Source organism: Danio rerio, chromosome 3 (assembly GCF_049306965.1).
Source record: "Danio rerio strain Tuebingen ecotype United States chromosome 3, GRCz12tu, whole genome shotgun sequence".
Classification (NCBI taxonomy): domain Eukaryota; kingdom Metazoa; phylum Chordata; class Actinopteri; order Cypriniformes; family Danionidae; genus Danio; species Danio rerio.
In genome coordinates, this window is record NC_133178.1 from 53,299,843 (window position 1) to 53,371,931 (window position 72,089).

Consider the following 72,089-nt stretch of genomic DNA (forward strand, 5'->3'; position numbering starts at 1 on the left):
TTGTTTTCCATCCTTATTTGGACAAAAAAAAACGTTTGTGCCCAAAAATTCCGCACTGAAAGCACTTCATGCTTTCAGTACTAGCGAAAACCATGTAGGAATTTTCCCCATGATTTACGCGAAAAGACGCGTCTAATGTACGGTCCGGTGAATTCAAAAACATGTAAACTTGACGTCTAAACGAGAGAACATGTTTTAAAGCGACATTCTTACACCCAAGGGGGATCGTTCTAACGGGGCCTGCAATTTTCCCAAACCTTTGCAACTCTTTCGTAATCATTTCATCTGAAATAAAAGGCGGAACATTCGAGATCGTGATTTTTGTTGCAGGAGTGGACAGCGGGTTTACCCTTACAAACGTTTCTTTCACCCATATTCCACTCACAATCAGCTGATTAACTAAAGATTCCGATTTAGGGAATACAACAACAGCTTTGTTCATGCGGGAGGCCGAGAGAATATTCTCAAAGCCTACCTGTTCTCCAAAGATCAAAAGCAGCTCCTCCACTGTCACCCCCGGCTCTGGTACACACCTGCAACCGTTTCTGAGTGACAGTGAGGGCGTCCCTTGCTCGGGATCAGCCGCCATTGCGGCGTTTAATGTTGTTTAAACGTTATTTAGGTACAAAAATAACAAACATAAACTACAAAGAAAATGGGGGGGGAAAATAAATTAATTTAAGGGAAAAAAAAAAAAAAGGTAAGAAAAGTCACGCTCTCCAAAAGACGCTCAGCTCCCGTTCACCCAAACGCACACCACGTGAGAGAGAGAGAGAAAAAACCTTGAGAGAACCAGACTCAGTTGGGCACGACCATTTTAATTTCTCCGCTGGCCAAAAGTCTTGTGCAGAACTTCATTCGTCGTGGTTTAGGCTGGAAGATGGCCTCAGCGAAGACTCGTCTGTCCCTGGAGCGTCGCTGGAATCAGACTCATGTTCTCCACTCCCCACGACCATCAGCACCCCCCCTGCACTACCAACATTACACAGGAAGTGCAAAGACTCCTGGTTGTATATGCTCAGCTGCATAGCAACCAACCCTCAAACCTACGTATCACAACCAGAGTAACAAACATTGGGCCACAAGCCAGGAAAGGGGGTAGAGACCCTGCAACCGGTGTCACATTGTAATGCCCAGCAGAGCACAGTCATCACAGACACCACCTACTCTCTCCCCTGTTCCCTTTCTCTCTCTTCCTTCTCTACACAGGATACAGCCACGATCCTGTTTCTCAGTCTCACCAGAGGACCACTGCAACCTCACAACTATACTCATCACTCATCTCTGGTAAACTGCAGGATAACTACCACTCCGTGCCTCTCGACAGCAGGGAAGCACACATGAACAAGGGCTTTGCCATTCAATAAGATACAGGAATCAGTGAACAAGTGCACCGCCGCACTTCCACAAGCCTTTCGGCGGAAAGCTGGAAAAGGAAAGGAACGCCAAGGAGTTGCACCCACGCTGTTTAAAAAAAAACTCCGTCCAGCTGACTCAGGAAAGGACATTGAGGGACCCTCACCTCCAACCCAACCAATACGTTAAGTTAGATCCCAACCAACCAGGTTTTCTCCGAACCACGTTGTCTGGGAAGAGAGGGACTGTAACATAACTGATGACATATATATTGTAACATATATGCTGGAGGTAAATATTCCGTGCAACATTCCATGAAAACGGTCTGGGCTCAGTCGACAGGACGGTTTACGACTCCTGGCTCCACAAAGTCTGGGTAACTGGAGAGATAAGCCTATATCTTCAAAGACATTCCTGCCCAAATACACACACACACTCAACTCCCCACACCCAAAGGACACTAGTCTAAAGAAAAATCGACTGAGAAACCAGGGACCAGCACAGAACTAAAATGTTATGTTTGCAAACTTTGTATCTCATTTCTGACTTTTCTTACCTGTATAACCCCTCATATAACCTGTATGTGTGGTCCCTTCAGACCTTTTTAAAGCATAAACAATGTGAGCATGTGAAAAATCATGTTGATGTACTTTTAAACCCCCCCATGTATGGTACCGATGGGTTTCTGCTGACATTTTACAACACATAATGCATAGAGCAAGATCATAACTCGCATTGCTTTATTCTTTAATTCTCTGTATTAAATGCCTTTCCGCATGCTTTGGGCGGACACTCAAATTTGCATACGAGCAGCCTCGAGACAAAGGAAGGTTTCGCGCTCAAACTTCCCCTGAAATCATTGGTCAGAATGCTGAACGTGTTGTCACGTGACCCACAGGTATAACCAGACTTTTCCCTAAACATCTGAGCAGAGTAGTCCGAACAAAGAATCCATCAAAGGTGGCCCCTTGGGCCACGCGGCTCTTCTAAGTTTACCTTTGTTCTATGTTTAATGTTATGTTTGTGCATTTGTTCGTTATACTAGTCAATAAATCCTATTATAATCAAATGAATTGTATTGTTTGTCTCATGAGAAAATGTCACTGAAATACAGATTCCCCTGCCTAGCTATTATAAGTTGATTAAAACTTATGAATGATTAATCTACTTCACAAGAAGTGGCAATTAAATTCCCTTTTTCTAAATGAATAGATCATTGTCGTGGCTCTGCTTGTGTTTGTTTGGTCAAATTAACAATAAATTGATCCAGAATATTAATGATTAATAATAATTTGTTATTGTTGATAATTAATATTCATAATCTGAGAGTCCGCTCGGTCGAGCAGGCAGGATTATATACAATGATAAGTTTGTTTGACTGAATTGACTGAAGCTTAAGCCGGAATATTAATAATTAAGAATAAACCATTATTGTTGATTATTAATATCCATAAAATGAGCTAATTTCTGTTACATTTGAATAATTTAGTTTTAGTTCTGTTTTTTTTTTTCTCAAAATGTCAATGTTCTTCTTTTACGGAAGCGTAGAGCTGCCACCTAGGTAAAAAAAATCTGAGCTTTATCACGTTTGTACAATATACTTTTCACGTTCTTACAATATAATATCACGTTTGTACAATATAATATCACGTTTGTACAATATACTTTTCACGTTTATACAATATAATATCACGTTTGTACAATATAATTATCACGTTCTTACATACTCCATCGCAAGAATCTTTGCATGTTTGCCATTGTGACATTTTCTGTTCCCAGATCGGAGCGAATCCAGGAAGGTGTCCCAAGTCTCTTTTCAACTTGAAATGAAATAACCAGCAATAATTTTGGGATCACTGTTTGTTAAAAAGGCATGAAGCCAAATCATAGCTCTCGAAAACCCACCAATGGCTCCATTTATACAGATTCCAAAGGGCTTCAGTTTGTCTTAGGAGTCGACGTGGTATGTCGGCAAATCAATGCCAGTATTAATCGAGCGCAGCAGTGATGTTTGCGCGCGTTTAGAAGTGAACCGTGAGCAGATTACATACGCGAGCGCACAGGGGATCCACTCGCCATACGCGCTCAACTGATCCAGCGCGAGAAAAAAAGTCCTGCGCGCGCACATCATCATCTGTGCGCACGTATGGCGGCAAATAACGTGATAATTATATTGTACAAACATGATATTATATTGTAAGAACGTGAAAAGTATATTGTACAAACGTGATATTATATTGTAAGAACGTGAAAAGTATATTGTACAAACGTGATATTATATTGTACAAACGTGATATTATATTGTAAGAACGTGAAAAGTATATTGTACAAACGTGATATTATATTGTACAAACATGATATTATATTGTAAGAACGTGAAAAGTATATTGTACAAACGTGATATTATATTGAAAGAACGTGAAAAGTATATTGTACAAACGTGATATTATATTGTACAAACGTGATATTATATTGTAAGAACGTGAAAAGTATATTGTACAAACGTGATATTATATTGTACAAACGTGATATTATATTGTAAGAACGTGAAAAGTATATTGTACAAACGTGATATTATATTGTAAGAACGTGAAAAGTATATTGTACAAACGTGATAAAGCTCAGATTTTTTTTTTACCTAGGTGGCAGCTCTACACTTCCATCTTTAAAATACTTTTTTATTTATTTTTTATTTTTTTAACTTGTAATGGCTCAGTATCTCAATATATATATTCTTAATAAACTTCACAGCCACAAATATAAAAAACACAACTTGTATTAAAATACAGCATTTATGTTAATACAGGCAGAGTGTGAACAAGCTCAAGGCTAAGTTATGTGAGTGGTTTGGTTGGCTTCACTCATGAGCTTAAAAATTATAAAAATTATATAGCTTTTATCATTTTTTTATGTTTATTTTAAGCTCTCTTAAGCTTATTTATTGTCTTTTATCGAACACTTTGTGTGATAATTTGAAACGAAGCGGCAAAAGCAAAGGCAAACAAAGCAAAATCGGCTTGTACCTCGCCCTCTGTGGCGTCTTAATAGGAACGCCTGTTTCACTCGCGTGCAGTTCACCGCCAAGTACAAAGACTCTTAAAACCCAGTGCATTATTGATCCACTGGGTATTCTATCAGAAAACCCACATTTGTACTTTTTTGGATATGAATAAGCTACAGTCTTCATGCGGATTTTTAACAAAGACCGCGCTGTGGTATTTAAACCAGCTTTTAAATATGCAGTTGGGAAGCGGACAAAAAACTTTCCTTCAGCCAAATTATTATTATTACTGCTGCTATTATCGGGGGATGTACACTTAAACCCTGGGCCAGTTTTTCAGTCAGACTCGGAGCCTATTTCGGTGGGAGATGCTGTGACTATAGAATTCCAGCCGCCTGTAACCTCAACATCCCCGCAAGTTGCCCTGACTTTAGATGGCGTTTGTCTCGGTGGACACGGAGTGCGCTCTGCCTCTGAGTGCTGGACGGCGGGGGGGAGTTCCTGTCAGCTGGGATCACCGTAGGAGATGCGGCAGAGTGAGCGGTCTGGTCTGGTCGCTGGAGACATATCTGTGAGTGAACGATGTCGTCTGCAGGCTTTGGGCGTGAAACTGACTGCTGGATCGATGGTAAGAGTGTCTGATCAGTTTAAGATCACAGACATGGCCAGTGAGATGAGCTCTGCTGGCTCAAATAGTACACCTGTTAAAAGCTGTGATGCACGGGAAGGCCCATCTGCGACAGCGGACGTGAGTCAACAAAGTTTGGTGAGAACAAAAAGGAAAGTGGGCTTGGTAAATTATGCGGTGTTGAAACAAAGTAAGTTAAGACTTTTTCAAACTGTGAATCATGCTAAAGTTATTTGGAAGTCTCAAGATAAACCAAAAGGAATACTGGGAGGACATATAAATGTAAGAAGTGATCTACCAAAAATTGATCAGATACAGAATTTACTTTTTGAATCAAATCTGGATTTCTTGTGTATTTCTGAGACTTGGCTAAATCATAATGTTCTTACTGATCTAATCAACATATCAGGGTATACTTGTTACAGAAGGGACCGGGTGAATAGAAGGGGTGGTGGTGTTTTAGTTTATATAAGGGAAAATTTGAAATGTTTGCAGATTGAAACTCATGTGAATATGGAGTGTTTAGCACTAAATGTAATTCTCTCTCCAAATATGAAATATTACATAATTTTCCTTTATAATCCTCCGGGTTATGATGCAAGTTTTTTAATAGAATTGAAGAGTCTTTTGTCCCTTGTTGATGATTGTTGTGAATGTATGATGTTCAGTGAATTAAATATTAATTGGATGGATAAATAACAATAAATCACAGTTGAAATCAAATATGGAAAAATTTAATTTTACACAATTAATTGATAGACCTACCCGAATCACTAGAAAGAGCGAAACTCTTATAGATATGATTTTCACTAATAGACCGGAGAGAGTAACAAAAACACATAATTTAATCACTGGTCTCCCAGATCATAAGTTAACATTAATTGAAAGAAAGTTCACTCGAAAGCAGTTACTGCATCATAATAAGATGGAAAACCAAATGCTGATTACAGGAATTCCTGGCCTCCTGCCGCCTCTCCAGCACGGCCCTGGTACTGATTTGAAGGGAGGTTAGAGCTCTCATTCGCGGCATACGCCGGCATGTCATCATGCACGAGGTCTAAACCAAGCAGGCGAAGGAAAGCAGACTGATTGCCAAGACCAGCCTGCTGCGCTGTCACCAGACCGCTGGAAGGAAGATCCCTGCTCTCCTTGGTAAGCCAGCTGTCCGCCGGTCAACGTTTCCCCCTGTTCGTTCCTCCGGGACACCAGCAGCTTTTAGTTCAGCCAGCCACGTCTGTCTGCCCCCCTTCCCCCCAAATGAATCCCAGTCGTGGGGGAGAGGGGCAGACAGACGTGGCTGGCTGAACCAAGAACTGCTGGTAGCCCGGAGAATGGGTCACCAGCAGCCAAGAGCTGTTGGTGACCCAAAGAGGAAATTAAACCGTTGGTGGTCTAATTTGTCTAACCTCACTGCCTTCATCAGATAGCCTGGAGTCCAACCCAAACACTAGGCAACAGTGGCGCTTTTATGGCTTTCTGACTGGTTACCTAACCTCCATCTCTGGGCACCGCTGTGGAGTCTTCCAGAATTTGACCATCCAGGAGGTTGAAGAGGCCTCCAGAAGCCCGGACGAGTCTGCTTATGTCATTAACTTGAGTATGGCGCAAGTAAGGTGAGGGTCACCAGTAGCATGCTCTCACTCACTTCTTCTCTCTGCTTGTTTTCTGACGCCAGATCACCACGCATAAGACAAACAGAGCCTTTGGGGCGGCGCAGTTGTCTCTAAACAGGGAGGAATACAGCTGGTTCCGCAGGTTCTTGGCGCTGCGGGCTGGTCTCCCCGGAGGGAGCCAGGCTACCTATTTCTTTTTCACTTCCAGAGCTAGTCCTTGTCGGACCCTAAACAAATACTTTCAGTCTGCGTGGATCAGTATGGGCCTTCCAGGCAAACCGACCTTTACTGACGTACGGACTGCCATTTCGACCCATGTGAGTATGCATGTGACGTCCCTGTGACTACCACTGGCGGCTTTGATCCTAAACAAGGTTCTGCCTGTCTGTCTCTCTCCGACGCAGGCAAAGAATGCACACTCTTCAGAGGATCGCCGGAAGGTGGCGCAATTCATGTGCCATGGCACTTCAACCTCAGATAAGTTCTACGCACTTCACCTTGGACCTCTCCAAGCACGTGAGCACTGCAGACTATTTGAAAGGGCCCTGGTGGAGGAGGAGGATGGGGAGGCAGCGGGCACAGAAAGCCCCCTGCGGAAGGGGCGCAAGAGGACAGAGACTCCTGTGTCTCCCCTGGTAAATCAGTTCCTCTTTGGCGTGGATGGTAACAGCAGAACGTGTGGCATTGGCTAACTGGCCTTTATGTGTCTCTTTTCCAGTAGGGAACCAGCAGGAGGACGCTGCCATGGCAGCCTGCCAAGGGGAAAAGCCAGGGGGCTCGCCCACTCAAACCAACAGAAGACTTTGGATCGTCCTGAATAGATATTGTACTACTTAACGGTCAAATGGTGTTCAGTGTCTTTATTATTCCTCTATCTGTGTGGTAAAAGTAGCTTCAGTAGGGACAAATGAGCCCTGTCTCCTTAGTTCAAAGCTGGACGCCTGCTGCGTTCAGGTTCCGCCTTGGATACATTCCAATTGGGACAAATTATCCCTGTCTTGTGTGTTAAAATTGTCACGCGGGATGCCCGCGTCCAGGTTCAGCCTTGGCTACGGGCCAGTTGGGACAAATTATTCCTGTTTTGTGTGTTTAAAGTGTCTCGCGGGACACCCGCGTCCAGGTTCAGCCTTGATTGATAGCTCATAGGGAGAAATCCTCCCTTTTGCAGCATAAGGAGGTGCTGGGGTGGATGACTCTGTACAGGTCTGCAACTGCTTTGAATGGCCAGATGGCCTATGGTCCAACTCTGGGTATTAGCAAGCTTCTCCCGGGACAGCTCGGTCCTTTGAGCTGCATGAAGAGGTCAGGACAGGGCTGCTGGGGAGTGGAGGTTAACTTTATTGAGGAACCAGATTATGTTTATCCAGACTCCTTTTATATTAAGGAAGTATCTTGTGAAAAAGTCCGAAAAGTAATAGAAATTATGAGTAATTCTACGGCTAAGGATATTTTTAATTTTCACTCTGAATTAATTAGGAGATATAAACATTTTCTGTTGGAGCCAATTACATATTTATTAAACTTATCGATTCAAACAAAAACTTTCCCAGATAGTTGGAAGACAGCAATAGTTATATTGATTTATAAATCTGGCCATAAGGATGTTGCTTGAGAGAGAAATAATCCACAGAAACAGCAAATTGTTATCTGCTTAAAAAAATAAAAGGGTCACTGGTAAAAGTTAGAGTGGTTGGGGCAGTGTTCCTGGACATAAAGAAAGCCTTTGACACAGTTAATCACAGTATTTTACTAAATAAATTAAGAGAGTTCAAAATGTCATCAGAAGCCTTACAGTGGTTTGGGTCTTATTTGGGTGGGAGACAGCAATGTGTGAGGGTCAATGGGGTAAAGTCATCTGTGCGTTTTAACAATATTGGAGTACCTCAAGGGTCTGTCCTTGACCCATTGTTGTTCACAATGTACATAAACGATCCTCCAGAATGCTGCCCAGATGTTAACTGCTAGTTATATGCAGATGACACTGTCATCTATGTCTCAGCTAAAACACCTTGTGAGCAACTGACCCAGGCTTTACAACACATTTAAAGATGGCTTGAACTGTCTCATTTAACGGTAAATGTCAAGAAAACAGTTTCTATGGATTTTTCTATACGAAATAGACCTGTACGGGATACATTTGAGGTGCTGATAAAAAATAAAGTAATTAAAGAAGTGAATGAGTTTAAGTATCTTGGCATAACACTAGACATTAATTTAAAATTTGATAGTCATGTTAAAAATTTAAGTAAGAAAGTTAAGCCATGTCTAAACTGTTTTTGTTTTATTAGAAGGTTTTTAACATATCACACTGCAAAATTATACATGCACACAATGATATTCTCTCACTTGATGTATTGCATTACATCTTGGTCACAAGCCTCTTTAACTACATTGAAGCCTATTGACACAATCTATAAACAAGCAGTTAAAATTATGGACTTAAAGCCTATGCGATGGCATCATTGTGATGTTTTATGTAAACATAACCTGTTTAATTTTGATAGTTTTATTAAATTTTGTTATCTTAAATTGGTTTTTAAATGTTTAAATAATCATGTTCCAATCCTGTTGTCTAAGCTAATCAATCAGGATTATACCTTAACACTTAAACAAATGCATTTGGTTGTTCAGTGTAATTGCGATGTCTATGTCAAATAAATAAATTAATTAATTAATTAAATAAATTAAATAAAACTGGGCGAGGATTAGAAAGAATATGATGCTTGTTATAAAATTTAAATTTTGATTCCAATTTCTGCATGCACATTTTTTCACTCGCTACTCTGCCAGAAACTTTGCCGCCGGAAAGCACCTTCAATAATCTAAACATTTGTTTAAAGATGGACCGCAAGATGTGCTGAGTGGCTACATGTGGTGAAGAACGATGGCAAAGCTAAGTGTGATTATTGTAATAAACTAATAAGTTATAAAGCAGAGTGTCCCGACCTACAGGACTAAGCATATGCGGTTGGCTCATTCTTCACGAATTTAAAATTAAAATAATGGTGCGTTAGGTTCATTGTGCATGTGGGTGCAACCAACCAGAGTTGTGCATTTTAGTTTAACTTTTTGAGCGTTATAAGCAGTTAGGTGTTAGTTTTTATTTAAATATATCGAGCCGAATCTAAGCAGCGCAATCTCTTTGCCTCATCGTTTATAACCATCGGGACACGCTGCTGAATCAGGAGAGACACTCCGTCATTCATAATCTTAGCTGATGTATCGGAGTCGAAAGAATATATCAGAGGAATGTTCTTTTAACAATCCCGATATGTTTAATCTTTTTTTTTCTGTAATTTCTCTGCAGCAAATTATATTTTTTTAAAGCTGCTTGATTCTTTTAAAACCGAAAGCAGAGCCCGTCAAATGGTGTTTTTCCATAAGATACTCCTTTATGAATGTTTTATTTGATGATTAAAGTCTTAAATGTGCTTTTTAAGTTTTATTTTATTCAAAGCAGCACCTAAATGCGAATTTATCCTCAAAACGTGGCATGAGAGCGATGCATGTCATGTGTCGCATAATTGCCTTTTTTTCCTACGCGTGCGCGATCAATTTCTAATCTTTTTGCTTAAAGGTTTTAATCGAAATACAGGCAATTTAATTACTTTCGATGTGCTAAAATATTTGTTAAACAAATGTTATTTTAAAAAAAGCATATGCACATATTAAAACTGTAAAACAGATAAAAATACATGATCTTATCAGAAATAATGTAAATTAGTTATATATTTCATTACTTAATGCATAAAATAGGCTAGTCTTTTTATGAATTGAGTTTAATTGATTTGAAACTTTTAATTGCATTTTTATGTCCTGTAAGTAATAAAAGTTGCATCAGATTGATAAAAACGAAACTGAATACCTGTGTGAACAGGGCCACAGTTACTTTTTTTTCACTGACTGGCATGACTGGCAAACGCGTCAGAAAAAAAACTGCTGAATCTCTGCGAATATTTGGTTATTTTATAAAACAAATGTCTGGTTTAATGATGTTAGTATTGCATAAAAAATGCAAAAGCTCATTAATCCACTGATGACAGCCAGGGAATCACTGACCCACCACATTCTTACAAACATATTTTATTTATTAAAGTTATTATTTCATTAACCTGAACATAACCATTTATAATAAAATTACTAACCTGTCGTCTAAAATATTAAAATAATAAAATAGCCTATTATTTTATTTGTGGAGCTTGATTAAATTGATTAACATCCTGAGCGATGTGCTTTTGTTTGTTTGCTCTCGGTGATCTTTAATATGTACTGGGTTGTGCAAAATATTTTCGAAAATGTGAAACAGTATTTGTATAGTTTTACTTAATTTAAAATATTAAAAAAACAAAAATAAATTGATAAAAATACAAAGATAAAAAGAGCAGCATTTTGCTAATTATAATAGTCTTTATATGTATATCCATGTGTTGTTTTATATTCATTTTATTTCACTTGATGCATTCTTTATTTAATGTTTGAACACTGAAATAAATAGCAGCCATCGTTTAAAAGGTTATTTCACCATCAAAATGTAGCCTGTTATATGTATCATTAACCTTTTCATATAAAACTGCTGTGCAGAGTAAATGGGACCTTATTACAGTTTAAAGGGTTAGTTGTCTGAAAGGATGATGGCATGTCTATTGTTTTGGCTAACGTTGTGCATATTTGAAAATAACTGTCGGGTGAAGGCTTTATGGCCGTGCAGATATGTCTGCTGCTGATGCTCTAATATATTTGTAAAAAAATATATTTGTTTTGGCGAATGCTAGGAGTGTAATATAGATTTTTTAAATAACACATAGTTCAGTCCAGAAGCTGCTGTGCATAGAAACTTTCATTTTCATAAGGCCCCATATTTAATGCGGTTTCGTTTTAAAACACATAGGTTTTGCTATGGTTACGCCATCCATCCTACGTCGGAGTTTTGGATTTTGTGTCTCCATGTTTGTGAAAAACACGTGAGAGTGGAGACATACCCCTTCCCCCATCTCATAACCAAAAGCTTGTCTGTCAGGTGTTAATGGGCATCAGTGAGGCCGAAATCATGTTGTGTTTGCATTGTCAGGCCTGTAGCTCGCAGCGCTTTACGCAAAACCAGCCCCAGAACGTCCCCCGAATCAAATGTTGCACAATCCGCCCACTTCAGCAGGAATCAGGCAGATAAAGCACACCATATCACCACGAGAGCATTGAAATAAAGACAACCGAAACAAACAAATGACACATTACTGTACAGCAGTACATAATAGCTATACACACGGGCCTGTGTGTTTACTCACCGACCGACTGTTGGCATCGAACATCGAGTGGTCTCTGTTAATAACTCGGTAAAAATTTTATTTTATAACATCCTCATTTAGACGCAGTCCAACATTACCAACATTAAGCCCAAATGCTCAGGAGAGACCTGAAACATATTCGTTTTTCCTTATAGGCTATATGACACGTAGATGTTGCATATTATTCTGTGATCTTAAGGAAAGTGTTACGTATTTCAAACGTAATTTATATGGCTTCTATATTTTTTATTTTTTTATTACCTAAACTGTTATAGCTAGCTTTTGCTTTTTTTATTTTGGTTTATTTATTTAATGCGATTTTATTATATCCAATACTTGTAATTCTTTAAATTAAAGGCCATTTCAATATGACTTAGGCTATTTCATCAAGATATCACACAATTGTTTTGAGTGTACAAAAGGGGACACGTAATTTCTTAAGTTTTATGTCTTTCTGTTGTATTAATATTGTGTATTATCTGCAAAATAAATAACAAAAAGAAAGAAGCCACTCGCAGCATCAACAGAGGTGTGAAGGGAGCGCTCGTTTGCTCGATCTCACACACACATACAGGCATCTAAACGCACACAAACACACCTTTTAAACTTGACAAAAACTCTCGAAAACCTTTACTGTCTGCTGTGTCTTTAACATGGTGTAAAGATTATTATGCGTTATTGAAACATCAAGGAGGATGCAGCAAAGTCACTTATAAATTAAAATTGTATTTTTTTATGCAACAGCCTTACATTTAAAATGGAAACATATGGGCGATTATAAGCAAAAAGACTTCAGCCTATAAGACTAGATGTTTTCTTTGCCTTATTTATTTATTTGTTTATGTGTTTGGCGCATGTAACTCGTGTGCGATCGGAAAACTAGTGTAATGACGGCAAGCCATCTTTCCCAGATTCGGTGCAAAGTCCGCCTCTCCTTTAACTCCGCCCCGAAGCCCCAGGCCCTCCTGGCATCCGCTGCGTAAAACATACGCTGGTTAAGTTGATGGTTCATTCTGCTGTGGCAATTACAGACTAATTAAGGGACTAAGCCGAAAAGAAAATGAATGAACGAATGAATAAATGAATAATAAAAATAAAATAGAAATAAGGTAATTACACACAAATGCTGCGTAAGCTGTCTTTTTTTTTTTTTTTTTTAGAGATGGTACATTTGAATTGCCTCTGCTTACTTCCCCCAACTCAAACCTGAGAACCATAGCCTATTTACACCTTGATGCCTTAGCCTCAATAGCAAAAAGTCATAGCCCATTTACACCTCAAGACAGTGCAAGTTTAGCGGAAGAATGTCAAATCAGAATCATGCAGATGAAGCACACCAGCTGCTACTATCATGACACTATTAAAATGGTATTGGCATAACTTTGTTTATTTGTAGCAGCTTTTTTTCGTGCAACAGAAATGCGGCGTTGGCAAGCATTTAATGAATAAAAAGGGTTAATAGTGAAATCGGCTTTTCATTGCATCCCTTTTAACTATATCAGTGCATTGATGGCCTTTTATGGTGTCATATCTCAATAGAATAGCCTAAGTTATATTGAAATAATTTAAGATTAAAGATATAAAAAATAACATTAAATAAATAAACCAATTATAAATTTGTTTAGGTTGTCTTTATTTTAATGCCCTCATGATGATGATGTGCTTTATCATTATGGGCGTTTTACTTAACTAACGTGATTCAAATGATGGATCTGTGACAGAGAAACTAGGGGTTTCGACTCATATTCCCCACAAACCCCAACCCCCCCCAAACCCCCCCCCCATCCCCCCCCCCCCCCCCCCCAAACTGTGCATAGTTCAGCCACAAGTTACGGTTTTGTTTGGGAAAGCACAGGTGCCGCACGCCTCTTTCTCTGGGCCAAAGCAAGTTGACTTTTAAAATATTAAAGATATAGATAAATTAAATATTCAGCAAAAGAGACATTTATTTCATGTTTTACTATGCATTTCATCTGATAGGCTAGTCTTTATATCTTAATTAAACACATATTGTCAAAACCCACACATATTGTATGAAAATGAAAATGGCATTTATGTTATTATTAGACTCTGATTTGTTATTTGTTGCCTATAGGCTATTTTCACATTTTCACATTTGAGGTGTTTTACTGGCATGACAAATAACTGTACATTCTTGCCAAAGCAGTGCAGCGTCGCTGTGTACAAACAAGACAAAAAGGGCAGTAGTGCAAACAAATATGAATATAACACATAATGAATAGAATAATAAAAATGAAAATATAATAATAAAAATAATAATAGATTTTTGATAACATTAAACAGGATAAAGGTAATGATAGTAGCCTATCATCAAAAGTAAATCCATAAATAAAGAGTTCCAGTATTTGTGTGTTGGAGGCATTGGAGCGGGTATTGTTGGGTGAATATGTCAACACACACATTCCCCCAGTAAGATGGGCAGTTTCTGTTCGACAGTTGTTTTGTATGTGTGGATTATCGGGTAGAATTTTTCCCTGATCTCGGAGCATTTAGTGCACTCCGGAAGTGCAGCTCCGTCTCAATCTGATGCTGAGGGCAGTGTGGGGACAGCCGCTCCCCCACTGGCAGTCATGTTTTTCTGTGACGGCCCGTCTATACGACCAGCTGGTGTCCGCTGCCCGCTTCTAACATGTTAGAAAATACTGCAAAACAAACTGTCGGTATCTCCCCGCGGTTGAAATTGTTTGTTATTTGAAAAAAAGAAAAGTGTCATAATAAATACAAGTATTATTATTAAAAATGGAATTATGTTTTGTTTGTCGCATATAGTTAAAGTGATTTGGGTTAATAATGTGCTTCAATCCCGCTACCACCGCAAGTGCAGGAAGCACTGTAATTGACAGTTTTTTCCAATAAGTGGTGAAAAATATACATTTAAATTTTTATTAAGTGTTGTTCACATCAAATAAAAATGATACAAAAACATTTATTTGAAAAGTATTTTGTGACACCCACATCCGTCATTAAAATGCAGGTTTATGTTTTAAATAATACCTCAGAATCCATGCCTTAATTTTAGTCCGATGAAAACTAAGGTCTATGCAATACTGTATGTAAAAACTAAACTATTACAAACTAACTTTTGGGAACGGCAAACCCACAAACTATGTTTGTAATAATGGGACATTAGTTGACTAACGATGGTTTTGGGAAACTTATTATATTTTTCCACACTATAGGCTAGCTTATGTCATGCAACACGTAACAATTTTGCTTTTGACCTAGATATCGAGTCAAAGCACCATGCATCCCGGCATTATGGATATAGGTAATTACTATTAGCTACTTATTATTATTATTTTTATTATTATAATTATTATTATAGATTAGTTGACATAATGCTTTTTTAAACAAGCAAATTTATTTATTTCTCTACATGCGTGTAAAAGAGAAAAAGAACAGAGAAAATAAACAGACGATAAATAATATACGGCTCATTTTGCGTGCAGATATGCCCATTTATTTATTAATTTATTCGAACATGACAGTGTTTTACATGAAGTGGCAGTTGGTCAAATATTTGTAACATAGCGTGTAATAAATAATAAATAGCCTACTGATAACGTTCGAGGTTACAGAAGTAACCCTTCGTTCCCCGAGGAGGGGAACGGAAATGCTATAGGTTGATTTGATCTAGAAAATCCACGTATGGGAGGATTCGGTTCAAAAGCCACTTGTCTGAAAGAGTATTGAACTGGCCAATGAATTGCCAGCGTAAGCTTGCGCAGGTGCGCTTCATTGCCAATTATCCCAGTATATAAGCACACATGGAGTAAGCAAACGCCATCCTTTTAAGCTGAAGAGACTTTTAACAGCTAAGGGACAGTCATTATGGCGATGGAATATAGCATTTCCGTTCCCCTCCTCAGGGAACGAAGAGTTACTTCTGTAACCTCGAACGTTCCTCTTCGGTTGGGGAACTCCAATGCTATAGGTGGATTTGATCTAGAAAATCCACATATGGGAGAACTATGGAAAACGCCATAATGACTGCACCTTACCAACACCCCCGATGAGAGGGTAGTCAAGCAAGCATGAAGTACCCACATCATGGGAGGCGCGGTCCTCCAACGTGCCCTTGGCCCTAACTTATCCCACTTCAAAGGAAGTGTTACGAAATAGGTATATTTTTTTGGGAGTCGCTAGCATCTAGATAATTGTAGGAAATACGACAGTACGTTGGGAAGCGTGCAATTACGGTAGGGAGGACGCTGCGGAGACCATCCGCACCCAATGGGGGAGACAAAATGGTAATTACATATGGAGAAGGGGGAGTGCGCATACGAAGGTGGTTAGCGGATAGGGAAGTCACAGGTCCACCCAAGAGGGGGGACTGAACCGTGGCGGAAAGGCATATGGGATTGCCTAGTGGGGATCGCATATAGCAGGCACCTATACCCAAGACGCAGGCTGACCAGCGGGCAGACCAACAACGTAGTGGGCCAGCAAGTGACTCCTCCGCTGAGTTAGTGCTAAGGTCCATGGAGGAATCTGCAGCACCACAAGCGTGTTACAACATCCCACTGAGTTGTTTCCTCAATCACCAAGGGTTACCTAATACCCTTGAGTCAACCAGCTCCACTCGCAGATTGTAAAATCTGGCAAATGTGTTGGGTGTCACCCAGCCCGCAGCTCTACAGATGTCTGTTAAAGAGGCACCGCATGCACGCGCCCACGATGATGCAACGCTCCGAGTGGAGTGTGAACACACTCCCGGTGGACACGGCTCGATCTCTGCTCAAATAAGCACATGAAATGGCCTCCACAATCCAGTGGGATAATCTTTGTTTGGTCACGGCACTTCCCTGCTGCCGACCGCCATAACAGACAAAGAGCTGCTCAGATGATCTAAAGTACTGAGTACGGTCCACATAGATGCGCAGAGCACGAATTGGACAGAGTCAGGAAAGGGTTGGGTCTGCCTCCTCAGGGGGCAGCGCTTGCAGGGTTACTACCTGGTCTCTAAATAGAGTGGTAGGAACCTTGGGTACATAACCCGGACGGGGTCTCAGGATAACGTGAGAAAATCTGGCCCGAATTCCAGGCATGAGTCACTGACCAAAAATGCCTCCAGGTCCCTGACCCTCTTAATGGAGGCCAACATGACCAGCAGGGCTGTCTTCAGGGACAGAAATCTTAAGGATACTGATTCGAGTGGCTCAAAGGGATCTGTGTGCAGGCTCGTGAGAACGAGGGCGAGATCCCAAGAGGGCATGAGAGGGGGGCGAGTTGGATTAATTCGCCTAGAGCCTCTGAGGAACCGTATGATGAGGTTGTGCTTTCCCACGGTGCCGCCAGCTACCGCATTATGATAAGCGGAGATGGCAGCCACGTAAACCTTGAGAGTGGAGGGCAACAGCCTGCTCTCCAGCTTCTCTTAAAGGAAAGAGAGCACAACACTGATCTGGCAGGTTCGGTGGTCTTCTCTGCGAGAGACACAACATTCAGTGAATAGACTCCACTTCAGGGCTAGGCGCGCCTCAAGGAGGGGGCTCTAGCCTGAGTGATGGTATCAACCACCGCAGACGGTAGGCTACCTAAGTCTTCCTCGCGTCTAGGGACCACACGTGGAGGTTCCAGAGATCGGGGCGAGGGTGCCAGATGGTGCCCTATCCCTGAGAGAGTAGGTCCTCTCTCAAAGGGATCCAACAGGGGAGGGCCGTCGCGAGGAGGGAGAGCTCTGATATCCAGGTCCGGTTGGGCCAGAGGGTTGCAACTAGCAGAACCAGCTCCTCGTCCTCCCTGACCTTGCACAATTGCTACGCGAGCAGGCTCACTGGGGGAAACGCATACTTGCGCATGCCCCGAGGCCAGCTGTGGGCCTGTGCATCCATGCCGAGAGAGCCCTCGGTCAGGGAAAAAAACAACTGGCAATGAGCGTTCTCAGGGGAAGCAAACATATCGATCTGGGCCTCTCCGAATCACGCCCATATCAGCTGGACAGACTCAGGTGGAGTCTCCATTCTCCAGAGTGAATTTGCTGCCGTGAGAGCGCATCGGCTGCACGGTTGAGCATACCTGGAATGTTAATGGCGCGGCGATTCAGCCGTGGATGACTCCAGAGGAGCAGACGGTGGGCGAGCTGAGACATCCGGCGAGAGCACATACCCCCATGCAGTTGATTTACGCTGCCGCCACCATACTGTCTGTCCTGACCAGCATGTGTTGCTGCTCCAACACCGGAAAAAAACGGTGGAGAGCGAGGAACATTGACAACAGCTCTAGGCGATTGATATGCCAATGCAGCTGGGCACCTTTCCATAGGCCCGCAGCTGCATCCCTGCGACACACGGCTCCCCAGCCCGTGTTGGAAGCATCTGTTGAGACAACAACATGACTGGATGCCTGTCCCAGAGGCACACCGGCCTGCAGGAATGAGGGGTCGTTCCAAGGGCTGAGGGTGCGGCGACACAGTTTGCTCTTTTCTCGGTAAACCTGCAAGCCCCAACAGGCGGAAGTGCCGGAGCACCTTGTCTCTGTGCATAGTCAATTGCTCCAGCGAGTGATGCGCTGCTCTAAGCGAGAGGTCCGCGGGCCCGTGGGCGACGAGTTATCTCTCAATGAAACCTTCAGATCTACCCGAGTGCCCGCTGCAGAGCAGGGGACAACTGGGGTTGTTTGCCCTTTTGCAAACGCTAGCCACGATCTTTACTGCGCAACAGTCATGGCATCGCAATGACGACATGAACTGCCCGCGAGCAGCGCATTAACATGCTGGAGCATGTAACACAGTGCACATGCCCATCATCCGAGGACAGAAAACCACCGCATCCAGAAACGCACAGTCGGAGCGCCGTCCTGAAAAGGACGTGCTGCACGACTGTGTTGCTCTGTTTGTGAAGTTGCAACTTTATACGCACCGCTCTGGAGGACCGGACCCAAAGAACGCCAGTAAAGGAAGAAAACCCAGCTCGACCGTCTGCCACTGCGTTGTACACACTCTGGACCGGGAGAATGCTCTCGTTCGCTTGGCATCGCTGGATCACAGCAGGAGGAACCCTCATCGACTCGATCAGAAAGTCTCTGAAGCAAAAAGGATGGCGTTTGGTCGCTCCAGGTGTGCTTATATGCTGGGATAATTGGCAATGAAGCGCGCCTGCACAAGCTTACGCTGGCAATTCATTGGCCCGTTCAATACTCTTTCAGACAAGCGGCTTCTGAACCAAATCCTTCCATACATGGATTTTCTAGACCAAATCCACCTATAGCATTGGAGTTCCCCAACTGAAGGGGAAAGTAAGTTCAGGTGATCACAAGTTCACATTCAGGTGATGTGCTCCACTGGCACGATATTCATAATATTATTTTGCTGTTTTTCATATGCGCACATTTAATATTTTAATAACATCGCCATGATGATCAAAAAATCGAAACATTATTAATAAAATAATAAATAAAGCTGAATTGAATAAAGGCTAAAAAACTGAATTCTTATATTTGCTTTTTGCAGCCTAGGGCTATACTTCTCAGCATGTATCTTTTCTAAAACATACAGTAAAGTGTAAGATCATGTTTATTACTAAGAAAACTAAATCAAAATGATATTTTAATTGAACACATCACATCACATAAGGTACGCATACAGAACCGTCTGTTTAGTATTGTGAAAAGGCAAAGCTGATTATCTGTGGTTAAAGTGCCACTCAGCGGTCAAAAGCTGCTGGTGCACCAATTGCCGCTGTCGCCGTGGTATGAATGGCGGCAAAATGAACACAGTGAAGTAGTAACATCTGTAATTTTTTATTAAGTGCTGTTCACATTAAATAATAATAATACAAAAACATTTATTTAAAAAGTATTTTGTGACACCCACATCCGTCATTAAAATGCAGGTTTATGTTTTAAATAATAACTCAGAATCCATGCATTAATTTTAGTCTGATAAAAACTAACGTCTTTGCTATACTGTATGTAAAAACTAAACTATTATAAACTAACTTTTGGGAAACAGCAAATCAACAATGTTAGTGATGACGGGACCTTAGTTGGCTAAGGATGGTTTTGGGAAACTAATTATATTTTTCCACACTAAAGGCTAGCCTATGCCATGCAACAGGTAACAATTTTGCTTTTGACCTAGATATCGAGTCAAAGCACCATGCATCCTAGCATTATGGATATAGGTAATTACTATTAGCTTATTATTGTTATTATTATTATTATTACTATTATTATTATTATTATTATTATTATTATTATTATTATGCATTAGTGGACATTATTTAAAATTAGTTATGTAGTATCTGAACTCCCATTTGAATAAATAATAATAATAAAACACACCCTGCAGCTGCAGCCAAATCAGTGACGTCTTATGCTATAATGACATAATAAGAGCTGTAGTTCCAACCACACAGGTTTGCGATGATGTTCTCGATTTTCTTTTGTCTTTTTATTTATTTATTTATTTATTTATTTATTTATTTATTTATTTATTTATTTACTTACTTATTTATATATTGAAATATGGTTTCGGGACACTGCAAATTGGTGAACCATGTAACAACGGAACTGCGACCATGGTTAGTCAACGAGCTTGGGAAATGCACCCCAGAATGTTGTTCCCTGCGCCATCTGGTTGCCATTGTATGCAGCGCATCAATGTTAAAAAAAAAATCATTAAAAAAGCCACTGCAGGAGCTTGCATGGGCACGCATGACAAATCGAGTGGCAGTGCAGGAAAAAACGTGCATTAGTTCAGGCCAGATCTGTATGTCCACAGCTTGCTGGAAAGACCCCCGAGGACCATGAAAAAATTAGTGGATCTCAGTGGTTTATTTCTTTCATTCATTCATTTGCTTGTCGGCTAAGTGCCTTTATTAATCCGGGGTCGCCACAGCGGAACCGCCAACTTATCCAGCATGTTTTTACCCAGCGGATGCCCTTCCAGCCGCAACCCATCCCTGGAAAACATCCGCACACACACACACACACACACACACACATACACTACAGACAATTTAGCCAACCCAATTCACCTGTACTGCATGTCTTTGGACTGTGGGGGAAACCAGAACACCTGGTGGAAACCCACGCGAACGTGGGAGAACATGCAAACTCCACACAGAAATGCCAACTGAGTTGAAGTTCGACCCATTGACCTTTTTGCTGTGAGGCGACAACACTACCTACTGCACCACTGCGTCATCCGTGGTTCATTTAGTCCATGATAAAAGAAATCAATGAGTATGCAGTCCAGGAGAGTTGTGTCATTAGCAATAGCCAAAAAAAATTTATATAGTCCGAGGGAATTCATAACTTGCTTTGAACTGATTAGACGACCCACTGGATCCATTTTGAAGCAGTCTTCTGTAACGTGGGAGACACTAGGAGCAAACTTGCAGATCCAAATGTAGGTTTTAATGGAAAGTTCAGCAAAGCAATGGTCAAAACAGGGGTAAACAGGTGTATACAGGTAATCCAGAGTCATAGTCATAAACACAAGACAAACCAGGAAAAACGCGTAGTAGTGTTCATGGAATAAACAAGACTCAGCCCTGAATGAATGAACATGGAGTGTCTTTATAGTCCATGTAATAAGTGTAAGTGAGCAGCAGCTGTGTCTGTGCAAGTTTTCGGAGTATTGTCAGTTGTTATCAGTGTTGATGAGTGCAAGGGTTTCTGGGTGTTGAAGTCACAAAATTGTGCTTAAGCAATTAGAAAAAAAACTTTAGTACCTAAAGAATTTAAGAGGAAAACTTTTGTACTTTTTAAGCACTAATATGTACCCTTGAGGTATTAAAATGGACCTTTTAGGTACAAAGATTTTCAAAGGTACCACCCCAGTGACAGCTTGTGTACCTTTATTTCTGAGAGTGCAAAACAGCCTAGTATCCCGTCACCTTTGGCCTATACTAGACTAAAGCAGTGATTGGTTAGTGATCAGTTAAAAAAATTGTGTTTCCACATGGAGGAGCTTGTGTCTGCGACTTTGTGAATGTAGCATTTTGATTGATTGTGTTTGGAAAAGGAAAGCAAGTAGCTTACTGTTGAAATTTTGTTTTTTAGGTAAAGAGTAGTGTGTAGTGTTTTGAGAAAAGTGTTTAATGTGATTGAAAAGTTCAAGGATGAGAAATAGCATCTGGTTTTGAAAATTTGAGATGTAGTTTTGCATTTTGAGGTAGATGTTTTAGAAATCGTGTGACAAGAAAAGATTTTGTGTGTAAGCAGTTGGAAAAAACTGTAATGAACGTAAAAACATGTAAACGTGTTTGTTGCATAGATTTTGGCCCCAACAGCCTTCCATACTTGCAAGCTTTCAGAGCTGCTTCCAACTGAGCCAAGCCCAGTTTTATGAGCTGTTGTTCACTGTCAGCAAGAGGATTTCCCCTCGTGACACCAACAACAGGCACAATCACACCCCCTACAAGAAAAAGCTCTTGATAGGTTAACACGGTCCACTGAAGTTCAAATTTTCCAACTCGAGCCTGAAATGCGCAAGATGCTCAACTGACGCCAAGACATTCACGCAAATTGTAATGCATAATGTCTATATGCGTCTTTGCATTGACTTAACATGTAAACCACTCGTGCTCTATGCTTCACCCGCATCTGGTGTGAATGCACCATTAGAGTATTTGCTGTACCTGCTGTAGATTATGTCAGCGACAAAGATAATGAATATGGAGTTTAAAGGAGTCATCTTGAAAGAGTTTCGAGCACTCATCTTCAAGGAGTCATAATCTTGACATATTTACTGAAAAGGATAGTCACCAAAACAGCATAATTTCAAAGCCTAAAAGGGGCTGTTTCAAAGAGTTAAAAAAAACATTTTTGTAGGGTGTTTGAGCTGACAAAAGACTTATTTTACATCCTGTGAAAATAGGCATAATAGGTCCCTTTTAATTTAGTTATTTTTTTACACAACTGATACTAGGCTAAAATTAGGATAGAGTGGAAATCCCAGCTTAAATATTTGATTTGCATTTGCAATACACCTCGGGTTATGCTATGTTACTGTTTGCAACTGAACACTAGTAAGGATATCTTAAGGATTTATTGGGGTATGTCACATAAACTGCTCTCTGCAATAACCTCCTAGCATTCCATGTCATGCATGCAAGCGTATACTAATGCTGTCCACTTGGGGGAGCTACAGGTTAGAAATTGTGAGTGCTTTTATTACACCAGTGGTTATATTTTGAATTTCTACTTTTCCTGATCCACCCATTACAGGCCTTGGAGGTGTCTTTGAATTAGCTTCGAATCGGTTTTAAGATGGAGACATGCAATAGTGAAACACCGCCATGTATTAAACTCAGGGGCGGACTGGCCATCTGGCAATTCTGGCAAATGCCAGAAAGGCCGGACCATTTTTTTTAATGTGGGCCGGTCAGCTATTTTATTATTTATTTTTTTACATGTATTGTTTTTACCTGTAGGCAGCTTTTGATGATGGTAATAGTAAGAATAATAATAATAATAAATGTAAAGCATTGGCCCAATCTACAACGACCGGCTGGTTTCGAGATGGACCATCCTAATCAGAGGTTACGCGGAATGTAATCAAAATCTGGCAAGAATGTCAAACAAACAGTAAGTGCAACACAAGCTAATTGTCAGAGATGGACCATAAAAAAGGAAAGGCAGTGCCGAAAAGCTCAAAGAAAGCAAAAAATAAACAAAAAAAGCTCTAAAATCGGATATTGCCAGATGCATAAAATGAACTGAACTATTCTCAAAAGGGGGCAGCGCAGTGGCGCAGTGGGTAGCGCTGTCACCTCACCTTATAGGTGAATAGGGTATAGGCTTAACTGTCCGTAGTGCATGTATGTAAATGTATGTTTAGGGGTTTCCCAGTGATGGGTTGCAGCTTGGAGGGCATCCGCTGCGTAAAACATATACTAAATAAGTTAGCGGTTCATTCTGCTGTGGCGATCCCAGGTTAAAAAAGGGACAAAGCCAAAACGAAAATGAATGATTTAATATATAAATTTGTTATAAATGGGTTGTTTTTGTTCCAGTCACATACATTAAATGTGTAAATATCTAATACATATGATACTGCTTATTTTATTTTACTATCTGTACACCAATATAAGTAGTGAATGTTCGTGTCCATGGATGGAGCTGTGTCAGTGTAGTAATGTGGGCTGGTGTGGCTACAGTGCCAGGGCTGATTTAAAGTCCCAGTCCGCCTCTGATTAAACTACTGATGGACACACTTGGTCCAATATTAAACTTTTTACAAGATCGCTGGTTTCACTGTTTCACCATTTACTTTAAAAGAATAACATCGTTTATTTTAAAAGAATGACAGTTTTGTCTTGTTATTTTAGTTCTGATATATATAAACTTTCAGAAAGTTTTTAAACTCTTTTTTTTCCCTCACATTTTATTATCCTCTGGGCTTTGAGATGAGTCAAAGATAGTGTGCATGAATAGTCATCACCATGTGGCATCTGTTTTTCTCCTCCGCTGACCTTAATCTTGCTTAGTTTTTCAGACTATTCGTCGTTGTATTTCTAGTTGGACACCAAACGATACCCACCCCTTCAAAAACATTCACAGTAAAAATTGAAAATAGTAAAAATTGAGAAAAGGGAAAAAACTTTTTTTTTTTTTTTTTTTTTAAACAAAACAGAAGACATAACATAAAGTGTTCACAGGTAAAATATGCATATAAAATGTTTTTGTGAAAACTGACAAAACATCCGGCATATCTATCTATAAAGTTCAGCAATGGTTAAATATATATATATATATATATATATATATATATATATATATATATATATATATATATATATATATATATATATATATGTATATATATAAAGAATTCTGTAATTAGGTTATAAGAAAAACTTCAAGTCAACATCAACAAATTCCCTTTGAGAATACACTTTATTAAAAACAAGATATTGAAAATGATTATAACACACAATACAAAACAAACAAAAACAATTTATACTTTTCCTATACTGTATCTCTCCTACATGAGTATTTTTTTTTTAATCTGGGCCTTCATTGACACTTCATATTTACAAAAACAAAAATAAAAAAGCCATGTAGATGTGATAAAAATAGGCTCACCAGCCAAAGACACTAATTTTCATCATGCTCACTGTGTCGTTGCTGTATCGAACCTTCATGAATGGTCAACTTCTTTAATCACATTAGGTCTAAATATTTAGGCCTGGAGGAGACGGCCATTTAAGAGTCAGTTTTTCAGTTCTAATAAAATTCCAGAGGGCTGAACTCTCATTCTTTCTTCCTCAGGATGATGTAAATTAAGCCACTGATGAGCGTAAGAGGGAAGGCCAGCCAGGCCAAGACGAAAGCATATCCGTAAGTATCACTATCATTTTTCCACTGTGGACTCATCACCGTGTAGATGATGGCACCGCTCATCACAAACAGACCTTTGGGAGATAAAGGGACAAAATTAAGACACATAGGCTAATTAAGATGAACTAATATACAAAATGAAGAAATACTAACTTGCAAGGATCTGGAAAACGGCAGTGAAGAAGAAGCGACCTCCCTTTACGAGAGTGAAGAGCTGGCAGAGGAAGATGATGAAGGAAATCAGGCAGAAAATGGTGGCGAGGACCATCAGGGCCTGCACCGCTTGAAGCCAATCTGAAATTAATCAGAAATAAGCATAATTCTTTAATTTTGTTACATCTATGCTTTATTACTACTAATATAATTGCATAGAATGCTTGTAAAATTATTTAACATTGGTGTCTGTTTTTCCTTTAATAAAAATTAAACTTCCGAAACATTTAAGACATTGGTATACTAAAGTCATCTTACTCACCTGCATCACCATTTCCACTGCATTTATATCCTCCGTTAATTTGTGTGCAGTCGTACCAGAGGTCATAACTCGTATCTCCATGTGTTCTCCAAGCCTATTGAGTTTAAAAGAACAGCCTAGTGATTACCTCTACACACAAACCAATAAAAAAAATGTCAAATAGCAATGTCAAAGATGATACTCACGCTGGCACAAGTGGCAATGAAGAGAATGATAAGGCTTGTCAAATGCAAGACTATCGTTGCAAACAGAATGACCAGCATTTTGGGTTTCTTCTAAAAGAACAGAAAGAGTAAGTAATAAAAGTTAAAGCACATACCTGGCGGGTTTTGTGATGGACAATGTTTACTCTTGCAGTTCCTCATCTGGCCACAAGACCGCGCCTTTGTCAAAGGTATCTCAACCCAAACACTATCACTGCCGCCTGTTTTCTTATCTACATTTTAATTGAAAACATCTGTATTCTTGACACATTGCTTTGATAATAGCACTAATCCCGTTGCAATCTTTTAAGGCTTTTAAAATGTCTGTATTTAATCAAAACAAAAACACAATACTGCAACTAAATACACACATACAATCCAGTCACATCCCTTTTTTTTCTCGCGTGCCGCCTTTTTTCCGTCACGTCTCTTCAAAGTGTTTATCTGTTAGTTTATATGTTACAGGTTTTGCTATCTCGCTACAAATGCCTATTCTGAGAGAATATCAAGCATTTGACGACTAAAGTTATTGAGAAGTGTAAACTTGCCCATTTTTCTGAAGTAGTCAAAAAGAAAACACTCCCGAGCAGCGTTTATTTTCATCCAAACCAGTTATTGCAAAACTCCGCACGCCAACCGTGCCTTTAGAGAAGACGAAAGATGTGTTCACACAAAACTAAAGCTGGCAATGCAAAACTAATACTTAATGTTATAACTTATTTTAAAAATAATTTAAACCGTGTGAGGATGAAAATATACTTTGAATAACAAACTTGTGCAACTTGCCAAAGTATAGCCTTGGAATATACTACTAAACACAAATGTGGTTGAGAATCTCCTGAAATGGCATGCAAATGTTCATTCAAAAAGGACCAAAGTAAAAATAGAAAACTTCTATGGTTCTCCAACTTACAGGTAAGAGAGAGAGAAAGAGAAGAAAAATCCTTGAAATGCAAGAGAGCAGGAAGAAAACACAAGTCGCCTTTTCTATGGTATCCCACTATAGATTCTCAAAGCACGCGTCTCCGTATTCCAGATGTAGTACCACAGCAGTATTTGCTTTTTTTCTTCCTTTCTTTTTTTCAGAAACGTGAGAACACCGCCCTGAAGCGTCACTACGTCAAACTTTTCTCTTTTCCCTCCCATACTTTACTACTCCTCACTTTAAATGGTTTGCCCTTACAACAACAACAACAAGAAGAAAAAAGTATGTTTGTTTACATTGTGTATGTAATTGTTTATTTATTTATTAATTTATTAATATTTATTTACACTGTAAATTAATATTTATTTACACTGTATTGAGAAAGTATGCTTTCAGTTTGATTTTATGTTCAGCTTACTTATATATATGTGTGTGTGTGTGTGTGTGTGTGTGTGTATGTGTGTGTGTGTGACAACTTTATATATAAAAGAGATATAAAGAGAGTTATTTGCTCATTGACTCACTTATTGTTTAAAAAATAAAAAATAAATGTTACACACGTTTGCTATATGGAATAATAAAACTTTAAAGCTCAATAACTCAAAATTATTCAGAATGCAGATAGAACCTTATAATTCCAAGATGACAATATATATATATATATATATATATATATATATATATATATATATATATATATATATATATATATATATATATATATATCAGTTGAAGTCAGTATTATTAGCGCCCTTTTATTTTTTCCCAATTTCTGTTTAAAGCACACTTCTAAGCATAATAGTTTTAAAAACCTATTTCTAATAACAGATTTATTTTATCTTTGTCATGAAGACAGTAAAAAATATTTTACTTGATATTTTTTCAAGACACTTCTATATAGCTTAAAGTGACAATTAAAGGCTTAACTAGGTTAATAAGGTGAACTAGGCAGGTTAGGGTAATTAGGCAAGTTATTGTATAATGATGGTTTGTTCTGTAGACTATCGAAAAAAAAATAGCTTAAAGGGGCTAATAATTATGTTCCAAAAATGTTTTTAAAAAAATTAATAACTGATTTTATTCTAGCTGCAATAAAACAAAAAAGACTTTCTCCAGAAGAAAGAATATTATCAGACATACTGTAAAAATGTCATTGCTCTGTTAAACATCATTTGGGAAATATTAAAAAAAAAAAAAAAAAAAGGGGGGGGGCTAATAATTTTGACTTCAACTGTATATACTTTATACTTTATTATCAAAAATGATTAATAATAAAATAACTCAGAAGTGAATGTTTGAATTATAATATCAGAAAAGTAGTAATGTTCCCAAAGTTTTGATTTAGCATTTTTAAGAGCTCACTTAACTATTCTGTTACAGACTTACTGGGTTTGTAGTACTGTTAAGTGTAATGGAAAATCTTAAATACCTTAATAACATATTGTATCAAAATATGTAACTCAATAAATCAATAACTTTATTTGTTGTTTTAAATAACATTATTTAAATGTTATTTATTTTATTTATTTATTTATTTATTTTATTTAATATAAGTCATAAACATACATATTTAATTATTAAGTCATACACATACAGATACATTTTACTCATAGTAATTACAGTTACACTTGAAATATACTTACAACCTAAACATTTAACCTAAACTTCGAAAATATGTTGGTACCCTATGCAAACTAACCAATTACTACACATATAAGTCTGTCTATACAACACTCAGACTTACAGCAAGGCCAGCTTCATCCGCCATTTTGAATGCTCCCCTTCAGTGGCACACATGGATTACGTCCCAATGTGTGACTGTTTATGGTGTGTACTAGTGTGAGTAGGGCCCCACAGTATGCCCAGAATGTTGGCATGTGTCTGTATGCTCAAGCAGCTGGACTGAATAGCAAATAGAACCTATTAGGATCAGGATTGAAGTCAGGATTTTAACTTTTATAAAATGTTATTTGCGTGTCTCCATACAGATTCTTGAGTCGCTAAGCTCTGGATTTATATGCATGTTTTGGTGCTGTCTGCTTGACTCTGTTACGCCCTCATCAGGAGTCCCATGGCAGCAGCTGTGTTTGTAAATAGAGTGAGAGAGGCGTTCCTTGTGCCAGCCCAGTTTTTTTTTGGGTAGAGTGCAGAGTTGCCAAGTCCACTTATAATATAAAACTTTTGACTTCTTTTTTTGTTTAAGGGTTAATTCAAATGAAAGAAAAAAGATAACACTATAGATTTACTACCAGGTGGTTCTAAAGCTTTATGAGTTCCTTATTTTTCTATTGAACACAAAAAAGATGTCTTGTAGGTAAAGCAAAGACAAATAAACAACAAAAAAAAAAAAAATATGAAAGTCAACAGTTACCAGTTTTGAACATTTTTTAGTATATCACAAAGGGTTGTATTGAACAGACAAAATAAACTCAAACAGGTTTGGAACAAGTGGAGAGTGAGCAAATGATAGCACAGTTATTGGTAGATTTTTGGGTGTGTTTTTTTTTTTTTTTTTGCATTTGTAGTCAATTTTACTATTATTTTTTTACTCAAAAATAGCCCATTCAAGATGCAAATAGACATGGATTCCAATATTAGTTTTGATAAAAACACTATTATATATATTAATTGAAATATAGGCTATAATGTAAACGACACATATAGGACCTATTTATCTTTCCTTTACAAATATTATTGAGAATATTCCATATAAAATCACTTAGCTAAAACATATTCTAATCTTAAAGCTATGTATAAATCATATAAATCTTTAATGGTTGTAGGCCTAATTTACAGTTTATTAAGAAATTAAAAATCGTACTTAATTATTATATTATATCATTATTATCATTATTTATTATTATATATATTATATATATTATTATATATTATTTATTTATTTTTTCGGCTCTTAATAATTCGGGGTCGCCACAGCGGAATGAACCACCAACTTGTCCAGCATGTTTTTACGCAGTGGATGCCCTTCCAGCTGATACCCATCTCTGGGAAACATCTATACACACTCATTAACACACATACAATACGACAATTTAGCTTACCTAATTCATATATATAGACTGTAGCACCTGGAGGAAACCCACGTAAACACACGGAGAACATGCAAACTTCACACAGAAAACCCAACTCACCCGGCCGAGGTTCGAACCAGTGACCTTCTTGCTGTGAGGTGACAGCACTACCTACTGTGCCACTGTGTCACCCATTATTATTATCATTATTATTATCATTATTAAGTTTATTTATTTATTTATTTATTTATTAATTAATTAATTTATTTATTTTTAAGTCTACTTTTACAATTTGACACATTCAAAGTTAGATTTTCAAACCCCTGCAGAAATGTTCTAACCAACAGGCCCATGTCATATTCAGTACAGATACATGTCTTAATAAGTAACCTACTATTAATTAAAAACATTAACGTATGCTATATACTTTTTTTACAAGCTTTGGAAATAATAGGTCACCTATTATTATAATCATGAGCCACGGCTGTGTTTAAAATGGCATAAATGTTTCAAAGTGGACTACGAAGGGAACGCAATTGTCAATTTGAGGACCGCTAAAACTGAACTGTAAAAATACTTTGAAAGCAATTTACAGCTAAGAAAGTTGACCTTAATGTTTAAATGTTAGAACGTTCTTAATGAATAGGGCATATGGGGGATAACGGGGAACAGAACACAACCAGAAACTACGCATCTACTGTAACTACAGCTCTAGAGAGAGTGCTATCCTGCTCAAGAACTTGCCCTCTCCTGTGGGTTTTAATGAAATGGGCACCACAAATGTGTTGATACTTGCATGCCCCCATACTAAATGTAGCCCCAAATCATGATTTTTTCCTTCACCAAACTGGACTGATTTCTTTGAGCATCTTGGTTCCATGCGGGTTCCTATAGGTCTTCTGCAATATTTGTGATGAATGGAATTCAGTTTAACAGATGATTCATTTGAAAAAAATCTACCTTCTGCAACTTTTCCAAATAATCAACTAAGTCGAGTTATTATTTGTTGCTCTTATAACTGGGATCGATAACAAGACTTTTGTCAGGTAGTACAGTTACCACGCAAGTTTATTTTAGTTTTATTTGTCAGGTTTTTGTCCTTAGACAGCTTCAGTTTAATCTTATTTGATATTTGACAGTTGTAAGCTGTGAAATAGCTGAAATAATTCAGCGTAGTGAGATGAACCTGTAATGAAACAACTTTAGCCACAGATCCCTAAAAATAGTTGCCCACCTCTGAATGTTCAAGCAAATCAGAATCATACAATCAGCTGCCACATAGTATAATTAATAATATTGGTCTTGTTCGGTTGAGTTTTCATCTTGTGAGAGTTGGCATCACTTATTGAGTGTTGGATGAAGTTACTGTGGGTTGGCGAAGGAGGGGATCTGCTGTTCTGGAAGATGGATGGATTTCGGGTCAGAGTAATGGGCTTGTGGCGGCAGGGCAATGCGTTTACCCTGATCTCTGTGTTTGATGCAGGTCATAGGGAGGATCATAAATCAGCAGCCTTGACTCACTGACTCTGTTCACTGTATGGTTGACAAACTGCTGCCAGTGGACCATTAAGTGTGCCCCTTGTGCTCGGCTTTTTACAATGGCTGCCAAGTAAAGTTTTTTTTTTTTTTTTTTTTTTTTTTTTTTTTTTTTTTAAATGTAAAGCTAATGCTTTAAGGATAATTAAGTAGAGTGCAGAAATATAAGTAAATAAGTGAATACATAAATAAATTCCAGAACCACCAAACATGTTAAGTTCTAAATGTTCCCTTGATGTCACAATTTAGTTATAAAAGTTTATTTTTTTTATGTTTTTGGGGGCATTTATATACATATATATATATATATATATATATATATATATATATATATATATATATATATATATATATATATATATATATATATATATATATATATATATATATTAATTTTATGTAATAAATTTTATCAGAGCATTACAAAAAACGTTATTATAATTTTATATTAATTATTATATTACATATGATTGTATTTAACGTTTTTTAATAAATTATAAACAAGTTTATGGAATGTGCTGAGAATGCTTCCCGTTAGTTGCACAGCAGTTTGTGAAAGAAAAAAAATGATAATGAAGACATTAGTTTATAAATTTTAATTCAGGCTTTATTGTAATTCTGGTAATACTTTACAAAAGCATTGCATGAATAATGATGTGTTAATATGTAAATTAAATATTACTTTATTATGAACTGATGATCAGTTAAGGCATGTGCTAATCATGAATCATGAGTTCATGTGTGAATAACGGATACATTAATTACTTGTAAGTACATGATTATTTGTTAACTAATATGTTAATCACTACATTAAGTTTATGCTTAATTTAAGTATCATGAACTCATGATATGTTAATGTATAAATGGATCATGACTTTAATTTGAGGGGCACATCATCATTTACCCATTCTTAACTACTCATGAACACCTTATGCACATCCGTCTAGTGCGTTAATGGTGATGTGCCCCTCTAAGTAAAGTCATGACATAATTATACATTAACAGCTCATGAGTTCATGTTGGTTACATTTAGCCAAAACTTAAACGTTTATTAATAAACAAGAAATTAAGGTAGCCATTATTCAAACATGAACTCAAGTGACTCATGTTGTAACTAAAATTAGCTCATGATTAGTGTTCGCCTTAACTTATTATTAACTCATAATGAAGTAATGTTTTGTTTACATATAAATTCATCATTATGCATGTACTGTTATTGTCAAGTGTTACTGTAATTCTTTATTATTATCTCACAATTGGGCCTTTTTTTGCAATTCAAAAATGTAGTTTTTGTCACATTTTTTGTTGTTGTTGCTTTTGTTTTTTCTGCATTTCATGAGGCTTTTATAAAATAATTGAAAATATTTTTTTCATTGACTTTGCCTGTATGAGCAGGGAGCAATGATTCATCATATTTACATACATTTGTTATCTATGATGTGATGTAGGCAATGTAAATTTGATTAGATATTGGGAAAACACAGAAAACACCTGACTAAATGCTGTCATGCATTTAAATAAAAGCTGTGTTGTTAATGTAACAATACTACCAGTTTTTCAGGTTTAATTAGACTTTGCATCCCATATTTCAGACTTTTTGATCTCTTGTGTAAGAAAAATGCTTATAAGGATTAATTATGGTGCACATGTGTACAATGAAAGATGACAGAAACGTAAAAACAGCTGTTTATAATCAAACTTGACAGGAAAAGCTGCAGGCCATATGACTCCATCTTATTAAAACAACATCTATTTACTATAAGAAAATTGAATATTGAGACTTAAACATTTCCTTGTGGTGAGGCAGTCGGCAATGCCAGAGTGAGTCATGATTGAAACTAAGATGAGTGTGTATGGTTTAAATCAACACGCTCTTTGAGACAGAAAACTCTTGGTCTGGCTTCATTTACTTTATTGACCACTAAAGCAGCAGAAAGGCTCGTCCCAGTGTCATGACCTGAATTTGAAGGCTAAACGTGTTTATCTTCAGTTCATCTTCCACATGCAAATAATTATTGCACAATGAGGTGGTCTTTTAACAAATTATATATTAATCCTGCCCAAATCTGTCTTTCACACTGTCTTTTAGGGCTCCTGCAATATATGGATCATATTCATTGCAAACTGAAAGAGAGTTTGGAAAATGTATTTCATGCCAAACTGACATCAAACAGATCCACACCAAAAGCCCCAGTTTATCATACTTTGTAAAAACTATTACAAAACAGTCTACTGAATATGTTCTTGTAGTGTGCAAATGACAAAACCACAAAATCACACACAAAAAAAACATAAAAAAATATAAAATATAAAACCATTAATTTTAAATTGTTGGATGTGTTTGTTGAATCAGTATATTCAAATGTAGTAACACGCATGTATGCACCCACACACACAAACACACGCACACACATGCACATGAACACACACACACACTCACACACACTCACTTGTGTATCAAACAATTTCATAATTTTAACGAGGCAATCCAATAATAACTTAATGTTAAAACAGCTATCATAACATTATTTATCAATATGTCGCTATGGTCTATACTTTATGAAATGTACATTCAATCCCCCTACTCCACCCAAAAACCCAACTCTCATAGGAAATAGTCTGCTTTTTTACATTTTCAAAATACTTAATCTTGTGATTTATGAGCCATTTTCCTCAAAACATTAGGAATAAAATGTATACACATACACACAAAATCCACTCTTAAACACAATTGCTTTAAAAATATGCATGTGTTTGTTTAAACAGCATATTAGTGATTATTATTTTTTACCTATGATGAGTAATGGGTATCATGTTTTTTGTGCTGCAGTGGAGAGATTAGAGCTACTTCTGGCTACTTTAGAGCTACTTCGTACTTCTGGCTATTTAATTCACATTCTCCAGAAATGTAACTAGGGCTACGTGTTCAGCATGTTGGGCAACTTTTTGTTGTAAAAAATTGTGCTTTACAAATATACTAACTAACTAATGTGTATTGTTAGTAATTATGTGCATGGAAATGTCAGAAACCTCAAATAAACATTACTTCTCGGGCTCAGTGCAACAGCTGATCACGTGACAAACTGATCTACTCAGCCCAGCCTCATCCTGAAAACATAGCCCTATATACATTTCTGGAGAGTGCCGAATACATTTCAGAAGGTACACTTTTTAGGTTAGGTTACTTTATTTATACCCAAAGGTAGATTTGGTTTGCAGTCAAGAGTCCTCATCTCATATCTCACATAGTAAAAACAACAAATGAACATTAAGACATAAAACGTAAACATAAAAACACTTATAAAGAATAAATAAATAATCACTTCAAGTGTCCAGTTTAGAGTCAATAATTGTGCAAAGGTATTTGTATGATTGCCACTTTCCACAGTCTGATTTTTAATGGAAGTGCTTACCTCTTCGATATTAGTTTTGGATGCAAAACCTTACTGGGAATTTTGCATTTATCCGGGGTGAGGGATGAGTGAAACTAGCAAATAAAAAAAATAAAAATCAGGCAAATGGAAGTCATTGATTCATATTAAAAAAGAGAAAACTTGATGGGTGTGGGCTGAAATGAGTGAGTATTATGTCACCAGAGGACGTCCTGAACATATGGAAATGACTCGCATTTGTTGAGAATTTTGGCTGCCATCAGTGACATTCCCTTTTTCCTTTAATTTTTTCACATACATCAAGACATAAATATGAGTAAGTTTTTAATTGGGTCTACCAGCAGATTTTGCATTACACATCCCTTAAGGCTACTTGTGTCTTGAGCAAAAGTTCACAGCTGTATTGTGGCATAATAAAAGATAAAGCTTTGTCTGTTGCGGAACAGCAGTAATTATGGTTACTGTTTTTACTTTACTCATTCTCCCAGTCTGGAGACTTTCGCGATTCTTGCATGAACTGCTCTGAGATCTGTTGATTGTTTGTGCTTTGCTCAGCTGTGATCTGATATCAGGCCAGGAGGGCCATGAATCAGCTTGCCAGAAAACAATGGCACCCTTTCCATTCAAGTCTAAAATGCCCTGGCGTTTTTTTGAGCCCAGAAGTTGAAGGGATTGATAGGATCTCTAAGCCACGTGTGAAGAAGTAACAGTAACACTTTATAATAACTACTCAGTATGAATCATTTCTTATGCATTAGCATCTAGTAAATTTAGTATTTGTTAAGCATTAACTCTACATTAATAAACGTTAGTAAGCAGTTTATAACTACAGCTACAAATGCTGTATTCTTGACTTATTACCACATTTATAATGTGCTTAATAATTGTACCTTCATACTTTGTGATTGGTTAATTTTTCATTACTAACTGCAGTATTGCATTATTCAAACCATTTGTGTTTAAGAGTGGTTGGAGGTTTTTAAGATCGTTCAGAATGAGTTAGTAAATGATTGATAAACTATTGAAATTAACATTTATAAATCTTATTATTCAGCCATATATTAATGGTTACTATGTATGTTAATAAATGCTTTATTAACTCAACTTCATGCAGTTTTGTGACCTTATCAAAAGTGAGAACTATGCTTTATAAATCCCTTATAAATGACAATTAAATGTTTAGTATCAAATGAACAATAATCTTTGCAATCTTATCTAAAAAGTAAAATTACTGTGACGTTCAAACATTGCTGAATAACAGGAGTGTCGAAATATAACATCAAATTAGATGGAACAAAATATGTTGGAACAACAATATAATAATTTAACATTGTAATATGATGCAATTTCTAAAGTGTACAGTAATTTTATTTTAGATAAGGTTGCACAGATTTATTTTTTATTTGATACAGTTTCATGTGTTTTCAGTTTTGTTTCATCTTCAAACAAATAGAAATGAATAGTTGTTTATGTTCTTTTTTTTTCCTGTTTCCTGAATATAGCTGAGCCTTTAATTGTCATTTATAAGGATTTATAAAGCATAAATAGTCTTCACTTTAGATTAGGTCACAAAACTGGATGAATTTGAGGCACTTATTAACAAACAAATTCACAATTAATATATGCCTGAATAATAAGAATTATACATGTTAATTTGAAAAGTTTATTAATCATTTACTAACTCATTCTGAATGATCCTAAAAAACAACTAACTGGTTTGTTAATATTGCAAAACTGAATTTAGGAATGAAACATAAATCATTAACAAAGTATGAAAATACAATTATTAAGCACATACAGTTAAGAATAATGTCAAGAATACAGCATTTGTAGCTGTAGTTATAAATTGCTACAAACGTTTATTAATGTAGAGTTAATGCTTAACAGATGATTATTTCACAATTTGCGAATGCTTAATAAATGGTTAATAGTGTGTAGTCATCAAAGTAACTCATCCAATCACTGTAGGCCTGATCTCCATTTGAAGAGAGCTTCTTACAGGTTTCTAGGAAAAAGGCTTTCAAATTGGGGTTCGAAAGGAGGCGATAAAAGGTCCATGTGATATTTACACATTGCTAACTATGGTGTGCTTTGGCAGTATCCCTGGTTCACAAAATCAGTCTTAATTTGCACAGATACATTTTTGAAAAGGTGCAGCAGGGTGGTGCAGCGGGTATTGCTGTCGCTGGTTCAAGCCCCAGCTGAGTCAGTTGGCATTTTTGTGTGGAGTTTGCATGTTCCGCCCATGTTCTTCTCCAGTGTTTTCCACCACTGCCCAAAGACATCTGCTATAGATGAACTGGGTAAGCTAAATTGTCTGTAGTGTATGTGTGTATGTCCTGATCCTCCAGTTCCAGGTTGGAAGTTGGGCATCTGCTAACAACACACCTTGTAAAATAAGTCAAATTTTGAAATAGTCCAAACTTTCTTTTTTATGTCATTAGAGTAATAAGTAATGGGTATGTTCCATGAAGACATTTAGTAAATTTGTTATTTATGCATTGCTATAATTGCTAAGATTTAATCAACTCTAAAGGTACTTTAAAGACGATTTTCTTGGTTTTTAGATTTTTTATTTATTTATTTTTTTGTAACATCAGATTTCAGACATCCAAGTAGTTGGTTTTCAAGTATCCTGGCCAAATATTGCCTTATTTATAGATCCCAACAGAACATGGATGGATTGAGCTACATATCTCTTGTATGTTGTACACATTTGTACAATCTGCTAAAGCCCCATTGATGATATCTTTAGAGATGGACGTTGATGTTAAAAAAAAAAAAATGGCCATTGATGATGAAAAACAAAGAACGTGCACTTACATGCACTTACATAACACGTGTTACTAACATGCAATCCCACAGCTGCTTTGATATTTTCAGAAGGAGGCCCCTTGCAAGGGAATAGTCATATTTGAGGGTCCTTAGCTTTACATTGTAGGGTAAACATGAGATCTCCCGAATCACACCATGAGCAAAGGGGAGATGGCTTTACTTAACTGCCCACCCCCATCCAGCCCGAAGCTCAGGCTGGAATAAATCACAGACATGCACCATGACGAAACCCAGGCCTCGGTGCTGCAGCCATCCCAAGCATCTGCAAATCATTAACCGTGGCTTCCTGTTTGAGACTATGTCTTCAGCGCACACATCCCTATCACTGTGTCAGTCATCTTACCTTTATTTCTATAAGACTGTATACAATGTGGATTTTGTTAAAGCACATATACAAGGAATGACATTCTCATAATAAAAGTCAGATTTAAACATAGTCAGCATATTAGGCAGGTACAAAAAGAGGATATTAGTTTTAGTTAGTTCAAATTTGATTCAGTTTAATATGAATTCCCATAAGCTGCAGTAATCACTCTAATTATGGACTGAGGCTGCATACTAATTCGTGCTAATATTATGTTGAACATAGGAATTCATGCCAGAAATGTACAGAAATGTTGCCAAAAGATGCTAATGCATATTTAGAATGCCTATTGTTAATAATTGTTGCAACAGGCTAATTTATGTTAAAAACATGCCATAAAACATGTTAAAACAACTTACTAGCATTGGTTATCAAATAGCTTTTGTTTTTGCAGCTATTTAGCTGTTTTTGTGGAAACTGTACAGATTTTCTTTAGGCTTAGTGAATTGATTTAAATTAGAAAGTCCGTCCCGCAAACAATATTTTGTTATGTCATATCCAATTTCCTAAAACACTGTACATGAAACACCAAATAATGGTTTGAAAAGGATTGTATTCTCCTTCAATTGTTTTCATGCCATGACTTTCAGGATATTTGACTATATTTATTTCTAATTGACTATATTTTCATAGTAAGTATTGAAACATACAAAGTATTTAAAAATGCTACCAGTATGCTAAAGCATATTAACATTGTGTTAAACATGCTAGCAACATAATTTTCATGTAAACAAACATGTTAGTCATGTACTAAACATGCTAGCAGCATACTAATCCATACTCACAATGCTAACCCTGCTAGCATTGTGTTAAACATGGTATGAAAAAGCTTATTTAGGTTAACAACATGATAAAACATGTTAAATATAGCATGCTAGCAACAACTGTTTCTGTTATTCAAAGCTGAATTTTAGTCTTAAGTGCCACATGATTCATTCATTCATTCATTCATTCATTCATTCATTCATTCATTCATTCATTCATTCATTTTCTTTTCTGCCTAGTCCTCTTCAATCTGGGTTCGCCACAGCAAAATGAACCGCCGCCACGTGATTCTTTAGAAATAACTTTGAATGCTAATAATGCTAATTTAATTATTAAGATATGTTTATTATTATCGAATATCAAGCTTAATATTTTTTACGATTCTTTGGTGAGTGTACAATTCAAGTATGTTGCATTTATTGAATTAAGAATAGTTTTAATTCAACATTTTGTTAAATAATCACATTAACCTTCTTACAGAGTATATGAATTACCAACGAAAAGTTTGAAAGGGATCAAATTCACCCAAATGCATCTGGGCCCATGAAATGCTGGCTGAACAGTGTCCACTGAGACCAACTCTGAGCCGAAGTCTACTCGAATTACAGCAATTGCTCCCTCCCAAACCCCAATAACACATTCCTGCTGCTCTGACACTATTATAAACATTGCATCTTCTACTGGACATCTGCTGGATCTTGTTTTGATTAATTTTAGGGCGGTGGTTCAGCAGACTTAGAAAACTAATTAAAAGTTTTGCAATTTTATGTCCATTTTTTTTTCTCATCATATTGTGTTACAATAAAGCCAACATGTAGAAGGTAAAAGTCAACTTATAAAGTAGATTAGTTCATTCATTTGTTTTCTTTTTTACTTAGTCTCTTCATTAATCAGGGGTTGCCACAGTGGAATGAACCGCCAACTTATCCAGCATATGTTTTACAAAGCGGAGGTCCTTCTACCTGCAACCAGTTCTTGGAAACACCCACAAACTCTTGCATTCACACAGATACACTACGGAAAATTTTGTTTATTCCATTCACCTAATCATTCATTTTAATTTGGCATATTTTCATATTTATCAGGGGTCACCACAGGGGAATGAACTACCAACTATTCCGGCTTATGTTTTACGCAGCAGATCCCCTTCTAGTTGCAACTAAGTACTGGGTAACACCCATACATTCTTGCATTTACAAACACACACATACACTATGGTCAATTTAGTTTATTAAATTTACCTATATAGCATGTCTTTGGACTGTGGGGAAAACAGAACACCTGATGGAAACCCATGCGAACACAGGGAGAACATGCAAACTCCATACAGAAATGCCAACTGACCCAGCCGAGGCTCAAACCAGTGATCTTACCAGTGATCTTACTGTTTCGCATTCACACAGATACACTACTGTCAATTTAGTTTATTCAGTTCACCTATACCACATGTCTTAGGACTGTGGGGGAAACCTGAGTACCACGCAAACACAGGAAGAACAGGCAAACTCCACACAGAAATACCAACTGGCCCAGCCTGTACTTGAACCAGAAACCTTCTTGGCTGTGAGGCAACAGTACTGACCAAAAACATATATAAGAATTTTGGTGAAAGAGAGATAAAGATTACAATTCTGAGAAAGAGTGTAATATGTGTGACAATTTTAACTGCAAACATAAAGTCAAAGTCATGAGATGAATATAAAAACTTACAATCAACAGAGAAACAAATGCACTGAAGATTTGTCTGGCATGTCAGGAAGGGAACGCCACGTTGTACAGATTTTGTCAAAAATTACAACGTACCATTTAATTTTTGGATTTGAGCTGAAATGTTTTTAGGGCCCCGCAAAAAAAGCATTAATGGAGCTCAAGCAGCAGCTGTTAGCACTAACTTCAGGAGGCATCAGGAGGGATGGGGTGGGCCAACAGAGGTCATAATGGGAGACCCCTGTGGGAAGTATTTCCTGCATACCTTTAGCTGAAATGTCTCTAAATATTGAGTCTGTCCTTATCTCATCCCAGGGTGTTGGCTTCATATACTAAAACAACTGATGCTAATCCCTTCTTGCTCTTTAAACAAAATGAGCAGAATGAATTAAGAGTATCATTTCCATCCCAATTAGTGAAAAAAAATCTTTCTTCATTCTTTAAGTATGATGCATGAAAGATCATTCTCTTTGTCTGAATCTGTCTACACCAGTCTTATATTTTCACTGACATTAGACAGGTCTAATTTTGTGGATTATTTTTCAGCCACAAGGTTAAACACTGACACACACTGACATGAAAAAATGGCGCATTCATGTAGGGTTCAGACTACATATCAATACCAGTTGATGCCATGTCATGGTGATTCAGAAATCTCAGTGGAAAATAATTGATCATTTTATTTGTATAGTGTATCATGAAAATGACTACGATGATTTATTAATATTGCGAATAACGATTACACCGCCCGTTGACCACTGTGCAAGACATAAAAATAAAAAATACACTAATTAACAGAAAAGTTATACAATAATATTTTATCCCCCTTAGCCAAAAATGGCTTAAAATAATAAAGGTCTTTAGTCATTAAAGACTCTAAGGGCCCTATCATACACTCGGCGCAGTGTGGCGCAAGATGCGGCGCAATAGTCTTTTGGTAGTTTCAGCTTGGCGCAAGAGTCGTTTTAAGGCGTTGCGCTACGCTGTTTAAATAGCAAATGCATTAGCGCTCATTTGTGCGCCCATAGGCGTTCTGGTCTAAAAAGGTATTCTGAGGCGGACCGCTGGCGCGTTGCTATATGTAACTATTATAGATTTTTCATTAGACCAAAACTAACCCGGTCTAAACTCCGGCGCAGAGTTGCGCCTGGCTTACGCACTACTTATTACGGACAAGAGAGCAATATCTTTACATATGAAAAAAATTAATATTAAGGATATATATAGGATAAAATAGGAATAGATATATGATATAAATATAAAGGATTAAAATATTACAAAAATATTATTTTCTAGCCTACATAAATATGAAAATTCACTGCTTTTATGTCTTCTTCATCTCGGGAGGCTTTTTCAGTTCATTCATAACAATTTACTTTTGAATAATGTTATTATTATTAGAAGTATTATTTAATATATCCATATTAATATTTGTTTTATTAAAAAACAAGCTTAGATTTGCTCCCCTGTCAGGTTTTAGACCATATGGGGCATGGCAGGTGTATTTGGAAATAACTCAGTATTTTGACCACACTTAGTTAATAGTGTTCATTTATTCGTTTGCTAGAAATTAGAACTGAATTTAGAAATAGTTTTGAAACAAATCTTTGCGCTTAACAAACGAAATTAACTATTTATAGACTAATTGATGTCTGTGCATAATGGTTTCCCTGTCCAAGAGCGAAAGTGAAAATAGTTCCATTATCTCTCATTCTCACGCAGTAGATGCTCTGTTTAACAGTTTTCTGTTAAAAAACTGTCAACTGTTAACTGACGCAGTTGGGTCTTAAAGGTAATGGGAGATGAGACTCTAATTGGTTTATTCTGAAAACACACCTATAACTCATTAAGAAAATAAACTCAACCCTTTTAGACCATGCGCCTTGGCGCAAGGCAGATTTCCCGTCCTTAAATTAGCAAAAACGCATCCTGACACGCCCTGAAAGCGTTTGCGCCCTGCGTTTTGCACATGGACCATCAAAATAGAGCCCTAAGAGTAAAAACTTGTCTTGTAAATAACGGCAAGGCTTTCCAGAGCCTGGAGACAGCACTACAACTGTAAATTTAAAAATTTATTTTGTTTCTAAAAATGCTTCACATTCACACTATGATTTTTAATCATTTTGCTAAAATTCGTCATCTGCATGGAAATTACAGAAAATGCGTTGTCTTTGTACTGCGCATGTGTTCAGACCAGTGTTGAGCAATAACACATTGACACTAACAAAAAATGTAGAGCATTACTTTTTAAATATATTAAATCTGTTGTCATTACAATAACGTGCATGCCCAGCATACACACAACATCATAAAAAGTTATTATTAGATTATATTTAGGTTGCCAATGTCTAAGGACAACATTATCTTGATGTCCAGTAAGGACATGAAACAGCATTGATATTTGGTTTATTGATATTTGGTTATATTTGGTATGGGTGTTCCCATCACTGGGAACACCCATACACACTCATTCACAATAGACAATTTAGCCTACCCAATTCACCTATAGCACATGTCTTTGGACTGTGTGTGAACACAGCTCCCGGAGGAAACCCACGCCAACACGGGGAGAACATGCAAACTCCACACAGAATTGACCACTGACCCAGCCGAGGCTCAAACCAGTGACCTTCTTGTTGTGAGGCGACAGTGCTACCCACTGTGCCTTGCACATATCTGTTTTTGCAAATAAACTTTTCAAATTCTATTTAGAAGATGACTAGTTTACAATAAGAAAATACCTAAAAATAAGTACAAAAACAAGTACAGTAGCCTATAGTAGTCCAATTATCACACCATTGGCAAATTAGACTGTAAAGCATTACAATGCACAAATGGAGTAAAGTTGCAGTTTACCTTTTACTATAGTTGTACTTTAATGTACTGAAAATTAAGCTGGCTTTGAACTTTCAATTCAATATGTAGTAATGTTGAACTGTGTTTATACTTCATTATATTGCAATTTTGCAGTAGCAAATATTTTTACTGCAGTTATTCTTTATAGCCTACTGCTATTGTTCAGTTGTACTGCAGTTTTACTTCAGTATGCTGTTATTTTTTGTAAGGGTTTGTTATATTGGTTTGTAAAGTATGAAATGTAAAAGTAACACCAATAGCACTAAGATGTTGAGGTTTACAATAAATAAATGAGTAAAAAATGTGTTGCATAGTGGGCTGAAATTGTCTTTTTTAATGTGAATGTTGAATCTTGCAAAATGTGAACATGCAATTTTTATACAATAGCTCATTCAAATAAATATTTGTAAACAAGGTTGACATTAGTTGCTGAATAAATTATTGCAAAGCTGCTAAAATTGCAATATGGTGAGCATGTTTCATGTGCTCCACATGTTATAACATGGGTTAGACTATTTGTCCAACTTTAACTGCAAGCTGTTCACAGGATAACATGTCATCTTGAACAAGTCTCCACATGTGGTCACATGAACTTCATGCGTGGTCACTTGTGATGATTATGTGGATAAACGTGACTTTTCTGTAGCCTGTTAAAGAGAAGATAAAATTGAAGTTATAAATGTCAAATAATAGCCTAGTATTTTATTTCACATACTGTACAGTACATGCACTGTAAAATACAAAAAAATGCTCATTTTAATTATTATATTTATTTTCTATAATATTTATAATGTGTGCTATTATATTATTTTTCTGCTAGTGACTAATCACACATATTACTTGTGTATGCATGTTATGACCTGTAAACATTTTTTTTAATCAATCTTTACAGTTGCAGTGTGAAGTCAACAAAAAGTTAACTAAACATCCCAGATAGCAGGTAGTAATCGGCCCGAGCTCGGCTGCCCTTTGGCTCCAACTCGGTATCGACGAGTGTTATCCAGGCCGAGTACGGCCCGCAGCTCGCTCGCGCACATGCAGTTGTGATGCAGCTGTAAAGCACTGGCCCTATTCCAGTCAACCATATCCGGCCCGAGTCTGTCTGTAGAGTCCGGGGTGCTTCTGGCAAGGACTCGGCTGATGGCAACCGATTAAATTGTTATTTTATCTAGTAATCTGTTTGCTCCACGTTTAATGATAATTTGAGAAAATATTCATGGTAGGACAGCAACAAAATAATAAGAATATTTAGTGTGGATGGTCGCAATGTTTAGACGCAAACAAAACAATGCTATTTATAAATGGATTATATATATCATCTAGAGAAAAACTGTGTAAAATGCGCTTATTTTCGAGACGGCACGCTCCTGTGCCGACTGTTATTTTTAAAGCAGAAGTTGGTTTCATAAGAAACACATGCGTGAGTAGACGAGATATATCCAGCTGCAGAACATTGGAGTACACTCCTGATCCAAACTCCAATCCAGGCGGTGGTGGTAATGCGCCAGAAAGCTGGTTGCCGCCCGCCATGAAGATCACAGGAAGAAAAAGAAGTTTGTTTGGTTTTTCAAAACTTTCACGTGGATTCCGGTCAGAAAGGTAAGGTTTTTACTGCTTTTGTACTGTATACTTTGCAAATTTAGAGCTTAAAACATTTTTTCACAGTGTTTGGTTGTAACAGTGTTTTGTAATTTAAAACAATTTGATACGAAATGTAACTTGCTTTAAGAAACATGACTGGAGCTAATGTAAGTTATGCTAGTGCTAACGTTACAAACACGTCTGAAAGTTCCTGTTCTTTTAACACAATGTTAGACTGTAACGTGTTTAGTAACTGACAACTATTTTAATTGTTTTAAAGAAACATTAAATAAATTGGTGTGTAAGCTAACTTTACGTTAAAGAAAGTTTCTGTTGACGAATCCATTAACACTAACATGGCAAAACATGTGCTTTTAATTCATATGTGTTAGCCTATGTGAATCAATTATATCTTTTGTTTAAGCTGTAATGTTCAGTTAATGTAAAACTGAACGTCTTAAAGCAGATTTTGATGGATTTTTTTTTTTTTTTTTTTTGTTATTGACAAAAATTCTGATTCTGATAAATTCTGATTTAAATGAATGGGTAACAATATTTGTTGGTTAAGTCTTATTGTTCTTGTTTAGCAAAGGTTAGTGAGATCATTTTGCAGCACATCACAGCCAAAGATGTCAATGGCACACTCTTATGAACATGTGAATAGACATATTATTGTTAGGTGCTTAAAGTCCATTATAAGCTGTAAACTGCTGATACATTTTCAACATAGATTGAGCTTTTCAGACTTTACATTACTAATTGCTTCACAAACAGCTAAAATGGTTTATTGTTATTGGCTATCATCATCATCATCAAACATTTTTCACAATGGTATGTTAATCTTCATGGGTACAGAATAATGCATGTGCTTGGCCATCTTACAAATCTATGTCTCAGATTCATAAGGCTGTCACTGCATGAATCTACGAATAAATCTTGTGCAACCTTCAGTGTACTGATTATTTACACTATAGGTATTATAGCCATTAATTAACTTTGATAGTATTTCAGGATTTGAACTTTTCTTTAGGGGAGGTTAACAACAATGTGATGTTTCATTATAGACGCATATGAGGAAGCTCGACCCGTCATACACCTAAAGAAAGAACAGGTTTGTTTGCAATTATTTTAAACACATACTGTCAACATAATGTCATTGATCTATTACAACCAGCGCGTTTTGCACTGGCACTATACTAAAGTGATGTTTTGTTTTGTAAATGTATCTGATCAAGGGACATTAAAGACAACTATACCATGATGAAGAATAATTACTTGGAACAAAGAGGCTGGATAAAAGGCAGGTATGAAGATTTCAGAAATCAATGCAGCACCACAAGTACCATCACCATCAATGACTATGGCAGAAATCTTAAGACCACCATCAAGATGCACAGATACTGTACATTCCAGTACACCTATGAACACTTACAGTCCTTGTTCTAGTGCAGTTGGAGATCAAGACAGAACTTATTGCAACTCGTCATGTCTTTGTAAGAAATCAAGACATCACTAAACTTGTAAAGGCTTTATGCAGCTAGAAAGTAAAGATCAACTTGAGAATATCAGCAGTGTCTAACCCACTGTTGTATTTACACAAGTTGTATGAGAATAAGCTACAGGTTGATTTATACTAATTTGTTATTTTTCTTTTTTAGCATGACTGAATGAAAATTTAAAATCACACAACGTCATAAAGCAGCAGCTGGGCCTGATTCTCACAAACCAGCAAAACCAAAACAGAAGTGATGAAATTCCAGATGTAAACACATTTGACCTTCCTTTGTCCAATTTTACTTGGAAAAGCTTAAATCAACTAAAGGAGCAGCCCGAACAAATGAAGAAACGTTCGAGGTTACAGAAGTAACCCTTTGTTCCCCGAGGAGGGGAACGGAAGTGCCATAGAGTGGATTGATTGAAATCCACGAAATGGGAGGATTCGGTTCAGAAGCCGCTTGTCTGAAAGAGTATTGAACGGGCCAATGAATGCAATGAATTGGTAGCGTAAGCTTGCACAGGTGTACTTCATTGCCAATTATCCCAGCATATAAGCACACCTGGAGCGAGCAGACGCCATCCTTTTAAGCTGAAGAGGAAGCTCGGGGAACGAAGGGTTACTTCTGTAACCTCGAACGTTCCCCTTCGGTTGGGGAACTTCAGTGCCATAGAGTGGATTGATTGAAATCCACGAAATGGGAGAAGTATGGAAAGTGCCATAATGACTGCACCTTACCAACGCCCCCGATGAGGGGATTGTCAAGCAAGCGTGACTCACCCACATCATGGGAGGCTCGGTCCTCCAACGTGTCCCTGGCCCTAATTTTTCCTACTTCAACAGAAGTTTTACGGATTTAGATATATTTTTGGGAAGTCGTGAGCATCTAGATAATTCTAGGAAAATACGACAGTACGTTGGGAAGCGTGCAATCCCGATAGGGAGGACGCTGCGGAGGCCATCCGTTACCCAAGGGGGGATAGATGGCAGAATTTACATATGGACTAGCCCTAAAAAGGGGGAGTACGCATAGCAAAAGAGTGGTTAGCGGGGAGGGAAGACACGGGTCCGCCCAGGGGGGGGGACTTAACCGTGGTGGAATAAGCATATGGGATCGCCTAGTGGGGATCACGCATAGCAGGCACCTTTACCCAAAACGCGGGCTGACCAGCGGGCAGACCTACAACGTAGTGGGCCAGCAAGTGACTCCTCCGCTGAGTCAGTGCTGGGGGCCACGGAGGAATCTGCAGGGCTCACCTGACGGGGAACTTTACTGACAGATAAAAAGGCGCACGTACCTCCGTGTTAGGGAGAATGGCGCAGCAAGCGTGTTTCAACACCCTACCGAATTGTTTCCTCAATCACCAAGGGTTACCTAATACCCTTGAGGAAACCGGCTCCACTCGCAGATTGTAAAACCTTGCAAATGTGTTGGGTGTCACCCAGCCCGCAGCTCTACAGATGTCTGTTAGAGGGGCGCCGCGTGCGCGCGCTCGAGAGGATGCGAAGCTCCGAGTGGAGTGCGCACGCGCTCTCGGGGGACGCGGCTCATCTCGGCTCTGATAGTGAAAGAAAGGCATCCACAATCTAGTGGGAACTTATTTCGGTACGGCACTTCCCTGCTGCCGACCGCTATAACAGACGAAGAGCTGCTCAGATGATCTAAACTCTGAGTGCGGTCCGGATAATACGCAAAACGCGAACTGGACAATAAAGAAGGGCTGGGTCTGCCTCCTCCGAGGACAGCGCTTGCAGGCTCACTACCTCGTATTAAAACGGAGTGGTAGGAACCTTGGGCACATATCGCGGGCGGGGTCTCAGGACGTGAGAGAAAGCCAGCCCAATTACAGGCACGAGTCACTGACCGAAAAATGCCTCCGGGTCCCCGACCCTCTAATCGATATCAACGCGACCAGCAGAGCTGTCTTCAGGGACAGAAAGATACTGAGTCGAGGATCGAAGGGATCTGACGCGGCTTGTGTAGCGAGGGCGAGATCCTAAGAGGGCATGAAAGGGGGGCGAGTTGGATTAATTCGCTTAGTGCCCCTGAGGAACCGGATGATGAGGTTATGCGTTCCCACGGTGCTGCCAGCCACCGCGTTATGAGAGCGGAGATGGCAGCCACGTAACCTTGAGTGTGGAGGGCGACAGCCTGCTCTCCAGCTTCTCTCGGCGTAAAGAAAGCACAACGCTGATCTGGCAAATTACGGGGGTCTTCTCAGCGAGAGACACACCATTCAGTGAATAGACTCCACTTCAGGGTATAGGCGCGCTCGGGGAGGGGGCTCTAGCCCGAGTGACGGTATTAGCCACCGCAATCGGAGGTTACCTAAGTCTTCCTCGCGTCTAATGACCTCCAAAGAACCGCGAGGGTGCCAGGTGGTGCCCTGTCCCTGAGAGAGTAGGTGCTTTCTCGAAGGGACTGCCAGGGGAGGGCTATCGCGAGGGAGAGCTCTGACATCCAGGTCCGGTTGAGCCAGAGGGGCGCAACCAGCAACCTGTTCCTCGTCCTCCCTGACCTTGCACAGTAACTGCGCGAGCAGGCTCACTGGGGGAAACGCGTATTTGCGCATGCCCCGAGGCCAGCTGTAAGCCAGTGCATCCGTGCCGAGAGCACTCGGTCAGGGAAAGAACAACTGGCAATGAGCGATCACGAGGGAAGCAACAGATCGATCTGGGCTTCCCCGAATCGCGCCCATATCAGCTGAACAGACTCGGGGTGGAGTCTCCATTCTCCAGGACGTAAGGCTGCCGTGAGAGCGCATCGGCTGCACGGTTGAGCTTGCCTGAATATGAATGGCGTGCAGCGATTTCAGCCACGGATGACTCCAGAGGAGCAGACGGCGGGCGAGCTGAGACATGCGGCGAGAGCGCATACCCCCCATACGGCTGATATACGCCACCGCCGCCGTACTGTCCGTCCTGACCAGCACGTGTTGCCGCTCCAGCACCGGAAAAAAACGGTGGAGAGCGAGGAACACTGCCAACAGCTCCAGGCGATATGCCAATGCAACTGGGTACCTTTCCACAGGTCCGCAGCCGCATGCCCGCAACGCACAGCCCCCCAGCCCGTGTTGGAAGCGTCTGCTGAAACAACAACAAGACTGGACGCCTGTTCTAGAGACACGCAGGCCTGTAGGAACGAGGGGTCGCTCCAAGGGCTGAGGGCGCGGCGACACAGCGCAGTAACAGAGACTCGGTGTGCGCGCGCGTGCCATGCGCGTCTGGGGACTCGATCATGAAGCCAGTGCTGAAGTGGTCTCATATAGAATAATCCGAGCGGCATGAAGCGGCTGCGGATGCCATATGCCCCAGGAGCCTCTGAAAAAGTTTCAGTGGGACCACTATTTTACTGTCGAGCTCTCTCAGACAGTACAGCATCAGCTGAGCGCGCTCTCCGGAGAGGCGCGCTGCCATGGTGACCGAGTCCAGCTCCAGCCCGAGAGAAGAGATCCTCTGCACGGGGGCGAGTTTGCTCTTTTCTCGGTTGACCTGAAACCCCCACAGGTGGAAGTGCCAGAGCACTTTGTCTCTGTGCATAATCAATTGCTGCGAGAGAGGGCAAAAATCAGCCAGTCGTAAAGAAATCGAGTATGCAGATGCCCGCGAGCCGAAGGGGCGCTGAGGCACCCTCCGCGGGCTTGGTGAGGACCCGCGGAGACAGAGAGAGCCCAAAGGGGAGGGCTTTGTATTGCCAAGCTCGACCTTCAAACGCAAACCGCAGAAACTGACGGTGGCGAGGAAGAGTGGAGACATGGAAATACGCGTCCATCAGGTCTAATGCTGCAGACCAACCCAGAGGACGAACGCACCGGAGGATGCGCTTCTGCGTGAGCATTCTGAACGGCAGCTTGTGCAGGCAGAGGTTCAAAATGCGCAGATCTAGGATTGGCCGTGACCCACCACTCTTTTTGGGCACGATGAAGTGTGGGCTGTAAAACCCGCTCTCCATCTCGGCTGGAGGGAGGGGCTCGATTGCATCCTTCGCCAGGAGGACAGCAATCTCCTCTCGCAAGACAAGGGCGGACTAGGGGGTTGACCCTTGTGAATACACACCCACGACTTGGGGAGCCGTTTCGCGAACTGAATCGCATAGCCGAGTCTGATTGTGCGTATGAGCCACCGCGAAGAGCTGGCCCGCGCTAACCAGGCAGGCAGAGCTCCCGCTAATGGACTCATCGCTACAGTCGCTGACGTACCAGCAGTGGGGCAGCGCGGAGTGGGTGTGCTGATCCGGGAAGCTCGCGGGTCCCACGGAAAAGCTGGAGGTGAGATATTTGCTCTCACTCCGAACCCGAGTTCCGGAGGGGAGGCTCGAGGGGTGGGAGAAAGGAGACCGTCCTCCCAGCGCTCGTGAGCCACTGGCGAAACGCACCGAATCTGCAAGCTAGAAAGCATAGCGTCCCAGACTGGCAGATTTCAGGCTGTCACATCCGGGGAAGTGGAAAGTGCCCTTTCATAATGTTTTCATGGCAGTAAAAAGTGCCGTTGTGAAATGGGGCCCCGCCCTCCAGCGGGGAAAGAGCAAGTTCCTTCTTCTCCAGATGGCCTGTCCCAGGGTTGCTTCGCAGTCCGTTGCCAGACTTAGCGGCGTTCTGGGCAGGGGGGCTGCCTGCTTCCGAGGTGCCCGACGCGCTCGCTTCACCAGAGGCGTGTGCGGGGGCAGAGCAGCTCTCGTAGGCGGGCGCCTTCGGCGAGGAGCAGGTATGAAATGGCACGGCGGGCGGAGCGGGCTACGGACCGCCGATAAGACATCACCCATCAACTGCTCTCTCACCGCCTTGAATTCCTGGGTGAATTCACAGACGGTGTCGCCGAACATGGCTTGGGATATGGGGAAAGTCAAGAAAGCGGACTTTGTCGACTTCGCGCATATCAGCCAGGGGTGGCGCTCCTGGATCACTAATGTGGACATCGTCCTCCCCAACGCACACGCAGCGGACTCAGTAATCCGAAGAGCTAAGTCGGCGGCGGTGCGAAGCTTGTAAGCCTGGGTTAGACCCACCCTCGTGCAGCTCGGCCAGCGCCTGCGCTAGGTAGCGCTGGTAGGTGGCTATCGCATGCAAGGCGGAAGCAGCCTGGCCCACAGCTATGTAAGCTCTAGCTCCGAGGGAGGTAGATAACTTACAGGCTTTGGATGGGAGACGAGGCGGACCCCGCCAAGAAGAGGCGCCGCGCGGATTTACCGCCATCGCGCACTCAACCTGAGGAATCGCCACATACCCCCTGGCTGTTCCACCATCAAGAGTGGTTAGGGTGGAGGGACACGCAGCACGAGCAGAAAAAAGTGCTTTACAAGACCGCGTGAGCCTACTGTGCACCTCCGGGAAGAAGGGAACGCCCCTCTAGTCGGTCCGGCCGCGGAGCTGGGGGATAAACCATCTCCAACCCACGGCCGAAGCAGCCCGGGAAAGCACGGCTAACATGTCCGTTTCAGGATCCGTAGTGACAGCGCTCACCAGCCCGAAGGGGGCGAGCGGGTCTGGATCATCATCGGACAATGAAAGCCCACCCTCCGATGCCGCGGTGGACGTCTGGTCTCCGGTGTCATTGGGCGTAAGGGCTACCATCTGTTAGACGGATCGCTTCCCCTGCCCGAAGCTTGGATGGAGCGCTTAGAGGAGCGGGAGGTCCGCGGGCCCGTGGGCGACGGATTATCTCTCGCTGAAACCCTCAGATCTGCCCGAGTGCCCGCTGCAGAGCAGGGGACAACTGGGGTGGTTCGCCCTTTTGCAAAGGCTAGCCGCGATCTTTACTGCGCAACAGTCATGGCATCGCAATGACGACATGAACTGCCCGCGAGCAGCGCATTAACATGCTGGACCCCCAGACATGTAACGCAGTGCCCGTGCCCATCATCCGAGGACAGGAAACCACCGCATCCAGAAACGCACAGTCGGAGCGCCGTCCTGAAAAGGACGTGCTGCACGACTGTGTTGCTCTTTCTGTGAAGTTTGCAACTTTATACGCACCGCTCTGGAGGACCGGACCCAAAGAACGCCAGGCAAGGGAGAAACCCAGCTCGACCGTCTGCCGCTGCGTGTACACACTCTGGACCGGGAGAATGTTCTCGTTCGCTCAGAATCGCTGGTCACAGCAGGAGGAACCCTCATCAACTCGATCAGAAAGTCTCTGAAGCGAAAAGGATGGCGTCTGCTCGCTCCAGGTGTGCTTATATGCTGGGATAATTGGCAATGAAGTACACCTGTGCAAGCTTACGCTGCCAATTCATTGCATTCATTGGCCCGTTCAATACTCTTTCAGACAAGCGGCTTCTGAACCGAATCCTCCCATTTCGTGGATTTCAATCAATCCACTCTATGGCACTGAAGTTCCCCAACCGAAGGGGAACTTGAAGTTCAAGCTCTTGCTAATTTCAAAATGTTTTAAGTTTATCTGTTTTATTTATTTATTTGTTTGTTTGTTTTTTTGCTTCGTAGGTAGCCTACTTTGGAATCATTGGTGTTTTCCACTAAGCAGTTGGCCGTATCCTGGAAAAGCTTTTGGCTAACTCCTTGGCTAAACAAATTAACTGGTGCGGGGCACATTAAAAAGTGGCCTTTCATGCACTCCCCCTTAGGACTGTCATAGTCAGTAAGTTGGTTTTGAATATATAATTTCATCTGTGCATTTCTTTGAATTATTAACCAGAGGAACAAAAAAATCTAAATATAGTCCCATTTAGGTTTTACTTATATGAGAGCAAGCATCTTTCTTTTATATTTTTTAACATTAGTACTTGTTCACTACTAATTATCTGTTTATCTTTTAATCACAGATGCAGTGAGGACAAATGTCCATACCACACCACTGATAAAGACATTGAAAAATGTCTGTTTACATCACTATTCTATTCCATTCTATTTTTTAAACAACATTTTATGTGTATTAAGATGTCCCCTGATACTTGAGCAATTTGATTCTTTTCATTTGCATATATATATATATATATATATATATATATATATATATATATATATATATATATATATATATATGAAATGTGTGTGTGTGTGTGTGTGTGTGTGTGTGTGTGTGTGTGTGTGTATGAAATATATAATCATCTCACTCATGTCTTGCTGTTTGTGCAATTTATTCTGTTCTAGTTTATTTAAAAATAAGTTTGTCTTTATACTTCTGCAATTATATATATATTTAATTTTTTTATAATTTTTTTTATTTTAATATTTTATTGAAAAATGTTTCAAGATGTTTCTTTAGAATTTGCCAGTTCTTTTTACAATTTTGACTTGTATATTTTACGGATTGTCATAGGTATTTGTATGATGTTTCTTGTTATATCTTAAATTGATTTCTATATTTAGGTTTATATAAAATGTTGCTGTTTCAAGATGTGTCTTGAACAATTTTTTAAATTCATGTCTATTGGGAAAACAGGGTTGTTTTAAAAACTTCTGTGTATGTGTGCAATTTTAGATTTTTTTCTTTATGTTTTCCTGTGTGTCTTTGTGTTTTTATTGTTTTATATTGATATTCTTGTGCACTACAAAATAATTTTTCAATTTTAGTACAATTTTTTTCCTTGCAATCAATAAACGTTTATCATATATTTATTTTGTCCTTTGTCTGATTCTTTTCATTATAGGATATGTATGCAGTTTGCATTTTATTCAAAGGTTTAACACAGTGCCTATACTTTCTGTTTACATTATAGCCTGCGTTTGCTGTTATATAAATTCAAATGGTTGTAAGTATCAATGTAATACCAAAAGGTTTTATAAGGTATATAAATACTGAGTGGCCCGAGTGTATTTTGCTATGTGGAAAGTGATAACATGTATAAGTATGGTAATAATCTGTATAACTACCATAGAAACTTGTGTAATTACGTAAATAACTTGTATAATTAAAGTAATAACATGTATAATTACAGTAATAACCTGTATAACTACCATAATAACTTGTATAATTACATAAACAACTAGTATAATTACAGTTATACCATGTATAATTACAGTAATAACCTGTAGAACTACCATAATAATGTGTATAATTACATAAATAACTTGTATAATCAAAGTAATAACATGTATAATTACAGTAATAACCTGTATAACTACCATAATAACTTGTATAATTACATAAATAACTCGTGTAATTACAGTTATAACATGTATACTTACAGTAATAACCTGTAGAACTACCATAATAATGTGTATAATTACATAAATAACTCGTATTATTACAGTTATAACATGTATAATTACAGTAATAACCTGTAACTGTAAAACAGAAAACTACTGTTTTTTAACAGTTTATCTACATCTTTTATTCTAACAGTTTTTTTCTGTATTTTTACGTTTTTTTTTTCTGGCGCCCCTGCTGCCAGAAAATAACCGTTTTTTTTACGGGGATTTTTTTTTGCAGTGTAGGCTACATTGTCTGTAGTGTATGAGTGTGTGTGTGAATGTGTGTGTGGATGTTTCCCAGACATGAGTTGCGGCTGAAAGGGTTGCGCTGTGTAAAACCTTGCTGGATAAGTTGGCGGTTCATTCCGCTGTGGCGAACCTAGATTGGTAAAGGGACTAAGCCGACAAGAAAATGAATGAATTAACTACTTGGATAAGGATATTAAAATATGGAAAGTGAGCTAAAGACAACATTTGAGAGGCTACTAGATTACGATGACTGCAGACACTTGGGTCTGTCCACACACACAAAAAAAAACATAAAATCCTTGTGATACTTTCTTTTTTTTTTTTTGCTATACTTTTTTGTGTTAAAAAAATACTTTTTGTTAAGGACTGTTTTGTGTTTTTGTGAGAATGCAAATGAATTAAAACTGTGAAGCTAATCAACAGTGTATTTTTCATGCTGCACTGAAGTGACGTTATAAGAGCATCAATGGGAGCATTAAAAATGTCCTTTGGAAAAGTAACTCAAAAATTACATATAACAGTAATGCATAACTTTTTGGTTTAAGAAATTCACAAAGTAATTGAGTTACTTTTGAGGTAACTTGTAGTAACTTTGAAGTAATTTGTAACTGTAACTAATTATATTTTCAGTAATAAGCACAACACTGGTTATGACGTATGATGCCTTGAGTTGTGTCACTACTTACTGTCATTTATTTACTATTCATTTTTTTTTTTTTTAATGTTGCCAATATGTTGAGGAAAAAGGTTTCCCAGCACAGTGCTGGGTTGCAACTGGAAGGGCATCCACTGCTTAAAACATATGCCAGAGCTGTTGGCAGTTTGTTTTGCTGTGGCGACCCCTTAAAAATCTGAAGGAAAATTAAAAAATGTCAAGGAAAATCACCTATTATTTAAAGTTGGTATGAAACTAAATTTAAGATCATCTATCATGACGTACATCCACCTGATATGGTCCAGAAATGAATGAGGTGGTGCATGATTTTGACCTTTGGGAACCGATTGGACTGTTGAAAGATTATTGTTGGTAACAAAATGGAGAAATATTAACGAACAGACAAAGGTAGAGCAGAAACGAGACAACCACTGGTAGCTCTCACTTGAAAGCCATTCCATGTGACCAGGTATAAAAAAATGTTGTTTCGAGGTGATGAGGAAGGTAATGATATTTGATTAAAGATTCTGAGGGCAAATTAGTTTTTATAAAATAATGAAGTGCACAGATGCATCATTTATAACAAGCACTACTATATACATATAACAATAAGAAGAGGACATTTTAATTTCATTCTGACTTTAAAATGGACAGACAGGAGGAGTTTTCGTGTAAAACAACAGCTCTGAGTAAACATAGTGTCAATTAAAGAAAAGCAATCTGGAGCAGATAGAAACAATGCTGTCCAAATAGAGAGCATCCAAAACAGCTGCTGTAAAATGTTGTAGTCATTTGTCAAAGTCACATGAAAAAATTTGCATCATCGTTTTCAAAAGGCTTCATATTCATAGTCCACACTGTGCAAAAGCAATATTTCCAAATGTATCTATCCATTTTGGGTAGTGTTTTCAAAAAGATGCATTTGCCTAAAATGCCATCTCGGTACAGAAGGATAACAACTGGAAATTACACAGGTTTTTAAGGCCTAACTTAAGAGTAATGTATAGATCCTTGTTTGTAAGGGACCTAAAGAGCTGGTGCTCAACTCAATAGCTTAAAAACAAAACATAAGTTGAGGACAAGCCATTTAGAGCTATGTAAACAAGAAACAAAATGTTAATTCACTAAAACAAAGCTGTACGTAGTACGTAGTGAACATAAAATATGACAACTGTCTCTGTATCATTCATGGATGGTGACAAAATCACAATAGAATAATACCACTTTTACTTTTAGTCCTCCGCAAGAAGTTCTGTCTAATGTGATGCTCATCTGTGAAGCTTTTTTATAGAAAGATTTAAAACAGGGGTTATGTCAATGAGGACAGGTTTGTGGAGCTTTAGCAACAATGTCTCATCTTCTTGATGGCATGTATGTCATTAAAGACAGCAAGTTACGACTAAATAGAAATCAGCGATAAGTACATGTCAGCAGCTCTCACTCAGTTGATCACTAAAGCTATGAAGGATTGGGACAGGTTGGTATCTAGATGGGGAACGTCCTAGGACAATTAGGCTGGATGAGGTGTAAGTGAGGCCAACAGAAGGTGCTCACCATGTGGACTTGTGGAAAATGTGGAAAAAGCTATTTAGTTCCTTTTTCCATGTGGAAAAAGCTATTTAGTTTCTTATGACTATATGTATACTAGCAGTGGAATTTACTGCGATGCAACGGGGCAGCACATGAAATCTTGCCTAGGGCGCCAAATTGGTTAGGGCCGGGCCTGCCTATGAGGGCTGATAAATGCCTGGAAGATGCCAAACATCTAGCGCTTACAATAACTAACTGTGTTGTTGGCTTGCATCGGCTGCCATTGAGTATTTTATGGACCAATATTATGCACATGAACACACAAAATAAACACGCAAAATAATTTGCCTCTAAAAATATCAGCAAAAACTGTCAAAAGATATGCATTGTTTAGACCAGGCCAGTGGTTAGCACTGTCACCTTGTTAGTTACCATTGTAGGGAAGTGACGGTTAGCTATTTCTGCGCTTGTACTTCCAGATCTAATTCAAAAACTGATGTGTATTTATAATTTGCTGTGTTTATTTAATGCATCTCCAGTGTTTGCTTAAAATATTCCTGAAGTAAATCCACACTTTTCTTAAGGACTTTTCACAAACTCTTGAGCAGTAACAACACTAACATGTGCCTGAAATTGTTGTGCATATTTGTTTATGCTTGTCTTTTTCAGAGGTGAAAAGTAACGAATTACATTTACTCACGTTACTGTACTTAAGTAGTTTTTTTGAGAATTTGTACTTTTTAGAGCAGTTTTTAAAATCTGTAATTTTACTTTTACTTAAGTATGATTTGCCTAAAGTATTGAAGAAATGCAACGGAAAAAGGAAATCGCCCGTGAGAAAAATCTGCAGTAAACTTGTCTATTTACTGTTGCTGGAGCTGGATTTGTCGCTGGAGTTTAGAAAGTTTATCAGCAAAATACCTGTCAACCCCAGAAATGACAAGGTAAGCTACTGTATATGCCTCATTAATAATTTTAGCCATGCCTGTGCCCTTAAAGGCGTGATATGGAACTTTATGACTTAATGACGCATAAAATAAATAAATATCTCGGGGAAGGTTTAGAATGCTTAGTATAAAAACATCTCCAGTCCGTTGTTTAATGTAATGTTTGCACTAGTTACACTATGAATGTCGTTACTAACGGTAAAGTCTGATAATCTTTTGTAGAAATTATCTTACGCTGCCATATCCCACATAGTGTGGATTGTATATAGTTGCCTTGACAGCTTAAAGCCCTAACCTGACATTTCTGTCACTTACTTGCCCTTTGTAATAGGCCTAAACATGTTTGATTCTCTTCCTTATGTTGAACACAAAAGAGGATATTTATAAGAATGCTGGAAAGCTGTATCCGTTGACTTCCATAGTATTTGTTTTTCCTGCTATAAAAGTATTTACACCAAGTTGTTTTGATTGACGCAAGCGCGGCTTGTGCGTGATGTCTGATACTTCACTGCACTTGATCCGCGATATAGATCATCACCTTTGCTAAATAAAGCAGCGCGCAGTGCCGGGCATATAAAATGATAAAGACTTTGTTCCCATCGCACGCGCAAAGAGAGCTGAAGCAGCGCGTGCATATCGCAGAAGCAAGTCAGTGTTGTATTACAGTAAATTACTGTAATAGAGCAGTAGTGGTAACTAACTGGAATCTGTGTACAGTTAATTACTGTATTGTAGTATTACAAATCACAGCATTATACTGCGTACACATTAATAGTATGTCATTTATAGTTATTGTAGTGTTACTAAAATTAATCAGTATTCTTAGCTGTTATTTAAAAATAGAAGGCATAAAACATTTTTCAGACAAATTTATTTTATTGTTTTGGCACCAAACAAATAAATAACAGAAAATGTATAACAAAATTAAGAAATCAGCAGATATAAATCTTGTCTTACATATTACAGGTCTGCACAGTAAGGTAAGTCACACTAAGGTTTAAGCATGCAAAATGCTGTCATACGGCACTGTGAAGTGGAATTAAACAAAGCGAGGAGTGGAATTAAACAAAATAATTAGAGATTGAAAAAGCAAGCCAGAGAGGTCATGTTTTGATCTTTGATTGGTCTCAAGCAATGTGTGATTTCGCATGTCAGCGTTCTCCAAGCTTGAACTTTCCAATGCTGCGAATTATGAAATTTGTCACATAAGCTATCATTCCAGGTCTGCAGTATTCACATGCGTATGAATGGAAGTCTATAGGGAGAAAAGTGCAGTATGACCGGGAATTTAAGCTGTAACTCTAATTAAACACACCTGATCAAACTAATTAAGGCTTGTTAGAAATCTACAGGTAATGTTGAAGCAGGGTGGGTACTAAGCTCTGCTGTGCTGCAGTTCTCCAGGAACTTGGAGTTTGAACCCCATGGTATATAGCAGGGGTGCTCAATCCTGTTCCTGGAGATCTACCTTCCTGCAGATTTCAGTTGCTACCCATATTAAACACACCTGCCTGTAATTATCAAGTGTTGTTCAGATCCTAATTAATTGATTTAGGTGTGTTTGATATGGATAGCAACTGAAATCTGCAGGTAGGTAGATCTCCAGGAACAGGATTGAGCACCCCTGGTATATAGCATACTTTTAAAGCAACTGACAACATTTATCACTATCACAATCACATATCCAATAAACACACACACACACACACACACACACACACACACACACACAAAGTGCTGCAGTGAAATGTGTTACTCTCTCCTCAATACTGACCATGCAAAAAAAAAAAAAAAAAACTCAACAGCAAAAACACAAAATAATTATTTTAAATTTTAAAGTTTTAAATAATTAAAAACTGTGTCAACTCTCAATAAAAAGTTTACAATAATTATAAAAAACAAAAGTAAAGTTGGTGAAACCGAAATACCAAAGGATCCAATCTTTTATTGTTATTAATATTATTTAAACTTTTTTATTGTTTCTAATATAAATTCATAGGTGGAAACACTGCTCTGAAAAATATTTAGCAACAAACTCACAACCTGGGACCTGACAGTGGAGCTTTTGTGTTGATGGCTATGTGTATCATGTTTTTGTGATTCCATGTGATGATGTGCACATGTTACCTTACTGAGGTGATGGAATTTATTTTGGCTTAGTTGCCAGAAAGATACATACAACTGTTAGTATCTGTACATTATGGCAGTATGCAATATCCAATAAATACATATACCTGAACAAAAGTAATGTAAGAAGTTATATGTGGAGAGGCTAACTAGCTAACAATGTAGCTTTCAAGTACACAGTTCAAGATAACAACAATATAACTTAAAACACAACCTTATTTTAGAAACCCTCAAAAACATTTGAACACATTTTACTTACTCATTGTAGATTCTTATTTAAAGCCTAAAACATATCAGACTCTATATCTGAATTGATAGACAGAGAATAGAGCACACTCAGCAGTAAACAAATGAAACACCTGGCTCCCTTAAAGGGCCAGCATTTTCTGAACACTTTTTCTAAAATGGCAGTTTTCTGCAGTTATTTACTGCACAATCTACAGAGTAACAGTGCAGTTATACTAATTAAACACATATGATCAAACTAAATCTAAAGGTAGTGTGTTGAAGCAGGGCTGGAACTAAATTCTGCTCGGCTGTGGCCCTCCAGGAGTTTGACATCCCTGGTACATAGCATATTTTCAAAGGAACTGCCTACATTTATCACAAGCATGCACATATCATTGAATAAAAACAATAAAAATATAAAAACTTCATCCAAAGCAAAAAATAAATAGATAATAATAATAATAAATAATCTGATCCTCATGTTGTTCCAAACCTGTAGTAATAGAAATAAATAAATAAATAAATAAAATAACCTGATTAATACATTTATTTAGGAAAGCCTTTATACTATACTGTTAATGCCACTTTTACTTACTTCATTTGAAGTTTTCCAGACAAATTCATTGAGTCTCTGCAAAAATGTATGTACGTGCTGTTTACGTTTTTTAAATAACACATTTTTACTAGTTATTTAGCAAAATAGGGTAGGTTGTTTTAACAGTATCGATGTTGTAATAATTACAATACATTCAGTTAAATAGACTTAAGCATTCATTTAGTTGTTCAAATGTAAAATTAGATGAACTATGGTGTAATCACCAGCATCAGTAGCAACAGGCTAGCGCAGAAATTCCGTTAAAAATACTGGGTAAAGTCTAGATAGGATACGCGGCCGTCCGGATGTGTGCTATGCACATCAATATAGCAGCATTTTTATGACACTTTATAACAATAGGTGATTCTGTGGCGCAGAAGGTAGTGCTGTCTCCTCACAGAAAGAAGGTCACTTATTCGAGCCTCAGCAGGGTCAGTTGGCTATTCTGTATGTTTCTGTAGGTTTCCTCCGGGTGCTCTGGTTTCTCCCACAGTCCAAACACATGCGGTACAGGTGAATTGGTTATGCTAAAAATTGTCTGTAGTGTGTGATTAAGTGTGTATGGGCTGCAGCTGGAAGGTCATCCACTGCTAAAACATATGCTGGATAAGTTGGTGGTTCATTCCGTTGTGGCGACCCGAGATTAATAAAGGGACTAAGCCAAAAAGAAAATGAATGAATGAATGTATAACAATAATTAAAATTTTTAAAGTACTGTGACAGTTGGGTTTAGGGTTGGGGTGGGGGTAGACATTAATAAAATACAACAAATGTGAAATTTAATAAATAATATAAATAATTATCATAAACTTTCGGCAGCAACTGTATCTAGCAACAACCAAAATACTGGGGTAATACTGTCATATTTTAAAGACATGGCGAGGAGAAATGGACTCTAATGCAATGTTTCTTGTCTGATCTGAAACCCACTTCATGTCATATGATATGAAGTGCAAGCAGTGAGGATCACTGATTTTTAAAGAAATCAGACCTTAAACATGACAATTTTGAAATGGAAAGATGTCATCGGAAGCCCTTGGAATGCCTGGCTGAAAATTAAAAGTCTGTGTGCATATAGCCCATTTAGATAACACTTAGATGTTGCATTAGAATTTGTGAATTTGAATGAATTGTTAAATAGGATAATCTGTAAAACATTTTTAAAAAATATATATTTTTGTTATTGGTCTTTAATTTTTAAAGTTACTTAAACAAATAAAAACAACTAATTGGAGATATATATCGTCTTTTCCCTTTTGAGAAATTATTTTTTTTAGTTAATTTTTACTCATGAGTACATTTTTAATGAGTTATTTTTTACTTTTACTTGAGTAGATTTTTAGACATGTAACTTTACTTTTACTTGCGTAAAAAAATTTGTAAGTAACAGTACTTTTACTTGAGTAGAAGATTTTATTACTCGTTCCACCTCTGGTCTTTTTACATGACTACTTGTCTAGCACATATTAAGTACATTCATGGCATTACCATCTTCATATTGGGTGTTTACATGGAAATGATAACAGCAGCATTTGAAAACATTTGTTTTCAAAACCACACAGTCAAAAATCCCTTAAAAGCTTCCTGAAAACTATCTTGTGTTATCAACCTCCTAATTCAGGTGTGCCCAAGCTCATTGTTCTACAGATTTTAGCTCCAGCTTGCCTCAACACACCTGCACAGATGTTTCTAGAATGCCTAGTAAAAATTACCTAGTTAAATACACCTGTCTGTAATGTTGTAGTGACCTTAAAGACACTGATTGGCTTCTAATTATGTTTGAAGCAAAACTCTGCAGGTCAGTGGTCCTTTAGAAATGAAGTGGTGTGGTTGGAGAGATTCCAACATGTCCTCGCTGCAGTCTATAGCAGGATGATGTAATGGATTAGGTCCATTATGTAGCAGACACTGTAATTCCCACTATGGTAACACCAATGCTACTGGGTTTAAGATTGGGGTAGGTGTAAACATCAATAATGGTGAGGTTAAGGGTTATGGTGTAGACCAGGGCTATTTAATTAGTTTGTCATGGGGGTTCATGAAAATCATTTCAAACAGGGGGCCATAGAAATATGACTTGCAATATAAGTAATAACCAACCCACGCTCATTGTGGAAACGTAGTCCCACGGACGTTTCTGGAGACCGCGGAATACGTCCCGGCAGGTACGTACGGCTGCAGTTTTTGTTTTTGCGAATCCACGAGAGGCTGCTGTTGTGAACTTTTTCGCACCTCAGACGCCTCTCGCGAGTGCGGTTCACGCCTGCGCTGTTCTCGCGTGAACCCACCAGAGGCCGCTGTCTGACTGACTGGATAATTGACTGCACTACCGGCCAATCGGCCGACCCGCCCTCCTCCTTCCCTGAACCCAACCAATTTTACCGATCGACCCGCCCGCCCGCTCTCTTCCCTAAACCCGAGCAACTGTTTACAAAAAGCCGTCTAAAAAAATAAAAGCCCTGATTTTTTTTTTTCTACCGCGTTTTCGGATTTCACCGCGTTGTCACCCTGTCACAAAACTCGTTCACTTAATTTTTGGGATTCTGTTTTTGTCTTACCTGATTGCTAGAACCGCTCTTCCCCGGACTCAAAACCGATCACCGGGGTCAACTCCTCTCTGCATCTCGAGCCTGCCGACGTACACGGTGAGCTGAGTGGACAAACGGGTTGCCCTCCACAAGGAGGTAAGGCAAGCGCGAAATGGAACAGCGTTATACTGCCCCGCATCGTTCACTTGAAAAAAATAAATGCAGCCGTACGTACCCCCCGGGACGTATTCCGCTGTCTCCAAAAACATCCGTGGGACTACGTTTTCAGAATGAGCTTGGGTTGGTAATAACACAACAGCATATACATTGGAAATAATGTATTTGCATGCATAATAGACGCAATATGTCAACAGGTAGCTGCTATAGTTAATCCAATGTGTTAAAGTCGACAAATTAAAATAAACACCTGAAATTACATGAAACTTCAGAGGTAATGCGAATAGCGTGGTGAGGCAAAGACATTAATTGAATTATGTGCTATAACATGTAAAACGGGATCATGAAATGAACAATCAAAAAGCAACTCATGTAAACACCTTAATCATGTTATTGTCTTATTTAGATTAAGGCAAATAATTTGATTACTGATGTTCATGTAAACGTAGTCACTATGACATCTATCAGATGCTGAATTTCGGTTACCATACTTGACGTCAATATGATTTTGGTTTAAGATGTTGGCTCGATGTTGGATTTTGGTCACTTTCAAACACAACATAAAATCAACAAAATATCAACGTCATTTCACATCATTATCTGACATCAAAATAACATTGTCTTTAGTCACTGCTGACTTGAATCTAACCTAATATTAATGTCTTATGACGCTGTGTGTCTACTGGGCTGGCTGTTGAACAAAGCCAGTTTGGGTTTTCACTAAAGTAAGTTTGTGTTCAGTTTTGAGCAAACTCTTGAGTTTTGGATCTTGTGGGCTGGTTTTAATCTGGTTTGTCACCATGCTAATTTATGCCACATGACTAACTTGCACCAGAGCATGTCTTTTTTCAACCCAGGCTAATTCAGAAAACGTATCTTTACTTAAATTTCTGGAGACCGTCAAATGCTTTTCAGAAGGTATGTTTTTTTTTTTTTTTTTTGAGTGTACGCTTTTTGAGATCTCCAATTTCTCTCGTGAGTATCATTCGTGCCTGCTGTTCTCTCATAAATCCAAAAAAGGCCACTGTCGACTGACTGATGACTGATTGTCAGACCGATTGACTGACCAATAGTATTTTAAAAAGGATAGATTGACCCACCCACCCACTTCCCTAAATCTAACCGACATATTTTAAAAGCAATTCATAAAAAAGAAAAGCCCTCATCTATTATTAGCATGTTTTACCACAATATTACTCAACATTATAGTTTTACTCGACATTATTTACTTGTTTATTTTGTTGTTTGGACTTGAACCCCATTGTCGTGGTTATCCCCTCCATCCGTCTGAAGTCCACCGACATACATAGCGAACTAACTGGAAATACTGAAAAGTGCAAAAAGAAATAAAAACACATAACAGCAATACAATAGACCAAATTTTACGTCTTGCCTGAAAACAAATAAAAATAAAAAATGTTTAGAAGATTAACTTGTTTTGTTATAGTGCAAGTGGATTCCTCCTATTTTTATCTTCCTTTGCATCTTCTGATATGGAATTTGTGAGTCAGTGTTTGTGAAAAACAGGTTAAATCAGACCCTAAAAAAGTGTGTAAAATTCCCCTTATGCTTTTAATCCATCTGTTTATCTGCACTCCTGCATGAAGGACAGTTCATCCAAAAACATTCTTGAAACTTATTATATTTCAACAAAAAACTTATCAGAGCACAGCACACAATTCAGACATTAAGGATAAAGATAATTTTAACATTATCATTCGAGTATGACTGAACTAATGACTGACTATCAACATATTCCCTCTAGAATCAAACATCTATAAATGAGGTGATCTGCATTTTATGTGCTCTTCTACAACCAGCTTTCACAAAGCCGTCATAAGACATTCTCCTCAACTTGTGAAATACTGTGGGACTGACAGTGAAGCAGAGCAAGTAATTTGATTCTAGTTTCAAAAGAGAACTTTCACTGTGCCAAGACTAACTGGATTAGCACTTACGCTATGTTCTGGTCAATTTGACCCAGAAAGGGTTTATCTTTCCCTGAAAATGCCACTTAGGCCTACTGTTATCATATTGTTATTATAACTCTAAAAAATAGCATAGATTTAGTAATATTAATAATAACATTTAATAACATTAATGTAACATTTTCCGCCAACCGTCAACTTATCCAGCATATGTTTTACGCAAAGAATGCCTTTCCAGCTGCAACCCAATACTGAGAAATACCCATATACTTCTACATTTGTACACACACTACAGCCAATATAGATTATTCAATTCACATATAGCGCATTTGTTTGGACTGTGGGGAAAGCTGCAGCACCTGGAAGCATCCCACAGAAACACAAGGAGAACATGGAAACTCCACACAAAAATGCCAACTGACCCAGCCTGGGCTTAAACCATTTACCTTCTTGCTGTGAGGCTATTGTGCTACCCACTGCACTACCATGCTGCCCCTATTTAGTTATTTAGTAATAAGCAGACAATACTTGCTTGAATTATGTTTAAGATTGCATATTATTCTTGTTACACACACCTTTACAGCTACCTTTATGTGGAATTACCTTAGACGTAATGCTTTTTGTACTGTACAGACTTTATATTCTATACCCCAACTTTACAGAAAAAAAATCTGCGTTATTACATTTTCAAATTACTTAATTTTGTGTGTTACGGTCTGTGCCTTTTTCTTTGTGTTCATGTGTGAATTGTTAAACATTTTCCTTACAGAGAAAGTGACCAAAAGAATATCCCCACAAGGTCAAACTGTACTGGTATTGCTATCCATGTGTGAACATTGAGTTCCCAAAACATAATGCAAACAAGCTATGTACTCACATGCACACGTTGCAAATTTAGACCAATAAACATTTGATAAGTAATTAAAATATACTAAGGGCCACAGTGCTACTCCACAATACATACAGTGCTCAGTATTAGTACACCCTTCACAAATCTGTCTAATAAATTTTTAATAAGCTATATAATATTCATTCATTCATTTTCTTTTTCAATTTAGCCCCAACAAAACAGCCACAGCAAAATACACCAGTAACTTGTCCAGCATATTTTTTTTTTATGCAGCTGAAGCCCTTCCAGCCGCAACCCATCACTGGGAGACATCCATACACATATTCACACACACTCATACATTATGGTCAATTTTAGCATACCCAATTCACCCGTACCACATGTCTTTGGACAGTGGGGGAAACCAGAGCACTCGGAGAAAACCCATGCGAACACAGGGAGAACATCAAGCTCCACACAGAAATGCCATCTGACCCAGCCAAGGATCTAACCAGTGACATTCATGAGGTGAACATCGCCCTCTATACAATATAATATTTGTGCCTATATATTAGATTAGTCATTACTGAAGTCAAATCTGGAAATTATATAACAAAATAACCTACGATAATAGTCCAAAAACTAGTTCACCCCATATTTATATGTTATAGAAAAATATTAAATGCAAATGTTAAAAAGAGGAAAAATCAAGAGAAGCAAAAAAATAAATAAAAATTTTGTTGCAACAATTTTGTTAGTTTTATTTCTTTATATATATATATATATATATATATATATATATATATATATATATATATATATATATATATATATATATATTTTTTTTTTTTTTTTTTTTTTTTTTTTTTTGCTTGAATTTAATTGTGTAATCTTTCAATTTTTAAATATGTTTGGTGACTAATCTTTTTTGTTTAAATGCACCAAAACACGTTCCCTATAGAGCGTCACTGTGGTGCAGTGGATAGCATGATCGCCTCACAGCAAGAATGTCACTTGTTCCAGCTCTGGCTGGGTCAGTTGGCATTTCTGTGTGGAGTTTGCATGTTCTCCCTATGTTTGCGTGGGTTTCTTTTGGGTGCTCCAGTTTCCCCCACAGTCCAAAGACATGCGGTACAGGTTAATTGAATAAGCTAAATTGGCTGTAGTTTATGTGTGAAGGCAAGAGTGTATGGATGTTTCCAAGTGTTGGGTTGCAGCTAGAAGGGCATCCGCTGTGTAAAACATATGCTGGATAAGTGGGCAGTTCATTATGCTGTGGCGAGCCCAGATAAATAAAGGGACTAAGCCGAAAAGAAAATGAATGAATGAACATTGCCTATATTTACTGAGAAATAGATAAAAATATCAATTTTCAAAATAGATGTACTCAGCTATTCTGAGCACTGTATTTACTGTCTATTTAAATGTTTATAGTATGCCACAAACATTTTTTGAAACATTAAAAGTAAAAAATCACACCTTTTCACTTGCAAAAATCCAAATGGGACGTCTGTCTTTGACTATACTGTAAACGACCACACAGTTGAACATTTTACAGGCACACCCACAAATGTTGAGTAGTATTGGCTGGATTTACACCAGTGGATACAAGTCATGTTGAGAATTTCACTTGCAAACATGCACTCTTACATGCAAAGTTTATATGGCCTTTTTTTTTCATATTTTATACTAAAAAGAATCCCAATTTCCCTTTTCCGACTGAATGACACCAATAGAGTATGCCTGTTCATGTCTTATTAGGGTCTGCGCACTGCTAAAGCAGAATCAAAAGTGTGCTCTTTTCTTCCTCTTTTGTTGGTTGGGGGTTGAAAAGCAGCAGTGTAATTGAAACCAGAGCCTGTGTTTGTTTGAATTTTTCCATTATAAACGTAACCTTTCAAAATTACCTGAGCTCTCATTAGAGCGTGTCTGGCTGAAACGTTAGCATTATTACAAGGTCATTTTGAGCTGGGCTCCTACGAGTCTTTATGCGAGTCTAGCAAGCTTAATAACAACAAGCAGATTCATAATCTCATCTGTAGCCCTGCCAAACAGCACTCACTGAACAAAAACACATACACACACAAAAAAGAACATAAGCATATCAAGAACAAAAATAAACGATGAAGGTGAGGGGTAGGCCAGTTCCTCAGCGCCGTTCCCTAAATATTTAGCTAAAATGAATGAACTGATAAGCCCATCACGTGAACACATAAATGTATGAGCTGATATGTAAACAGGGCTCTGTGTCTGTACACACATGTGAAGACAGATGAACACAGCTGCTGCTGCCGTCATCAGTGACTGGATGTGCTGATAAAATGTGTGAAGAATTTTCTGTAAATGAATAAAGAGGGAAATGTCATGATAAATTAATTAGCTATAGACCACATACGGCTGCGGCCAGAAGTTAATTATAGTTATTTATTACATATTCCAATAATTGTTTTTATTAATGTCTACCGCTACCCCAACCCTAAACCTTAAAGTAAAAACAGATCTGGATCTGGAGTCTTCTCTTTTAGTATAGCTGATTAACCATTTGGATAGATGAAGGCCCCTACTGGTTCATATCTATCAGCTGATAACCATTGATAATGCTCATTCAATCAAGTGATAACATTCAAAGTAGGTGTTTTGTTTACGGTAGCAAGTTGACATGACAAAACAACATGGTGGAATCATTTCTGATTGCTGCATCTCATGGTTTCAGATGCAAAGATGCAAAATGGCTGCTAATTTGTGGCACTGCTGTTTTTTTTTGTTTTTTTCTAACTCCAGTGACTGCACACGTGGACTAACTGTATTCATCAAGGGAGTGCATAAACCATGAGCCCTATGTTGTGACGGTTTGGGACAAAAACAAATGCGGTTACACCCCTAATTTTTTTATATTAGGGATGCACCAAATTTTTCGCATTGGTAGTTTTGTTTTTTTGGCCAAAAGAGAAAAAATGTACAAAAAGAACAGCTGAAAATAGGTTATGCTGTGTCACGCGGTCTAGCTTATTTCACTCTCTTTCCAGCAGTAGTCATTGCACCGAATGAAGTGAACTAAAAAAAAAAAAAGATCTATATCCTTCACAAGATCAGGTTGTTGATTGTGGACTGTGTAATATTCGTCCACTACTCTTCAATGGCTGTGCAAAGTTGCTGGATATTGGCAGAAACTGGAACATGCTGACATATACGCCAACCCAGAATATCCCAAACACAGAATGTCTGGTTGAGTATGCTGACCATGTAAGAACTAGGAAGTTTTCAGCTTCCAGTAATTGTATAGATCATTGCAACATGTGGCTGTTGATCATCCTACTGCAAAATGAAGTGATGTTCATAGGTGAATGGCACAAAAATTTGCCTTAGTATCTTATTGTGGTACCTCGGTGAATTCAAAATGCAGTCAATAACATGCAGATGTGTTTGTTGTCTATACCATACCCCAGGGATGGCATGGTCCTGGAAGGCCGATTTCTGCATAGTTTTGCTCCAACACTAATCAAACACACCTGAACAAGCTAATCAGTGTTGTCAAGATCACTAGAAAGCTACAAACAGCTGTGTTTGATTATTATTATTATAAATTAAACTCTCCAGGACACTGGCCATCCAGGACCGAGTTTGCCCATCCCTACCATTACCCCACTGCCACCATGGCAAACTCAAATCATATTGTTGACATCAGCAAACCACTCACCCAAATGACACAAAACAAGCTGTCTGTCATCTGTCCTGTACAGTGAAAACCAGGATTCATCAAACATAGGCTCATTTTAAAAATGTAGCCCTATATATATTTTTGTAGATCCCAAATATGTAGCCAGAAGTATGTATGTCTGCATTTTACCTTTAAAACAAATGCTATGGGGCAGTGTGACGCCATTCCTTTTTGCGCTTACTAGCTGGTCATTTACCTCCATGGCTGGCTTTACTGCTGTTACCGGTTTGTCTAGTTAGCTTGCCATGTACATTGATGGACTTGAGACGCAGAGAGAAATTGACCACGGTTCAAGTATAAATCGGCAAAGAATGGTTCCAGAAAGAGGGTAAGACAAAAACAGTATTCAAGTATTCAACAGGATGTGAATGTGGTAAAATCTGAAAATGTGGTAAAAGTCAGATGAGGGCTTTTCTTTTTCTGGATTTTTTTTTAAAACTGTCGGTACGGTTTAAGTAAGTGGGTGGTCGCGTGTCAATCGTTGCTTTTGAAAGCACAATCGGGCAGTCATTTAGTTGACAGCGGCGTCTGGTGGATTTACATGAGAAGAGCAGGCAAATATGGCACTCACAAGAGAAATTTGAAATCTGAAAAGCATACACAGCGGCCTCTGGTGAATTTGCGAAAACAAAAACGGCAAAAAACGTACCTCCTGGAAAGTATTTGACACTCTTCAGAAATGTATATAGCGGTATGTTTTTAGAATGAGTCTGAGTTGGATTCATACATGAAAGGAAAACCTCTTCTGTGCTGGACACCATCGAATGTGACCATTTTACCATTTAAGTCGGTAACGATGACAAACTGCAGTCAGGTCGAGTTGCTGATGAGGATGATGAGAATGCAGATGAGCTTCCCTCAGATGGTAACTGACACTCACAAATATTATATTAAACCATTTTTGTTGCAAACTATAGAATTAATTAGCTGTTGTAGTAAAGTAAAATTCCTGATTATAATATACATGTATTTGTATGTATATCAGAAAATATTTTCATAATTAAAAAACATGTTGTTTTGTTACTTCGTATTCAAAATGTTCATTACAATTTTCAAATAATAATATTATCTTTCTTATTTTTTGAAAATAACCGTTGTTATTTTTTATCTCCATACAGAAAGGCCCCATAGTCTAGCCGGGACTGGAACCAGAAACCTTCTTGCTGTGAGACAACTGTGTTAATCTAGCCACTATGTCGTCCTACTGTATCATAACAGATCAGACTTAAATGAGCTAATTAAGTGTATTGGGAAGCATTTGAGTTTACCAAAGTTCCAGCAGGTCAATCACAGTGCAATGATTTAATTATGAGATTCCAATCACTGATAAAATCAAACAAGCCCTCAGCTATGAACATTTCTGTGTGTTCAATGAAAACACTAACACCGGAGCTCACAGGAGAAAATTTAATTATTTAAATTTAATATTATCTCATTAAGGCTAAGCAAATGCTTAACAGGTATGATGATGTAATATCAAACACCTCTCTCCCCCGGTGCTCCTTTAGACAACCAGATTTTACCAAGTGCTATACATCAACAACATATTAATCATTTAAACAGATTTGAGGGACAACCTTAGTGTTTATGTCAAGTTTAGATTTACAATCAGAATTGGATGCTTTTATACATCTATGTTATTCACCTATTATCCATTCATTTATTTTCCTTTGGCTTAGTTCCTTTATTTATCAAGGGTTGTCACATCGAAATTACCTGCCAACTTATCCAGCATATGTTTTACACAGCTGATACCCTTTCAGTTGCATCCCAGTACTGGGACACAACCATGCATACCTATTTACTCACATACACTATGGCCATCTTAGTTTATTTAATTCACCTATAGCTTAAATGTTTGGACTTTGAAGGAAACTGGAGCACCTGAAGGAAATGCATGCCAACAAGGGAGAACATTTAAACTCCACATAGAAATGCCAACTGACTCAGCTGGAGCTTAAACCAGCGACCTTCTTGCTGTGAGGCGACAGTGCGCCACCGTGTTGCCTCACCTATTATTTCCCATAATTTTACGAATAATTTAGGCAGACCTGCTGGTAAATTAGGTTTAGGG

The 72,089-nt window shown here is 38.4% G+C and overlaps 1 protein-coding gene across 3 annotated transcripts; it reads right to left on the minus strand.

Moving 5' to 3' along the window:
• Window positions 1–24,728: 24,728 nt before the first annotated feature.
• pmp22a (peripheral myelin protein 22a) lies at window positions 24,729–28,863 on the minus strand. 3 transcript variants are annotated; one of them, NM_201311.1, is given in 6 exon segments: window positions 24,729–25,265; window positions 25,345–25,485; window positions 25,667–25,760; window positions 25,852–25,941; window positions 26,418–26,511; window positions 26,783–27,009. In NM_201311.1, coding segments are annotated over 4 exon segments (474 nt in total). In that variant the 5' UTR covers window positions 25,930–25,941; window positions 26,418–26,511; window positions 26,783–27,009; the 3' UTR covers window positions 24,729–25,104.
• Window positions 28,864–72,089: the final 43,226 nt, after the last annotated feature.

Excerpts from the sequence above, each read along its gene's own strand:
- pmp22a (XM_005164439.6), bottom strand. The coding sequence starts at position 28,562 with ATGGCGGATGAAGCTGGCCTTGCT. Across the intron at positions 25,942-28,538 it reads CGGATGAAGCTGGCCTTGCT|AAGAAACCCAAAATGCTGGT; the intron begins GTAAGTCTGAGT and ends CTGTTCTTTTAG. Across the intron at positions 25,761-25,851 it reads TCATTGCCACTTGTGCCAGC|GCTTGGAGAACACATGGAGA; the intron begins GTGAGTATCATC and ends TAAACTCAATAG.